This window comes from Limanda limanda, chromosome 1, assembly GCF_963576545.1.
Source record: "Limanda limanda chromosome 1, fLimLim1.1, whole genome shotgun sequence".
Taxonomy (NCBI): Eukaryota; Metazoa; Chordata; class Actinopteri; order Pleuronectiformes; family Pleuronectidae; genus Limanda; species Limanda limanda.
The window spans coordinates 16,688,184-16,760,272 of NC_083636.1; the positions used below are offsets into that span (position 1 = coordinate 16,688,184).

General features: G+C 43.9%; 3 protein-coding genes across 3 annotated transcripts; 1 reads left to right on the plus strand and 2 right to left on the minus strand.

Annotated features, from left to right (window-relative positions):
- Nucleotides 1–4,422: 4,422 nt before the first annotated feature.
- Nucleotides 4,423–6,561, minus strand: LOC133007909 (E3 ubiquitin-protein ligase TRIM39-like). Its single transcript, XM_061075764.1, has 2 exons — nt 6,484–6,561; nt 4,423–6,402 (listed from the first exon to the last, which is right to left on the minus strand). Exon 2 carries the CDS (start codon nt 6,398–6,400, stop codon nt 4,769–4,771), a length of 1,632 nt encoding a protein of 543 aa, XP_060931747.1. The 5' UTR covers nt 6,401–6,402; nt 6,484–6,561; the 3' UTR covers nt 4,423–4,768.
- Nucleotides 6,562–8,747: 2,186 nt separating this feature from the next.
- On the minus strand, nt 8,748–10,935 carry LOC133003940 (pyrin-like). The gene is made up of 2 exons (XM_061073776.1): nt 10,869–10,935; nt 8,748–10,787 (listed from the first exon to the last, which is right to left on the minus strand). The coding sequence occupies exon 2, from the start codon at nt 10,315–10,317 to the stop codon at nt 9,154–9,156; it is 1,164 nt and encodes a 387-aa protein (XP_060929759.1). The 5' UTR covers nt 10,318–10,787; nt 10,869–10,935; the 3' UTR covers nt 8,748–9,153.
- Nucleotides 10,936–13,445: 2,510 nt separating this feature from the next.
- On the plus strand, nt 13,446–24,584 carry tspan11 (tetraspanin 11). The gene is made up of 8 exons (XM_061069737.1): nt 13,446–13,541; nt 15,702–15,809; nt 17,063–17,254; nt 19,637–19,711; nt 20,352–20,456; nt 20,763–20,921; nt 21,073–21,159; nt 23,326–24,584. Exons 2-8 carry the CDS (start codon nt 15,723–15,725, stop codon nt 23,383–23,385), a joined length of 765 nt encoding a protein of 254 aa, XP_060925720.1. The 5' UTR covers nt 13,446–13,541; nt 15,702–15,722; the 3' UTR covers nt 23,386–24,584.
- The last annotated feature ends 47,505 nt before the right edge of the window (nt 24,585–72,089 follow it).

The following is a 72,089-nucleotide window of genomic DNA, read 5'->3' on the forward strand; positions in this document are numbered from 1 at the left end:
ATCAAATAAACAGTCTTGCTTAGCCTAGTAAAATTATTAAGCCCAGATTAGGTTACTAGTCCAAGGACAGGGAGAAAGTTGCTGTGCAGTTCGGTTAGCAGTTCTGGCTTTTGAAGTCTCTGGTTCGTGTGGTCTCTGCTTCCGCGGTTCTGTTGAGCTGTGCAGTTCAGTTGCTTATTGAATCGGTAGTTCTTACCTGCAGGACACCGAGTCGCTGCAGGGAGTTTAGAAGAAGCTTGGGATGCGTGGAGGTTTTCTCGAGAAGATGAGCTGGAAGCTCGACCTTTGACCTCCAGTTGTTGGAAAGAGAAGATTGAGCTGGAGAAATCAGGTTTCTCCACTCGCCGATGCAGGAGGAAAGGCCCGCAGCCCGCTGTCCTCAGTGGTGATCGGTGGAACAAGAGGGTGAAGCAGCCTGGACCCCCTTTCCTTTGGAGTTGCAGGAGAGGCGGCTGGAGCGGCCTTCGGCCCTCAGAGGGAATGGAGCAGAGAGGAGCAGCCCTCCGCCCTCGGAAGGATTGGAGAAAGAGGATGACTCTGGGGGAGCCTTGATCTTTTATAGACCCGGTTGCCCCTTGGTCATGGGACCAAACTGACCAATTGGAGTTGACCCTGGTAGATATTCGCACCTATGTGCGAAGATGCTGAAACAAAGGGGACATGTTGCCTCCTGGGAGTTTGAGTTATTTGACCTTCTCAGGACAAAGAGAACACGTTGCACTCTGGGAGATTGAGTATTCTCCAGCCCATGCGGCTTGTCAGGACAAAGGACATGTGCTTTCAGGTTTTTACTTCGAATACAGGCCTGAAAGAGAGACCTGCCTTTTTGCACAAAAACCATGTCCCAACATCCCCCTTGCGGCGTCAGGATCGCACCTGACGTGTGTTCCTGAGGGCGTACTTGAACATGTTTAGTGCAAAGCTGGAAAAGTCAATTGTCAGCTCATTTGGACTGTAACATCTGGGCATTTGTATACACTATCTAGTTAGCTAAGCAAGATTCAAATTAGACAAATCATTCAGAATTACAGTAACAGTACAAAATTAATAACCTGTGCTCTTCACTAGGTTTAAGGAGAAAACAGAAAATGTGACATTTGTAAATTGTAAGATAAGATGTAGAGAGAGACGCGTACAATGATAAGGTCATTTTTGAAATGTCCAAGAGTTTTGTTCACTCATGGGATCTTACTCAATGTAGTACTCAGTCGTATCTGTTAGATTTAACAATTTTCCTGCAGAAGGATGTCATAATTTTCAAAATCTCAAAATTCAAATGACTGTATCATTGTTTCTGTAATAATATGCTAATGTAATAACCTGTGTGGTATGGACTACATGTATTGAGGAATGAAAGTAGTCGATCCAAACATATTTACAAAGTTGGCAGTGGTATGCAAGTTTAATCAGAATTTAGGTTTTGAGTTTGCTGCTGTTGCTAACAAAACAGTTTTCCTATTTTAACTGCATTAAACTTAATACTGACTGTCAGTACAGTGTTTAACTGTGATGGTTATGAGCGTGAGGGTCGAGCTCTGGATCGCCTGTGTCGTGGCTCGGGGCTGTAACGCTCTGCGGAGCCAGACTCTAAGTTGACTTCAGAGGCGCTGTCACTTTGTGCTCGGTCATAACCATATTTTGAGCTGTACTCAGAAATGCTGTCGTCATCTTCTGAGTGGTTGTAATTTGTCTGGGCCAGAATGTCAGAGTATGGCTTCCTGCAGCTTCTACTGTGGGAATGCCGATCTCTGGGAAGGTGGTGAACAGAGCGCCCGCGCTCTGTGTCCCCACGCTGCCTGCTGTCACCCCCCCTCGTTTTTTTGTGAGTGGGGCGTTTTGAGGCTGCAGATAAATTTGACACCTTGATGTTTGTTCTGACAGGCTCAGTTGCACCAACTGCTGCCTTGACAGAGACAACAGTTTCCCAAGCCACCTGTGACATCTTCCTGATCTGCTGCATTGAAGGTTTTCCTTCCTGTGTCATCAGTACAACGTGTGTGCGTATACATGGATGTAAGTTACGTAAGAAAATGGTCTTGAAGGTGGGATCTTCTTCTAGTCCTGGTGTGTTCTTTCCCTGAAAATAAACATGCCTCAAGCGTTTGAAATAATCCTTGGGATTTTCACGACGTGAATGTTTAATTTGGGAGGCTGTAACAATGGCTGTTATCACATCAGGAGTAGAAGAGAATTCTTCGACTAGTGCTCGACAGAGCTCTGTGTAGTTACATGCGACGCTGGAAGGAAGTGACTGAATAAACTTGTGAACAGCCGTAGAGCTGGTTTTTAACACAAGTCTAACCTTCTCTCTTTCTGTTGCATTTGGCACATCGCTTAAGCTGAGATCTAGTTCCCTAAAGTAATTATCAATGTTGTTATCACAGTTGTCTGGATCAAATTGTTCAATATCTTTAGCTAGGAACTCAAGCAACTCGAAACGCGGACACTGTTGGGTCCGGCTGCGTGCATCACCTGTTACAGGTCTCTCTGGTTGAGGGGGAGGTGCTGAAACATTTTGGAATGTTGAAGTCCCCCTTTTCGAGAGTTGTGCACGGAAAAATGTGTCTTGCATCAGTGGATGAGAAGTGTATGAGGCACAATGTGTTCTTGAAGATAAACTACATGTGTCATCAATGTCAGTGTCAGAGTCAGTGAGATGGGAAGTTAGGAAGCTGTTACCTCTTCCTGTCAGTTGAGGATCAGAAGGTGACTTAATTCCCATAGACTTCGGGTCGGATGGGATTTTGTCCCATCTTGGGAGTGAAGAGGGAGTTAACTGTACACTATCGGAGGAGTTTGAATCGGAATAACCAGAATCCCTTTGGTTCAAAAACTGATGTGAGGCCGCCTAATCTAAGTTTTAACAATTCCTCCTTGTGTGAAATTAGATCTGACTCTGCTGAGTGCAGGTCTTCCAAATAGTGCAGAGTTTTCTTACTAGCAGTCTGGACCTCCTGGAGGAGAAAAGCATTTTGTGCTCTCAGGGAATTTACCTCCTGTTCCATGGCTGCTTTGCTCTGACAGGCAAGGTTGATCTGCCTGTGGAAATTTAGAATCATACATCTCAACAATGGGCCCTTTGATGTTGTTTGTGCATCACACCTGTCATTAAGAAGTGAATCTATTTCTTTATTGCAATCATTGAAGTTCAGCTTGCTGATGAATTCAGGATAGCCAGGGGTCAGGCTCTGTGCTAGGGAAAAAACAAATTGTTCAACACAGGGGTTTTCCATTGTTGAATCTGAAATTTAAGGATTAGATTTAAGTTTATAAATCAACAGCAGTGTGGTTGGCTTTTGTGTCGCGATGGCAGACACCTTGTAGTGTGGATTCTATCTTACACTAGCCTAACCAAAACTATGGTGCGTTAAACAGTTCACCAAACTTTTAATAACACTAACTGATATGCAAGGCAGTAAGAGTTAGGGATTCTATAAATTCACAGGGCTGGAAGCACGCTGTGGCTCTTTCTCAGGTTCTCTTTATCCAACTTTGGCTGATATGCTAGGCAGTAGCAGCTAGGTACAAGCTATCCCTATCGGGAGGCAGGGACCACGATACTTAGGTGGCGATACGATATGTATTGCGATTTCTGTGGGTATTGCAATTTCCTGGGATTTATTTTGGTTATTCTTTTTTTTTAAATACTGGACCATGGAAAAATGTTGAATGATTCCTTCAAATACAACACAGTCAAATTGACTTAGAGCTTTACCAGTTTTATTTAAAATATTAACATTAACTTAATGACTGCCGGGCAGCCAATAGAGAAAATAAATAAAAATGTGCCCTATTATTGTATAGCCCCTGTCAACTGCACACAAACTGACAGATTAAGAAATGTATGCCAATAAGGCTACTTTTAAACAATAAATAAAAGATAAATTAAATAGAATGAATAAAAGTTTACTTAAAATATAAACTTTGAAATAAACAAAAAGTAGGCTATTGTTGTTTGCATGTAGCCGATGCAAAGCTAGTGCTTGGGTATGTTTAGATTCTTGTGCAAAAACAAGAGCTGGTCAACATGCTCTGGGGTGATGTTGCTCCCCCAATATATCCCCCCCGGTATAAACCAATAAATATGTTTTAAAAAAAAAAAAAACATTTTTTTTTAAAAATCGATTTGGGAGGCAGCATATCGATTTAAAATCGTCATTCACAAGAATCGCGATTTGTAACTGAATCGATTTTTTCCCCCATCCCTGTTGTTTATAGACAGGAGCTCATAAGTTGTATCACCCTCCTGCGGCTAACGCATTTTCTTTTTACAAGTTTCAATAAAGTTCGCTAAATACCCACGTGGACTTATTTGATTGTTTAAGCTGGCTGGATAGCTAGCTCCCCGCTAGCCAGACCTGCACAGTCTTTAATATATTAATCCAGCTGAGCTGTGACATGAAAGAATGACACAACAGAATCTGTATATATGCAGTTTATTATATCAATATTTCAACGATCGAAATACTTCAATTAAAACCAACACCACATTATGACAGTAAACTTTACCATTCCTATATAAAAGGATCAGACAATAACAATAACTAGAAACTGTGTACATACATTTTTTTCCAGATTTGTATGGGGTACCTGTGACAGTTTCTCATTTGTTGTTCTGTGAGGCCACCATGACCTTTGACCTTTGGCTACCAGAATCTAACCAGTTCATCTTTGAGTCCAAATTATTGTTTCTACCGAATTTGAACAAATTCTCCACTTGGTGTTCATGGGTTTCATGTTCTCGAGAATGGGACTGAGGAACTAGGAACTAACGAGTTTGAGGTACAGGTGTAATGATGAGAGGGGCGGAGTTTCTTTCATTATAATTCCACTGAGGGCAGAAGTACGGATAAAGTTTCTCTGTAAAACAGCAGCCCGTGATACAACCGATGCGTGATTTAGAGTCTACATTGTAAAAAGACACCTCACCTTTGTTGTAGTCTACAAAGACGCCCAACTTCTGAAGCTCTTCTTTCAATATTTCAGGTTTTGAGTCTGCAGATGTTTTATATTCTCCCTCATACAATGAAAAGGTCCAATATCCATTTTCAACTGAAGCACTTGTGTTTTTCTTTCTCTCCACCGACTCCCTGGCCACGCCAATGATCCAACTTATCTTTCCTTTCACCTGCACCTCAAAGGAAAACTTTCCTGTTGTGAATCCCTCTTTTGCCAAAACCTCACAACATATATCAAATCTCTTTGGATTGTCGGTAATTTCATCCTCTTCAATGTTGTCTTCTTCTGTAACTTGTTTTCCGTTTTCGCTGATGACAAGTGAGTAAAACGCAGTGTCGGGGTCAAGGGTCAAGTCGACCGCGTGCTCTCTCATTCTTTTCATTCTGATATCAGGAATCTCTTCCATTATTTCTTCAACTCTCTGTTTCAGCCGAGTCAGGTGTCCTCGCGTTGCCTGGAAAGACAGGTCAGGGCCGAGATCTGTGTCGGGGCAGCTCTTGTGTGGAGGTATGGACAAGGTCGGGAAGCTCTGGAGGAAATGATAGTGATCCTCTGACTGTGACAGATGTTCCAGCTGACTGCTTCGGCTCTTGAGCTCAGTAACTTCCCTCCTCAGTTCTTTGAGAAACTCTTCACCCTTTTGCTTTATTGCACTGTGCCTCTGCTCGATCACCTCAACTAGCTCGTCCTGGCTCGCCTGAATGAACTGGATGAACTCGGTGAACACCTGCACGGCGGCTTTTTCCTCTTTTTCAGAATCTACCTGGCTGACATAGAGTATGTTTTCAACCTTCGCTATCTTCTCAATCCGTGTCTGTAGCAGCTTCTGGATGTTTGCCTGTGCCTTGTCTTTTGTTGCCGCCACTTTTTCATATTGCTCCTCCAGGGGGACAACGTTGTGACCCTTATGATCGGCTATAAAACACAGGAGGCAAATGAAGGCCTGCTCCTTCAAGCAGTACAGCTCTGTCATCTTGTTGTGTGTCTTGCACATCCTGTCGTCGAGATTCTTCACTGGCTCTAATAATTTGTGACCTTTGAGCCGAGCAACTCTGCGATGCGGCTCCAGGTGTGACTCACAGAAAGAAGTCAGACACGTCAGGCAAGATTTAACGGCCTTTTCTTTTATCTCAGAGCAGATGTCACAAGGAACGTCAACCTCCAGAAGCTGTCGGCCTGGAGTTGAGGCTTTGACTTGAACCAACTTCTTAAACTCATCAGCTAACTCTGACATGACAGTGTTGACTCGGAGTTCAGGTCTTGTGGAGAATTTCTGTTTGCACATCGGACACTGGCAAGTGTCCCCGCTGTCCCAGTACGTGCTGATACATGTGCTGCAGAAGTTGTGCCCACACTGGATCGTGACAGTGTGTGTGAACATGTCCAGACAGATGGAACATTGGAAGCTCTCCCCTGACAGCAGAGAGCTGGCCGATGCCATATCTGGACAAAAACATGGTAGGCAGTTATAACTCATATCTGTGCTGAATAAGCTGTTAGATTTAATGGAAGATTTTAATTTACCTGTGAAGTTTGCGAGGTTTAAAAGCAGCAGCTTGAAGTGACGAGCAAACTGTAACCTTCCTTGTTGAGTTTCATTTCAGCATGATGACGCTGGTGAGGGCCCCTCCCCTGCTGCTCTGGTCCACTTCCTGACTTCGTTTAACTCTTTCCACTCTGTTCACATTGGGAACTACGGTGGCCCTGAAAGCTCAACTTACAGCAACTTAAGATAAAAACATGCAAGTGGACAAAACACATGCAAGTGGAAAACATCTTCATCTATTTCACAACACAACACTACACGGGTTGTGGACCCCTGTGAGGAAACAAATTTGTATGATGTATTGGACGTATTTGTGTCTCCTATGACAGCAGTGTCCATCACTTTTAGCTGTCCTCTGGAAACACTTCCGTTGCCATTTTCTGTATTTGCTGTACATTTCTGTAATATGTTGTGTTGTGTTGTGAAATTGATGATGTTTTCTCACTTTGCCTGTGTTTTGTCCAATTGCATGTGTTTTCTTAAGTTGCAGTGCGTTGAGCTCTCAGGGCCACCGTAGGAACCTCACAAAGGATGTTAACGATGCTGCTGCGTGCCCCAACACTATGGAACACACTCCCTCCAGATTTAAATTCTGCAGTATATGTTGAAGCCTTTAAAACATATTTTATTCACTCTGGCCTTTGTCTCACCTGCATTAAAATGTTGGAATCCATGTTTTTTTTTATTGTTCATGTTTTTTCTCTGTTTTTTACTGCAAAGAATCGTCTTGTATTACTGCGTAACTGTAGTTATTTTATTCATGTGAAGCACCGTGTGACTTTGGTCTGAGAAAGGAGCTATTGCCTATTGAATAAACTTTCCTAATTTACTTACTTACTCACAAACGGACCATATAACCTCCCCTTATCCAAACTCATGCCCCATGCACAGACGAATAAATCCCTCCACCTTTTCCCTCCTACACAGAATAGTCACTGAAGCATTCAGGCAGGAGATTCTCACATGTTCCTGCTGCACCTCTCTAAGGTTTCAGTTCAAACTGGCTTTTCCCAGTCAAGCAATCACACGAGGCAAAGAGGATTTATCAGTCCTTTTTCGTGATAAGATTCTTGTCTGTCTGAATAGTGATGCTGTGTTATCATTCCTCCTTTACTCTGTCAAACCAAGAATTGTTCTGTCTTTGCAGGACGGCTACGGAAGTCTGACCACAAGAGGTCAGGCTCAACAAGCAGCGCTCACGTGGCTTGAACTTTGCTCCGATGAACTTTTACAGAGGGGCGAAGCTGCGTTCTGCACAAAACACTGTTTACAGACCTAAACATTCAGACCTACTTACCATGCAAACAAAAACACATTAGAGTGCAGAATAACTCAATCCATTTGTTATCTGGTTAGTTTCATTAATCGCTTAAATCCCGCCTGTATAAAGAAAAAAGACCAAATTAAAATCTCTATTTACCCATTAGTGTCACGTATTAGGGCATTTCATAGAGCTCACACCTCCAAGGCCCAACAGTCTGCTTGTGAAACCTGATTTAAATTCACTAGATCCAGACTTTCCATTGAGATCCATATTCTCTGAGAAATCGATGAAAATGTAAAACAAAATGTTGAATTTCGCAATGTTTTAATACAATGAAAATTAAATCCTGGATTCACATCCCAGATCCGGATCTGCACAAAAATTGACTGGCTTCTTCCTTCAGTCATTCCCCACCCTGATAGACATTTCATGAAAATTGGTGAAGTGTTTTTTACATAATCACTCCCAATGATAATGTGTGCATCTTATATGTCATTCTCACACACACACACACACACACACACACACACACACACACACACACACACACACACACACACACACACAAACACACAAACACACACACACACAGGCACACACACACACCAGTGTGGGGGCAGGAGCACAGGTGCAGGAGTCAGGAGTGAAAAAAGTGGGCAGATGACCATTGATTGACAAATCTGACACAAAGACAAAGATGTGAGAAACAACCATGTTGAATTCCACTGTACAGTAAAACTAAACTAGTGTAAGACACTGTAAAGAACCAGGAATCATTGAGACAGATGTCTTGTAATAAGATGTCGTTTAGGCCCCTTAACATTTATCTCAGTGTAAAATACTGAACCTGTGATCTGCTCCAAACAGTGGTGGCCTTGGACTGTCGTGCTTTGAGTAGTGTGATGTGTAGAGACACTTCTTTAGTATTTAATATATAAATCCAGCTGAGCTGTGACATGTAAATATGACACAACAGAATCTGTATATATGCAGTTTATTATGTCAATATTTCAAAGATCGAAACACTTGATAAAATACTTGAATTGAAACCAACACCACATTATGACAGAGAACTTTACCATTCTTATATAAAAGAATCAGACAATAACAAAAACTAGAAACATGCACTGTGTACATATATTGTTTTCCAGATTTAAATGGCGTCCCTGTGACCTCTGACCAATATATAGATCTTTGATTCAAAATGATAAATGATCAACAATTTCTCATTTGTTGTTCTGTGAGGCCACCATGACCTTTGACCTTTGGCTACCAGAATCTAACCAGTTCATCCTTGAGTCCAAGAGAATGTTTATACCGAATTTGAAGAAATTCTCCACTTGGCGTTCATGGGTTTCATGTTCTCTAGAATGGGACGGATGGACTAGTGAGTTTGAGGTACAGGTGTAATGATGAGAGGGGCCGAGTTTGTTCCATTATAATTCGGCTGAGGGCAGAAGTACGGATAAAGTTTCTCTGTAAAACAGCAGCCCGTGATACAACCGATGCGTGATTTAGAGTCTACATTGTAAAAAGACACCTCACCTTTGTTGTAGTCTACAAAGACGCCCAACTTCTGAAGCTCTTCTTTCAATATTTTACGTTTTGAGTCTGCAGATGTTTTATATTTGCCCTCACCCAATGAAAAGGTCCAATATCCCTTTTCAACTGAAACCCTTGTGTTGGTCTTTCTATCCAGCGACTCCCTGACCACGCCAATGATCCAACTTATCTTTCCTTTCACCTGCACCTCAAAGTAAAACTTCCCTGTCGTGAATCCCTCTTTTGCCAAAACCTGAAAACATTTATCAAATCTCTTTGGATTGTTGGTATCTTCATCCTCTTCAAAGTTGTCTTCTACTGCAACCTGTTTACCGTCTTCGCTGATGACAAGTGAGTAAAACGCAGTGTCGAGGTCAAGGGTCAAGTTGACAGCGTGCTCTCTCATTCTCTTCATTCTGATCTCAGGAATCTCTTCCATTATTTCATCGACTCTCTGTTTCAGCCGAGTCAGGTGTCCTCGCGTTGCCTGGAAAGACAGGTCAGGGCCGAGATCTGTGTCGGGGCAGCTCTTGTGTGGAGGTTTGGACAAGGTCGGGAAGCTCTGGAGGAAATGATAGTGATCCTCTGACTGTGACAGATGTTCCAGCTGACTGCTTCGGCTCTTGAGCTCAGTCACTTCCCTTGTCAGTTCTTTGAGAAACTCTTCACCCTTTTGCTTTATTGCACTGTGCCTCTGCTCGATCGCCTCAACTAGCTCGGCCTGGCTCGCCTGAATGGACTGGATCAACTCGGTGATCACCTGCACGGCGGCTTTTTCCTCTTTTTCAGAATCTACCTGGCTGACATCGAGAAATTCTTCAACCTCCGCTATCTTCTCAATCCGTGTTTGTATCAACTTCTGGATGTTTGCCTGTGCCTCGTCTTTTGTTGCCGCCACTTTTTCATATTGCTCCTCCAGGGGGACAACGTTGTGACCCTTATGATCGGTTGTAAAACACAGGACACAAATGAAGGCCTGCTCCTTCAAGCAGTACAGCTCGGTCATCTATTTGTGTGTCTTGCACGTCCTGTCGTCGAGATTCTTCACAGGCTCTAATAATGTGTGGCCCTTGAGCCCAGCAACTCTGCGATGCGGCTCCAGGTGTGACTCACAGAAAGAAGTCAGACACGTCAGGCAAGATTTAACGGCCTTTTCTTTTATCTCAGAGCAGATGTCACAAAGAACGTCAACCTCCGGAAGCTGTGGGTCTGGAGTTGAGGCTTTGACTTGAACCAACTTCTTAACCTCATCAGCTAACTCTGAAATGAAAGTGTTGACTCGGAGTTCAGGTCTTGTGGAGAATTTCTGTTTGCACATCGGACACTGGCAAGTGTCCCCGCTGTCCCAGTACGTGTTGATACATGTGTTACAGAAGTTGTGTCCGCATGGGATCGTGACTGGGTCTGTGAACATGTCCAGACAGATGGAACACAGTAACCTCTCCTCTGAGAGCAGAGAGCTGGCTGATGCCATATCTGGACAAAAACATCGAAGGCAGTTATAACTCATATCTGTGCTGAATAATCTGTTAGATTTAATGGAAGATTTTAATTTACCTGTGAAGTTTGCGAGTTTTAAAAGCAGCAGCTCGAAGTGACGAGCAAACTGTTACCTTCCTCATTGAGTTTCATTTCAGCATGATGACGCTGGTGAGGGCCCCTCCCCTGCTGCTGTGGTCCACTTCCTGGCTTCGTTTAACTCTTTCCACTCTGTTCACATTGGAAACTCACAAAGGATGTTAAATAAGTTGGGGCAGTGTGCTGTTAAAACAAAGGGATCAGTAACAGTGTCACGTTTTCTCTGTGCACAATTTCACTTTTATGCAGACACTTATTTTTGCCGGTCACACCCATTTCTGCGCCCCCTGTCAGGGAAGAGGCCCACAAAGCACGAGACATGATGAACCAACCACAGCAGAGACTGGACACAGAGGCACTGGCTGCAAAATGGAAAACCGCATTTCTATTTGTCCCACCAAACAATAGGGAAACGGAAAACAGACATGCTCCAAATTTCAGTTTCCTTTCTGTTTTTTTCCTCTTGTTCTGGCTCAAGTTCATTTGGTGAAATCTTGATATGACGGATGACCTCCTCTGCTAAGTAATGTTGTTTGGGCCGACCGGTTGTCATCATTGCAGGTGACCGCTGCAGAGCTCCTCCTGCAGCCATCATCCACCCCTTCAATGGCTCATTGAATTACTGAGGTGGAAAAAAGAGGCAGATCCGCAGGGAAGAGTCGCAGTGGTCAAAGAGGAAGACAAATTGAATAGGAAAAACCATCCGAGAGACAGTAACTTTATTAAGATCTTATCATTAGCTTTTAAGGCATGAACATGGTTAAACATAAGACAAGTATATTAAGATGAACGGAGGACCTCCACTTCTCCCACTGACCAAAAATGAAGTCAAAATATCCCCATTGGAGCCAGAGTCTTTGCACCCACAGGTTTGAGATTCCACCAATACCTGTCAATCATGTTGTTTCACTGTATTTATAGCATCAAATTACAAAACAAAACAAATCTTATTGGAAACATGCACACATTTAACAATCTGCAGCTAAAAACAACTGAATTTATCGGTGTGGGATTTTCCAAGTATTAATGATGGTATAGTATGGTATTGTGTCTTTGAAAACAACTATTTGATATTTGACTTTCCACTTAAAGGTTCAGTGTGTAGAATAAAGTGACACCTAGTGGTGAGTTGCATATTACAGCTGAATACCCCACACCTCACCAGAACCTTCAGTTGTCATAAAAAGTAAAATGGTGTTTAGTTTGTCCAGTCTGGGCTACTGTAAAAAACATTGCTGCCTCCGTAGAGAGGACCCGCAGGCACCAGATGTACATATACAGTTTTTAAATATAAAGGGCTCATTCCAGGGTAAAGAAAACAACAATTCATACAATTTAGATGAAAAGCACTTGTGAAAACATCACTAGGATTATTTTATTTTCCAATTTCTGTCACTAGATCCCTTCCACTCCAATCTTACACCTAAATTTCTAATATAAATTAAATTTTGCGAGTTTTGTGTAGGATAGAATTTCATTGGTGAGTGAAAGAGTCCTGAATAAGACGTAGTATTATATTATAAGCAGTATGAGCCCTTTTGTACATTTACTAAGAATATTAATTTATTCACACAGTAAGTTTTAGGCTCTGTTCACCGAAGTTAGTTCCCCCCCCCCTCTCTGTCTTTTGTCTGTGTTTATTCGTGTACACATCAGCTTGGAATTCTTCAGGGGGTTTGTAGTTACAGTGTAACCAAGGCTGAACAAGGCACCAGCTCCAATTCCTTCTCTGTCACTCCCCTATTGTGAATCTGTCCTCGTGTCCACACCAACGCCGCCTTCATGGACCGTAGGAAATAAGGAACAGGTCGTAGAATAAAAAAAGAGTAGAACACACGCACACAATTTTATATGTAATAAGATGAAAACTTTTGTCTTTATTAATCTTTTTTTACAAATAATTGATATTCTCTTTTTTATATCATTCTATATTTTCTCTCATGTTCCATCGTTTTATTGTCATTGTTTCTTCCTTGTAAAAGCACTTTGTAACATTGGTAAGAAAAGTGCTATATGAATAAATGTGTTTGTTACTATTATTATTATTAGCAGTAGTAGTAGTAGTCATGGTAACAATACTATCTTTTCTTATATAGCACTTCTCGTTCACTGCTAGTTACAAAATGCTTAACAAGTACAAAAATACAAAAAAATAACAATAAAACAAAAAATATAATATTAAAAATACAGTCATACAACAATATATCAAAAGAATAAAAACACTCAGCGTGTGACAGCAATTTAAGTTAATATTATATTGATATATGTTTTTGAGGGAAATACATTAAAACAAAAATAAAAAACCACCAATCCAAATTGTGGACACACTAATGACGTTGGACATTCATATTCATGCATATTTGTATGATAAATAAAAGTGATCACCTTCATCACCATCCCATCTGAAGCAAAAATGCTCTATGGTCTGCATGACATTAATTTCTTTTTTTTGTTATCGGCTGTTATTCGTGAGAGTAAAAGTCACATCCTGCTCATCGACCTGGAAACCTCCGAGCTTCCCTGAACGCACCAGCTGCAGATCCCTGCTGTCGGACCCTGAATGCAACAAGCTGCAGAATCGGACTCTGCGCAATCTGACGCGAGGAGCGAGGAAACGACGGGTTTTTCAATCCTCACTGAAGCATCGGTCCGGTGAGTATCTCTCCCTCCGGTGTGAGATTCAAACGCCAGTTTATTAAATAAAATAATTCGCTTTTAAATTCCTCACACGCATCAGGTGGAGGGGATTGTTTATTCCAGGATGCTGCAGCTCACACCTCGTCCTGCCAGAGGAATGTGGCCACAAAGTTTGGCACCCACGAGGAACCGCGAGGGACTTTTATTCACGTTATTGATGAGGCCAGAGGACGCAGTCAGTGGTCAGAGTGTAAACATGTCAACAGATCGTTCATTGACTTCATCAGGCGTCAACAGCGGGAGGCCTGGCTAGGAGAAGTACCGCAAAACAACAAAATACACGTTAAACAACGCGTTAAAACCACGATATGAAAAGGTGACGTTGTGAAACAGCAGGGTATTTGTAGTCCAGTGTGTATTGTTTTACTTTCTAAGTGACACATTAAACGTATTGAATTGGATTTGGGGCCAGGGTATTTAGAGTAGTGCTGAGTTCTATCGAGAATTCTATTGAGATGAATATCGATATTGATATTTATCGTGAGAAGCGCAAAATCAGTTTTCCTTCTGAAGTTTAAAGGCAAATTTCCTTCTCGATTTAATCTGCTTGGTTTTGGATTCCTATTGTGGAGCAGTTACAACAGGAACAATATAATAACGAAATAGCCCATAGCACATTGTGGGGTTGTCGGTAATGCACCTTGACATTGGTTGCCACCCGCCAGTAAACCAAACGAAGAAGAAGATGAAGAAGAAAACCTTCTCTCACTTATGTCTAGTTCTGTTTAGCAATGTAGCCATTGTGACGTACCAGTATCTGAGGTTCTGTTTGAAGTCAGGCGGAGGTGAACCATCTATTTTGGGATGTTTAGAGCAGACTAGCGAGAAATGTCGCATTAAGTTTGTGGTTTTAAACTCTTCTTTATGGGCTGAGAATAGCACATCAGGCAAATGTAAGCTCGTTCAATAATACCTGCTCACTGTTCATCAACAACAGCTTAAGCTTTATTTCACAGCTTGTTTAAACCAGTGCGTTTAACGAACCCACAACCTCGTTTAAGTTTGGACCCTGTCAGGAAATCCAACACTTTATCTGCTGAGCAAATGATTGATCCAACACTTACTTCAGATGCAAATAGAACCTACTGTTGTGTACATACATGTACTGTAAACGACTCCTCGGCCAGTAAACACCTTCACTCATATCTTCGGTGCTATATCCACTGAAGGCCAGCAGATCAATATCGTGAATGAAAGTGCCCCTCACCTCGTGACCTTTTATTTTTCAGGGCTGAAACTGTGTCGCTCAATTAATGACTCAGGTTTATGGTCTGTTCAGGGTTGCGAATGATTTAGAGACGTGGGTTTGTGGGTGTTGTTTGGAAGGTTGCATTTCGCTTGTTGTTGTCGCTCATGCAAACTGCACACGCTCCATAATGACTGTAGCTGTTGCTGCGGGGATGACATTCGATAGGCAACTGTATCCCTTTGGAAAACAATATCAGTATCACTTGCTGTCACAGCCCATAATACGCAGAGGCCCTATATGAATGAGTTTGTTTGGACTGCTTCAGTAACGTCCTTATTCGTCTCTCATCCTCTAATCCAATTCCTCAGATACAGAGTTTGGTGTTCGGGGTTGCAGAGCCAAAATTTGAGGATTAGTGGAGGGAAAATAAACCAACTAATGACAAGGTTTCCATTTGTTTTTTTTACTCTTTCTTTTAAATTGATGGGTTGATGGCTGGTTTTTAAAATTGCATGCATTGATTTATTGTTTTGTGCTGCTTGTATTAGCTGGAATAAGGAAAGAGTTTCTACTCCCTCCTACTATTCGGAAATGAAGCTAAAGTATAAAATGCTGCCATCTTTTGCTGATGATGTCATTTGGTCGCCACAAACACGTGCTCGACCAATCGCGAGACGTCTCCTCCCATTTTCCCCCATCATTTAACTAATTAAAACCAACTTGCTGGAAAAATCCACAGTCGAATATACATCAGTGTAAAATGACAGAAATGTCTACTTTGACTTTTTTTTTGTATCCTATCCACTTACATGAAGGAGGCAGGTTTTATGGCCTACGTCGCAGCCAGCCACCAGGGGGCGATCAAGACAATTTTACTTCACTTTTGGGAGCTGCCATGTCATCAAAGATACATTTTTTTCTTTCAGAAGTGACCTGGAGGAAGGAAAATGTCAGTGGTTTATAAAGACGACCAGGAGGACTGGCTGACAGTGTGTCTCAAGTACCTGCTCTTTGTTTTCAACTTTCTCTTCTGGGTAAGTTGACGAATCCTCTTTTTGAGATACCTGCACCTTCACATAAAGCTTAGAGGAGAAGTCCCTAACACAGTGTTCACTATTAATCTTAATAAACAGTTTCTGAATGGGAATATGTGAAGTCTGGAGGCCAGGGACATGATTTTGGCGCCAAAACCCTTCTTTTTTGTGTTAAGTCCAGTTTGACCAATCGTGTATGAGCAGGTTCGTTAATTCATCGTCCGATGCTGCTCAATAACGTATAAATAAGCGTTATATTCCAGCTTTTATAGAAACCAGTGGCTGTTGGTATAAAAAGAGATAACTAAAGCAAATTCTTTGCTGGAGCCACTTATTGAATATTAAATAATGATTTGATACTTTAATACGTGCCGTGAAAATGCTCCAATGCTTCTTTGAAACTGCAGACAGAGGCGTAAGAGGGAAGGAGCCATGTAGAAACAGGGAGAGGATTTAGGAGAGTTCTGAACAGGACTTGGCCCAAAGTGAGTCATCGATTATTCAGGGGTTTTCCGAGTGCGTTGGAGAACAGTGCATCTCTGGCACGACACTTTATGATCCTCCGGTTTGCAGCTAAAGTGGTACAGTAGAGTGTCGGAGGGGGGGGGGTAGTCATTTAAAAACATTTCCAAAGTCTGAATAAAGGAGGGGAAATCTTAGAGTGTAGGTGGATCCTCTAAACTCAGTCTTTTAGTAATTTCCTTTCGTGCATCCAAGTGGCGCCTCCTTGATTGGCCATGTGTTGTTGTGGATTCGGGGATCTTGCCTTTGACGGGAAGGGATGAAGAGGACACACACTCCGAGGCATTTCCTCTGCGTTTGTTGTCCAGGAAGTGGTTCTCCGTGCTCGGGCTTGACCTCTGTAGTCCCACTGCTCCTGTGGCTGTTGTTCTTTGTGCCTGACTGCCTCTGCTCTGTTTCTCTTTCTATTTCCTCATGCTTTTCCCTCTGCCCTCTAATCACTCCGCTCCAACGGCCTCTCTCACGTTGTTGTTTATCTATTATATCTGCTGCTTATCCAATATCCTTGAGCTCACTTCCTATCTTCACTTCCTGGCCTGTGAAGTCGTAGAACGTTTGGTCTTGTATGTGATATATATATGTGTGTTTCCACCATGCTTTTACTTTTATCAATGCTTTTAATCTCATTTTCTCCTCTGAAACCTTTTGCTCCACCCATATCAGTTTCATAGCATCTTATTCTCTAATGTCTTTCCTCCCTCCCTCTCCTCTCCTCTCCTTTTCTCTTGCAGGTGGGTGGAGCTGCCGTTTTGGGTGTCGGGGTCTGGACACTTGTGGAGAAGAGCGACTACCTGAGCCTGCTGGCCTCCAGCACGTTTGCCGTTTCTGCGTATATCCTCATCCTGGCCGGCAGCCTGGTGGTGGTCACGGGCTTCTTGGGCTGTTGTGCTGTCGTCAGGGAACAGAGGAGCTGTCTGTCCACGGTGAGACAGCAGAGACACACGTGGAATACAATTCTGCATGTATATTATGAAGAAATGTGAATTTTAACAGTGAGAAGAGATGCATTTTATAAAAAATTTAAATTTTTACGACAATGCAAATCTATGCACAGATCAGATACCACTTCCTTAGAGTATATTAGTTTCTCCCAGATAAAAGTATAACTTTCTTTTCCAAGAAATCACTACTTTGTCGCAGCTCAAAAAATAAACTTCTTATTTGTCTTTCTTTATCAGAATTGATTTCCGCTAATGTTAATTGAATGCTAATTTAGCCATAGTTCCCTCATCACATCCACACAGGGATGGTAGTATACAACACTTAAAATATGCTAAAGATGTTTTTTTTGTTTTACGTGCTGGTATCCGATCGGTACTCGGAATTGGAAAATACACAAAGTCCAGTTCTTATCTGGAAGTTGTATCAGAATACACACAGTGGTTTAGAAAGAGTCTGAATCGACTTTCTGAGATGATCCTGGAGCATCCTGCTGTGTTTTCACCTTTCTACCTCTTACCAGCATCTTCATATTCTGCACTGCAGGTCAGGACAGATGGGGATAAGCCTCTCGGGTAACTCAATATTAAAAAATGTGGACAGAAATTGCGATGATTGTTTCTGCTGCACACGTTGGAAATGCTCCTCGCTGTGTCTCACGTGGGCAACAATGCTGACGGTTTGTCATCTCACATGTCCCCACTCAGACGGCACACGCTCTCCCTGGCCTAAGTCCTTCTGCTGGATCCTGACAAATGTCTCCGACGGGGCCTGTTCTCTTTATTTCACTGAGGCCGGGGCCCAATGGGAGAGAGGTTAACGTTCGCTGCCGCAAGACTATTTATAGGAATGTTGATGGATCGAGCAGTATGAGGGAGAACTGGGTTTGTGGGAGTGGAAGAAGTGGATGTGTTGAGAGTTCGGAGTCGGTGGCGCGTTTTGGTTGAATATCAACTTTTATTGATGTGGCTATTTACAGATTAGTTTGGTGGAGATTAATGATTGACGTGTGTGTAGAAGTGGTGAACTATTTTGTGTGGGCAGCTGACACGGAATTTTTTTGAAATCTTGTAACCAGGAGACAGAGCACAGTGTTTCTGTATGACAGTGTGATAACTGTTAAATAGAAGATTTACTTAAGTGTAGTCAAATGTAATCGTTGCTCCCGTGCTGTGCGTGTGTGAGCTTTTTGCGTTTGTTCGTGTGTGTGAGTGTGTGTGTGTGTGTGCTAGGTAGCAGCATCTGTCGTGGTCCTGATGCTGCTGTCAAACCCGCTCTGCGACAGCTGCACCTAATGACTTGTACGTGTGTGAGTGTGTTTGCGTTGTGTGGCCCGTGTTTGTGTGAGGTCTATGTCCCATTGTCTGAACAAAGACAAGTGTGTGCATTGTGTGAGGCTGTGTCCAAAATCACACACTACCACCTACGCACTATGTAGTGATGTCATTGGACTCCACTGAACAAGCATGTTTACAAGTAGAAATAAACTTGTTTGCTGCAGTTTGTGATGCTCTGCTCTCATTACACATTTTAACGGCACAGCTCACAGATTTGTCTCATGCATACAAAAAATACGACATATTTGGGATGTAAATCTGTCTTCATCCTCACGATTATTCAGATATTTTTGATGGAGAACAAGAAGGAGTAGAATGAACAGAAAGGAGAGAAGGCCGAGACTTGCTGCCTTCTCTCCTTTCTGCCATTTTTCTTCCTGACAAAGCTTCTAGCACAATGCATGATGGGATATATTGCTCGGTTTGTGACACAACGTCTCAGGTGTCAGAGGTCTCTAAATCTGCAGGCGATGTATCCGATACACACTTGGCTTTTCAGTTCACACAATAGTACTCGTCATCATTGAGGATGAAGCTCACAATTAGAACCTCCAGCTGCTGAGATATTGACTTTCAGCTGTTTAATTACACTCATCTGATGCCTGATGTTTCTTTATAATCCTCATTTTCCTTTAGAATACAAATGAATATTTGCGCAGTGGTGATTTGTTAATAATTAAACCAGAACTATTTCGTTCTTTGCCGACGTGCTGCTTTGAAGTTAACTGTGACACATATTGGAAGTTGTCTGAAGCGGCGTGGGGGGGGAGCTCATGTAAAGACGCCTCCGAGAAATCTGAAGCTGTCATTTTGCTCCCCGCTCGTCTCCTTGTCGTGCCATCTGTTTTCCCGACGCGACAGATGCGGCACAATGACAGCTGATGGAGGTTTTTATTGAGCCGTCACGAGCGTGAGCCACTAACTCCGATGAGTTGGCACCGGGCGACGACTGTGCTGAAGTCTGGATGAATTGAAGTCCTGTGTGGAATTTATTGACTCTTTGTCTCTGTGTGTCCTTTGTCTCCACAGTACTTCTTCTGCCTGCTGTTTATCTTCCTGATTGAACTGGTGGCTGGAGTACTGGCCTATGTTTACTACCAGAGGGTGAGTGCTTACCTACGTATTAGTGGAGTGGTGATGATCTAAACTGCCAGAGCATGTTCAGTGTGTTCCTCTCCTGGATTACCAGCCTCTTCACACTGCATGGGAATATTTGAATTCTTCACTTAAAGCAGAAAACAGTTGAAAGGCAGGAACTCCAGACTTCAGTTGATGTTTATTTCTTGTTTTGCCTAATATGGCCCCTTCGAGATTTCAGTGATTTTCAGGTTTTTTTTAAATTTTCCAACCCACGTGAAAAGGTTTCCCAGAGGCCTTTGTTCCGTCTCGTAGGACCCGGGGGACGACTCCGGGAGAATCTACACTAGATCTTTATAGCTTCGCTCTTTTAATGCTGTGAGAGTTGTGTTCAGTGTCTGGAGTTTATCTACCCACACATCTTTCCTGTGAATGTATGGGACCAGTTTGAGTTTGGTACACGCCTTCAAAAACGCTGTTTTAGGTTTAAAGCTTGGTGTTTAAGGATGAGTTAGATTCAGATTTAGGGTAAAGGTTGGAGTGAGGCATTATTTTCCACCTGTGAGGCAGATAGAGACATGAAATAAAAACTTTTTATGGCATAGAACCATCTTCTCTGTCTCACACACTGTTTCAAGCCGTCTCTCTCTGTGTTCCTCTCCTCCAGCTGAGCGAGGAACTGAAGCAGCATCTCAACCAGACGATGTCGGAGAACTACGCCCAGCCAGGGAGGGAGGCCGTCACCTTAGCTGTGGACCGACTACAACAGGATGTATGGACTACGTTTAGTGAAGTTTATCTCAGATTATATGTTGCACAATAAAAACAAAAACACCCATTACAATGATAAAAACTGCAATATGTTTAAAATAGGTTTTAAGTTTTTTATTTAAAGGAAGCAACAGACTCTGCCCTTTTTTCTCCAGAGCCAGAGGATCTCAAAATGCCATCAGGGTTGTAAAAGGATTTAAGTTGAACCTTAAAACTGTATCAGTTATTGAGAAAAGTGATTTGTGCTTTTCTCTTTCACTATGTGATATAATCAAAGTCTTCACCCCTCTTCTGTCTGACTCTACAGTTCAAGTGCTGTGGCAGCAACAACTCCCGAGACTGGATGGTGAGCGCGTACATTTCGTCGAGGCACGCAGAGAGAAGGGTTGTGCCCGACAGCTGCTGTAAGACCATCACCCCTCTCTGTGGCCAGAGAGACCACCCGTCCAACATCTACAAGGTGGAGGTCAGTGTGGGAAATAAACGGCTAAATGATGACATCTTCAAATACATCACGTTGCATTTATGTTATTTTCTGTTGATTAATCGTTTTTTGTAGAATAAAATAAGATATTTCTCTTATCTTAACTTTCCCTTTATATCCGTTCCCTCTGCAGGGAGGATGCATCACTAAGCTGGAGCAGTTTCTGGCCGACCACCTGTTGGTCATCGGTGCAGTGGGAATCGGAGTGGCCTGTCTGCAGGTAATTCAAATATGATAACGGAGTTTGAACCTGCATTAATGCTCCATTAAACACACAACTCTGGACAGAAGCGTAGCTGCTTCTAGTCGTCCTTCTTTCTAATCTGCATGCACAGTTGGAGACCTTGCTTTTTAAATGGAGGGGGGAAATGAACTAGTCCATTATCAGCCCAACAGCAAAACCACTCGACTGTCTTCAAACTGAATAAACTCTTCTAATATCTTTCCATTACTGAATCCTCTTTTCATCCTGGGCTCTTAGTCATTATCTAATTTCTTTAAAAATGTTCATCCCTGTTATTTGATTTCACCCACACTGAGATGGACTCGAGGTCGTTAGCCCCACAGAGGAGGACACAGAGACACTTTGTCTTTTACAAAGCGAGTGCTGGTTGACAGCTCTCTCACAACTCTGCAGAAATACTGAGACCAAACAAACCTGCTCTGATTCTTTAGGGCGGCATCTAGTACGCTCTTAATGGAACTGACAATGAGGCCTGGTTACCGGCACAGTCGAAATAATCAAGGCCTTAGACTAAAAAAGATAGCACCTGTCAGGTGGGATACTTTTTTTGACAAGAGAATTGTTGTTAAGTGTTTAATGTGATTTTAATCAGCTACAAATTGTCTGAAGGGTTACTACATTAATATATCTGTGCTTAACACATAAATGAGTTGTTGGATATATAATCCAGTGAAATTCATATAAAATAATTCATAGTTTAAGTGTGCTTTAACTCTTTCATTTTTTTTCGTTTCCTTTCCGAGTCTTCTCTGCTTTCTCTGCTGTCTCTGATTGAAATAACGTAGATTTGTGGAAATATGCGTTAAATCATACTGTGGTTTTCATCTTTCTGCATTTGTCTCTTTGTACAACATTAACCTGTCTGGTGCGTTGTGCTGTCTGTCTTTATGTGTGTGTGTGTGTGTGTCTTTGTGTGTGTGTGTGTGTGTGTGTGTGTGTGTGTGTGTCACTGTAGCTGGCTGGGGCAGCCTTGACAGCCTGCTTTATTTATCTGCTCTATAAGGAAGAGGAGGACGATTTCGGTACTTTGTGATTTAGCTCTAGAGCGTCTTTGTGCTTTAATCAACGGGAGCGACCAGGTTGGAGGGCATTCTGGGAATTTATCACACGTGTCTGCATGTTTGTGCCTCTGTGAAATCTTGTCGGCTAAGTGGACATTTTGACTTTCCTCCATGATCTTCGCGTGGAGCATGCGGCCGCCTGGCTTTGGCTGTGTGTCACTGCATGTTGAGCTGAACTGCGTCTGCTCTGTGATGTGTGTCATGTTCTTTATATTCAGAAATAATTTATGCTTCATTCTACACGTATAAAGTACCTGTGCTGACAGGAAAAGGGAAATTATGGTGAAATGTCTTTTTACAGTATAAACCAATGTATTACTATTTATCTTAATAATACTCTGTTATCTATGTAGCATTTCATAGCATAGAATGCAGGTAAAAGGAGTTACAGGAGTGACCCAGCCTATATGAATGTTCTTATAAATTACAGAAAACTGACGGGGAGGGGGAGAATACACCACACTTTGATGATTTTTTTCGTTTGTATTTGAAAATCTCAGAGTAAATTATCATGAAGATAAATTGGTGTTGTTGCTATAGTTACTCAGAATCTAAAATAGACGATCACTGCTCGGCTCTAATGAACGTTGAGTTTCTAGAACAGAAATTCAAATTTTTCTCTTTTTTTTATCAGACACAATTTTGGGATAAACTTCTTTTTTATCTATAAGAATGTTACTTCTGAATGAACAAATCCTAATAGCAATATGACAAAGGTTCAATATATAATAACTTTATTTATGTAGCACTATTCAAACGGGATGCAACATACATAGTCTTAAAAAGAGTCCGCCTAAAACCTAAAAGAAATAACAACAGTGATTATATTTGATTTTCACATGATTCGGCTTTTTGGCATCCCCTCTCCAAAGTGCTTTGTTTCGTATCTGCTTGCACAAGCATGTACACACACATGCATTCTGCAACAATGGCTGCCTGACTCCCGACATCCCCATAGCAACCAGCCTCATCCTCTCCAGCAGTCCCTAACCCCATCACCTTTAACCCCCTCTTTATCACCTCGGGCTGCTTCCTGCAGTCCTCCAACGGCGACTCCTGACCTAACACTTACTATTTTCAGATCTGCGGGATGGTGTTCACCTGCTGCTTGTACAGGAGGATCAAGATGGAGCCTTACTGAGCCCACCAGGCCTCCTCCTCCCCCCCACCCAACACACGGACAGAACTATCACCCGCTGAAACCCAAACTCCAGCCTCTGTGTTCTGAACTCTGACCTTTTGCCATCCAAGACAAATGCACAGACATGTTTCAGGTCCCATCCAGAGCTTCGGTTCATGTGTTGCACTTCAGTTGCAACGCACTCCAATCCAGGCTTATGCATTTCTTATCCGGGCTTCGTGCAGCGTCATTGCCTTGGCTGAGCTGCATGCTTTGGTATGAGCAGGACTCAAGGCGGGGAAATCTCCTCTCAACTTACTTTCCACTCCCCTAGTAGTGATGGGGATAGATTTATCGTGTTTTTTTTCACTGATGTAATGAGCTTTTCTGCAGATGCCAGTGCTTCAGTAAGTGGAGTACTGTGTACAAGCCTGTCAAAGATGGAAGGAAAGTTATGGGTGTGACACAATGTGCCTCGATCACAACTTTATGTATTGACTCCGTACCTGAAATATTTAAAGCAATGAAGTGATAAACAGACGACGTATAGTTCACTGTCTTTTATATTTGTAGTTATGTCTATATAACTGATAATGGCAGTAAATATTAAACTGTATCATAGTTTATAAAACTGAGCAATTCAGGTAGTTAAATGTATGGAAGACAATTCCACTAAAATATTTAGAAAAGTGAAAGTCATCTTGGCTACTCTATCCCTGAAGTAATGACTCCACCTAGTGGTCGTCAAGAGTCATATACTCTTTATAATGTGTGCGACTAAATATTCCACTTACTTCTGATGACATATTATGAAATATACAGGGACAGTAAAGCAGATATTTATATTAATGTGTGATGCTAGAAAACTGTTGCATTACAGATCATTTTAAGATATTTTTGCCACAGAAAGTAACTATATTTGTTTTCATTGTCTAATCACCACTTATTACCTCGGGAAAAAACACATTTAGCCTTGTTCACAATGTATTTTAGAGGTGGAGGTCACGTGGAATGTATAGAATAGTAATGTGTACCGTCAAGATATAGATGTGTTGTGTTAAGAGATCAAAAAGTAAAATATCAGTTTGAATTTTTATATTATCTTCCGTATTTTCCTATGATTGGTGCTAATGTAGATCGTTGTTGATGATATAACAGTGGCATGTGCAACTACTCAAACTATTGACATGAACATCATAAATAAATGTTTTGAATATTTATACATCAGTTTCTTTGCTGAATTGTATGAAGCATACAGAAATTATTTATTTTATCAAATTAATGGTCACATGTGTCTTACTTGAGGGGTCATGTAGGGACAAATCAAATCAGCCTTGGGACCTCTGGGGGAGGGGGGGATCCCGACCCCTAGTTTGAAAACCGCTCCTTTACAGTCCATCATGTGACGATTCTGCACAGCCTTGTACAATGTGGAAGGACGGTGTCTGAACCACTAGAGGGAGACAGGTTGTCAGTTTGCAGTGGTCGGGGCCTTCAATCCAATTTATCATGTGAAATGAATCCTGCTACTTTGCTGAAGCCGGTTCGGTTTCACCACAGTAACAGAGGTTGCACTTAAATCGCTGTTTTGTGTTTTTGCACTCGTCAAAGATTCAGAATGGCTCAACTCCACATGTCTGAACTCATTCAGGTCTTTGCTCTGACTGAATCTCAAACCGAGCTGAGTTAGAAACATCTCTAATCCTGCTCCTCTCGGCACTGAACAAGAATGATCACCGAACTCAAGTTGGGAACGATTCACTTTCCTCTTTTTCACGGAGCGTGCCGGCCTATCCAAACACACCCTTCATGTGCAGCTTGCTCCCGCCTCGGTTTTCACGTGAAAAAGCCCCTCACATCTGTCTCTCTGCGTTTCCTCTGTGTACACTGGGAAAGGCGGCTTGTCAAAGTCTCTTCCAGATAAATGTGAGCTGGATTGAGAGCTCAGATTGAGGTCGCTCGCTTTATCGTGTAATGTGTGGGCTCAGGCGGGAGGACATTGTGCAAAACGCTGGCTGTGTGTGGGGTCTCCCACAACTCCACATTGGAAAATCTCGTCGGCTTCCCAGCTCAGACCGCATTTGCGTTGCTAGTGTGGTTTCACAGTGGGAAAAAGGGGGTCTCAGACTTTTGGACCCCACTGTAGATTGTTTGTGCTTCACTGTGTGTTCTGTATTGTTGCCACATGACCCAACTATTTGTCTTTGAAGCATGACTTTTCCCTTCGGTTTTTCCGCAGCTCCGGTTTACTTACCAGACACTGTGTCGGTTCCGAGCCATCCATCACTGTCACACATTTGGGGGAAAAGGGCAGAAAGTTTTCAAGTTTGGATTTTCTCCAACATTTGGGCATCAGCGGGTCTTGTGGAGTTTCCTCGGTCCCTTTGTCTTCATCAGCTGGAAGAGTGTGGCTCTCATTTCCTGCAGATGTCACACACACACACACACACACACTGATGCAGGGTGATGGCACGCTGACCCTGACAAGATAGAAACACACACATACTCATACACACACCTAAGAGGTTGTACACATTAGCATGCGGTTTACACCCTCTGCCAGAGGGAACCCTGGGATGGAGAATTGGGAGCAGCTGGAGATTCACCAGTCCCATGTGTTGAGGCCTCTTTGCAACACACACACACACTCACGTGCACACACACATACTCCTTTTTCTAGTTGCGAGAGCACACGTTGACATAAATCATCTCTCTCCCCCACCTGTGCATATATGTACAAATATTTTGAAGAACTTACCTCTTCTATTATGAATTTTGTTATTTATTACTGCAGTTTTTTTTATTTACATGTTTAATCGTTTTTAATTTAAGAACTGCAGGGGAGGCAGCGGAGGTCGAGGGATACATTTTTTTTTAAATAACAGAGGCTCCCACTCTCCCGCTGGGATCTGAGTTCTTTTAAACTATCTCTCATTTTGTCCTTTTTTAATGAGAGACTTTTGAGCGTGTATTCACAGTCCACATGTGCCCGTGGTCCTCGTCACACACATTCAGAGAGTGTTGTGTTTTAACCCTAACCTAACTGAAACCTAATCGTAACCCTAAATCTGAGTCCTAACTCTTAAACAGCTCATTAAAGTTGTGAGGACAAAACTAAATGTCCTTGCAACGTCAAAATATCCTCACGTTAAAAAAAAACACAAGACAAAATGTCTAGAGGAAGTCAAATTGTCCCCACGTTAAAAAGGCCTCACGATGTTAGAATGTCCTCACAAAGTCAAAATGTCCCCAATTCAATATGTCCTTACAACATCAAAACGTCCTCATGTCAAAATGGCCTCACGTCAAAAAGGCCTCATGTCAAAATGGCCTAGCGATTATGGTTTGCACAGCGAGGACTTTGCATTGACATTTATTGTGGTAGGCCAACCAACGCTTCAACCTTAACCATGACATCTCACCTCTGACCTTGACCAGGACCTCAGACCCGGCTTTGGTCCCCGTGAGGTCTACTGGTCCTGACAAGGACACATATAGACACACACACACACACACACACACACACACACACACACACACACACACACACTGGAGCTGTGGGAATGATATTTCAGTGGCACGTCTCTCGAAGTTACCTCAGAACACATGTTGTAGCATCATCAGTATCTGTCTGCTCTGGATGTGCACGGATCCCACTTGACTCAGGAGGAGCCCGACATTCCCGCAGCGAGTGATAACCATAATGCATGAAGCCGTTTCTCAATTATAAGTGACTGCATTTCCTTCGGTAGAGTTTTGTTTATGTCTGCTTGCATGTTAGCACACAATCACATGCATGAGTTATGGGAGTTTTTGGTGGTGTATAAGACTTCTCGTAAAAAAACAAACCAGACCCTGGCACAGCACAACGGTTGTGTCAGCAAGCGCACCTGTGTTCAACATGTGCACTAAAACGGAGCTTCGATGATCGAACGCCGCTGCGTGTCGTAGCGTAATATATTTGTGAGAAACGTCTCCTTCAACACGTAGTTTGGAACGAAACCCACGCCTGGAGGTGAAGGCCGATTAAGGGGATCGACATTTATTGTGACGAGCGAGAACAACAAGCGTCACGTCCCCGAGCAGAGACACTCAGATTACATCACGTCCAGCGGCCTTTGTTTTGCTCACCAGACTTTTCCAGACGCCGTGTCAACACACAAGACAACATGATGTAAACTGGTGATCGGAAAAAACTAAAGAAATCACTTTGAAGCCCATCACACTTGCAGCCGCTGCAGCGGAGGCGGGTCGGATGAGGCTCAGGGTCCGTCTGCATTTGTGAGCTATTAAACGTCGTCTGGAAATGGACTTCAAAGGGGACGTTTTTAATGATGCACAGTCCGAGGAGGTTAAATCATCGGTAAACAAGCTGCAGGTGGATTACGCACTAGTGCAACAACAAGGCGTAATTCAAAGATACCTGTCCGTTATTGCCAAGCTTGTGTTTAACAGCTCGTTATCTGGGTGATCCAACAGAGGAGCGACATTTGCTTTGATTATCTTTTTACATGTTTGAATCCGAGTCCAGGCCTGGTTTCCGTCCAGAGCCCAAAACCACTTCTGTGTCCGATTAAAATCTCCGCCGACCTTCGTTCTCTGACTCCGCTCTGAACCAGTTTGCCTGCAACACATTAGCTCTGGCCATAAACGTGTTTGACAGATTTTGAAAAGAGAACAAAGCCATAGGGAGGAGGATGGCGTGTTCGGGTACAGCTTCAGCGCTGGATGTCAAGGCTGACTGATATTGAAATTGAATATATATCCTGATGAAATTGAAAATAAATGTATTTGGCATTTAGAAATGATCAAGGGCATGTGTATGCACGGTATTTGTTGAGGTTGCATTTCCTCAAAAAGCGTTGTAATGCCTTCAAAAATACCCATAACGCACTTAATCAATAGGAAATCCCTCAACATCTCCCTGGAAATACAAAGTTGTCAGTAATTTGTCTCTTATTTCTATATAAAAATTATATTTGTGCCTCACTGGTGACTTCGAGAGACGTTTCTGTCTAAAAGCCGCCGTTCCCATCCGGGGGGATGGGTGGGGGGGGGGGGTAGGGTCAGGACCCAAGGGTCACAAGATGAGTCCCGGCGGAAATTAGAAAAACAGATGCTTGTTACACAAATATTGGCTTTTTATGCCATGCTTTTAGCTGAATTAATGTATTATTTTACATCTTGAGCTCAAATTAAATCCACCAACAGTTACTAAGATCTGTCATGAGGTTCAGCGATAAAGATTTAGGTTTAATGATATAATTTAATTACCATTACGCAACAGGAGATTGTGAAACGAGAGTCCAGCTGCAGTCCAAACAACAAACAAACAAAAGTTATATAAACGAATGGATTGAATAATCAAGTCGTAAAAATGAAACTGTTGGAGAGGAATTCAGTCGTCAGGTCTCACAACTTCTTCCAAAGTCTGTTTTTTTTGGGCAGTGGATATTTCTGTATTGCTTGTAACATTCTGCTGGATTAGGACTCGTCTTTTACTCTAATTCGGGACATTGATGATCGGTAGATGATTACTGATGATGTTTTAATCAACCTCCTGCATAGCTTCTCTGTCCTGGGCCGTGCTCATCCCAACTTAACAGGAACTTCATGAGACTTTGCCTCCTCTTCTCCCTTAAATCATCAATCTGCTTCCCTTGGATTTGTTGACGTCGAGCAGTATTGTTGTTCCCTGTGAACTTCCATCCTTGTTTATAATCGGGCAGACGACGGTGATGTCATCTGCAGACGTCAGGATGAGAGTTCTCTCCGTGTCTGGGAATGCAGCGGGGGGGTGCACAGTACTAACAAGGCTCACACACACTGTCCCTGGGCTGACTTTGGTTTGGGTTTTACGTTGAATGACGACCGTGTTGCATGACAAAGATGATGCTTAAAGCAAACTTCCACCACCAGCATAACCACTACTACTACTACTACTTCTTCTACTAGAAATACTGCTTCCTATACTAATACCACTTCTTCATCGACTATTACTAATACTGCTACTACTGTAACTACCTCTTTTACTACTTCTGCTGCTACTTCTCCTTCTCCTACTAAAACTACTACTACTTCTGCTACTAATACTTCTACTTGTACGACTGCTTCTTCTGCTGTTACCACTTCTTCTTCTCATACTACTACTACCACTGCTTCTACATCCTTTTCCACTACTCATGCTACTACTCCTACTACTACTAATTCTACTTCTTATACTACTACTACTTATTCTTATAGTAGTCCACTACTTTTTCTTTTTCTACTTCTTCATATTAGTACTTTTTTCTTCTTTGCTTCTTTTTATTTCTACTACTGCAACCTACTTCTTCTTCTACTTCTACTACTACTTCTAATAATGCTGCTACTGCTATTCTTCTATTCTTCCACTTCTTCTTTGCTTCTACTACTGCTACAAAATTGTTCTAGTTTTCTTGAAAGTATTAAGGAAAATGTGTTAAAATTACAACGAATGTACAAATCTTAATTTTCACATCCAAACTATTTACATCTTTGTACTGACAGACACCATGTTGCACTATAACATCTTGTATAATAATTTGAAATGGGGGCCACAAGCTCATACCCCCCACTTGCTTCCCAGTACCCCACAGTCAAGGGGGCTGTGGTTTCCGAGGTATGTTTGTGTGTGTGGGTTTCATAGTGTGTGTGGGCGGGTCTTTGTCCATGGGAGAATGAGTTTAGATGGAAACAAACTTCAGAAAGTGTTTCAAGACAGCTTTCCAAGAGCCTGCTGTCTGATAATGATGATGAGTGTTGTGTTGATGGGGGCGTTGATTGATACCAAACAGATGGCGGGGTGCTGGCGAGGTCACACCGCCACATTGTGATGTATTGCACCTCCACCACTGCACAGGTACCATGGTGGCACCTGATCTAACGGTGATAAAGCAGGAATTTTGCACAGAAATGGAAAATAGGAGTCGGACCCTTGACTTTGATTGTGAGGTCCACCAGCGTCAACCACTGTGATAAATAGCATCAGTTACATTAGTGTGCTTACACGATCAATGTTTGTGTATCGGCGTGTTTGTGTAACGCCCATTCTTCGTGTCGAACGGGCTGTTGTGATCAGATCTGCTTACGTTTCGGCCGTAATTGACGTGGGTCCGTTTCCCAGCGTGAGGAGAGAAGTGTCTGTCGGGTCAGATGGATGTTGCGTCGCTTACATGTGGTGAAGCGGCTCGACGAGATGGAATTTCATGCTTCAAATATGTCAGGGTTGCTCGGCTTCAGCGATGGTATCTGCGCGCTGTAATTTATCCGGGCTGGGGGGGTTTGGGGGGGGGTCTGTTTAAAGCGATGAGCGGACTTTGTAAAGCAGGCTGTAGTCTGTCGCCACCCTGCGGATTGGCCGGCCAGTTGGTTAGCATGCACAAACAAAACCCCTCCATATAAGGTCAGTCCGTATTAAATCCTCATGACTTTCAGGCCCCCCCTATTTTGGAACGGGTCATTTGTGTGGTATTGCTAAAGTTGTGAAACATCGGTGACACACAGTGGTTCAAGGGGGAATAGAAATCCAAGTTGAAGCTACTTAGAGTCAGAAACACGGGTCTGTTGCATGGAAAAAGGTGTGATGTGTAAAGCATTTGAGTTTGGTATTTTGGGAACTTGGTTGTGCCGTAGTTGTAGTCAGCGCAAAGGACGCCGGGATACCCTGTATTGTTTGGTGAGCACTTTAAAAGTAAAGTCCAGCGAGCTGCAAGTAACAAGCCGTCTCCTGTGTCTTATATTCACAAATAGACCACAAAATTGGAACTGGAAAATTATTTTAAATGCGATCTTGAAACTATTTTTATGATTTGACACGGATTTGCCCATGTTCAGATTTTCAGATAGAAAAATTCCATCTAAAGGCAAAAGCTGCAAACATCCAGAACACACTGCAAAAAGTCATCGTGCGAAAACTCCCCAAAAACAGCATTCTACGTGTTAGCGTGCCGTTAGCTTCCTGTTTTCGTGCACTGTTTGCATCTTCTTGTCATTATGCATATGCATGAGTGAGTCATACATGGATTCTGTCGTCTGCGTGCAAGATGTCCAAATGAAATCAATAACATCCTCCTTTGCCGTCAATGAAAAACATGACTGACAGTTTTCCAGCAATGAGGAGCAGCGCTGCTCATTTAAACACGGAGCCGTGAGCTGGAAAGGATGAAGCTTTTGTATAAGAAACGATTACTCTGTCAACCTGTGTTTGCTTATGCTGCAGAGATGAATGGAAGAGGAAGAAGCGGATATGATATTTGGAGGAAGACTGTATTTGTTACTCACAAAGGGATGTGTGTGTGTGGGGTGGGGGGGAATATACAGCCACAAAATAGCGTGAGAGGAACTTCTCGCTCTTCCCTCTGAGATCGATGGCATGGGGGAGAGCATGAGAGCGACCTTGACTCGGTCATGAGAGCGGTGCGAGCTCAGAGGAGGAAAAAGCGAGGAGGGAGGGTTTGTAATCAGTAAACAGGCTCCGGAGCGGCCTGTAGGAAGTAAACATTTAAACAGGAGGCAACGTGCCATCGCTGCACACAGCCCTGAGAAGCAAGATAGAGGCAAGACCGACAGATGGGAAACTGGCGGAAAGGAGGAGAAAAATGTTTGGACCTTGAAGATGTGGTAAATGAGCGCAGGCATCAAACTGTGATGCACATTCTTTGATTCACACTCATTTACTGACGTTTTACACAACAGAAGGGAACTTCCTGTCTGTCTCCCTCTCTCTCTCTCTCTATATATATATATAATATACTGTATACTGTAATATGTATATGTTTATAGATCCCTTTATCTCTATACCACTCTCTACCTCGCTCTATATTTATTTATATACAGTTTTCTCTATATATCTCTCTATTTCTGTAGTTTTTCATATCTCAACATCATTTATATCTCTATCTCTTCAATTTGATCTGTTATCCCCCTCTACTTCTAGATCTATCTATCTATCTATCTATCTATCTATCTATCTATCTATCTATCTATCTATCTATCTATCTATCTATCTATCTATCTATCTATCTATCTATCTATCTATCTATCTATCTATCTATCTATCTATCTATCTATCTATCTATCTATCTATCTATCTATCTATCTATCTATCTATCTATCTATCTGTGTGTGTATCTCTCTTTTGCTCTTTTGCACTCTATCCATCTCTCCCTATTCTCTATATTTCTAAAATGTATCTTTCTTTCTTACACCTCTTTCTATATGTAACTCTTACTCTTCAAGTTCGGATGTGCATCACAATAATCAGGAGGGTTGTGACTTCCCTCCTCACAGATAATCTTCTGTAACGTGTCCAACATCTGTCATCACTCACCTCATCTTCACATCCTGAAACGTTCCCTAAAATCCTCCGATACAGTCGGTGGGATGTCAAACAAGCACTTGGATTAACTGCTGCTGTGATTGACCAGGACATGTTTACAGTAACTTATTTTCTAATTCTAATTGCTGGAGCTTCACAGCAGCAGTACACCAGAGGTATTTATCTTCTCCTCAGCCTCCATGTGAATATAACATAAACAGTGTGTAGTGTTTCATGGGAGTGCGATGCTGTGGAGGTGTGAAGCGTCTTTCTTCAGAAAGGTGCGTGTCAGGCCTTAAGGTGTGCAGCTGTGGCAGCTTCGCAGTCTTTACACGTGGATTGGATTTTCAACACGGCCAGGGATGAAGCATGTCTTAATAAATCAGGATTTATCCTTCCAACATGATTCTGAGCGTCGTAGTAGTCGGGCCCCGGCCTCCTGCTGTTTCCCATCTGTGAAGCGTAGCTGCCCATACAGTGATTACAAGCTGATGTGATGTATAAACAAAGATGGCTTCAGGATCAGGGCTTCTCATGTAAAGACTCTCCTGTGTGTCAGTGTAATGCAGAGCTGTTGTCGACTGTGACTCTCAGGAAAACTTAAGTGGGCTTATAACTTTAATCCTGAAAAATTGAAGAGTCAAATCTGCTCTCACTCTACTCAATATTTTTCCAGCATGTTATTTCACTCTGGGATTAACAGGATGTTGTAGGAAATATATAATAAATGTGTACATGTACTTCGTATCAGCAATGTTTTATATTTATACATGTTCATCTTCATCTGCAGGTACAAAGACACAACATTGAATTCCTTTGAAAGTATTTTTTTTAAAGATTTAAAATGGAGTAAACAAATCATATTCAAATCTACAGCAGAGATTAGGCTTCCTTACCTCCATTATGTATAAATAAGATAAGATGCATCGATAAATATAATATTAGATAATCATGCTTTATTGATCTCCATGGGATAAATTTAAGCATCCCAAGTACAGAATAAATTCAGGTAAAAAGAAGAATAGAATAAAATCAAACTGCGGAACAAGAGAAATTACAGAAGAGAAATGTATTTCTTGTAAAATAACTTTTATAGGAGAGGAAGCAAACATACAGAAGAAACAAGAACATCATTCAGTAGCTCATACCTCAATAATCCAAAAGTTTGATTGTGATATTCTAATAAATAAAACAGTTTATTCTCTTTCAAAGCACTTCAGCGTGTAAGGTTTTGGTTTTCAGATTTTCTCTCTCTCGGATGATTGGAATTCTTCACTATTTGCACATGAGATTTATCGGTGACAGTTTGAACTCTTGAGTGTGGTTCGCTGCTCAGACGGTTCAGCAGACACTGGTTAGCTGTTTCTTCTGTGTGGCAAGGAAAGTTTCACCAATACCGTGACCACAAGTGTGTGTGTCTATGTGTGTGTGTGTGTGGGGAAACTCTGGCTGACTGCAACATACCATCACACAGATACTCAAGCACACACTAGTTTCCCTCTGCCAGAATTGGATCCATGTTACACATAACCGACTGTCTCTGACACACATGCCTCACATTACTCCTGGCGTCTTCATTTGCCTCTCAGAGTGAGTTGTGTACGTTTGTGTGCGCATCCAGGCTGTTTACATTTTTGTATGAGCACTGCAACCCCCCCTGAGAGTTGAGCTTCAGCTGCACTTACACAAAAGTGCCGGATTAGCATCGACATTAAACTTTTAAATCACCGGATCGGGAGTAAAGAAGAAAAATGACACAGAGGAGTCGAATGCAGCCGACGTGCGGTTCTCCTTTCATCCACCAGATGGTGCTCGGTGCTCTGAAAGGCCTTTTTGGCTGCAGTGAGCAGGCTCATAGAAGAAGAAACCTTGACTTGGACCATGCTGGTGGCTGCATTGATGGAGTGCATCAGCGATGAACGTGTGAATCATGCCTTCAGGAATCCTCAATAAAACCAAAACAGCCTTTGAAAAACATCTCAAAAAAACATTGTGGAACTGTTTGTTCCCGGTGCTTTTTTTCTTCTTCCTTGAGTTAATATTATTATATCATTCTCTGGCCTGAGTATTTATAGTTCTCATTTACTTGCAGAACACTGTGAAGAGAAATGAAAATAGTCATGTGGTTATGAATAAGTAATTGTGTTTTTTCTGCGAGAGGAGCAAACACGGAAACAGATGCAGGGTCCAAGTTCACGTGGGCACTAAAACAATCGCCATGGAGACCGGGATTTACGTGCACGTGTGTGGAGTGCGCAGGGCTCATGTGTGATGTTTCGCCAAAGCCAGCCCGACGTCTTCTTACTGAGGTGTCTCTCCACGTTATAGGGCCGTGTCCAACCCGGGTGGTGTGATGATATAAGACTGTTGAGGTGAAACAGAGGGGAGGAGTTAGGGATCGTCGCACAAAGCGGAGACAATGGGACCTGAAGGCGGGATTGTCTTTGTGAATAGCGACAGACAGCAACCGCTTCCGTAACTGACGCAGCTAAGACGCGAACAGGACATTTATTGACGTGCCTCCATTTTAATTAAACATAACCACTGTTTGCCTCTGGAGACAAAGAGTGTCGCCGCCGCCCCGCCGCAGATTCACGCCAGCGCTCGTTATGCAATCTCGTGGCTTTGATAATTCCTGCAGTGCATCATTCAATTAGAAACACATGGTCCCGGGATCGCAGAGGAGCACGGAGCTTCTCATGGCTACACAGCCGCCGTGCCATGAGTAATTGTTTCTCCCTCGCTGGTGCCGAGCCATTTTTTAACCTGCTGACAGCCAGCGAGCGGGAGGAGGATGTAGAGGGAGAGATGGAGGACAGAGCAGAGGAGGGAGACGCGGGAATTAATCCTATCTCGAGTATTTGGGTTTTGACGTTCAAGAGGAGAGTTGAAAAGAAAAGATACAAGAAGAAGAAGTGAGAAACAAAGACCTCAGACAAGGAGGCCCCGGGTTACATTCTCCTCCTTTTCCTTCCTTGTTTTTTGTTTTTTTTTTGTCTCAGCCAGCAGTTGTTAAGAGTGAGGGAGGTCCCAGGTGAGCTGGAGACCAATGGGGGCTGACATCATGACAGGACACTTCATCAAAGCCTGCGGAGGCTGTTTGGATACGTGCCCAGGCCAAGGAAGAGCTGTTATAGCTTCTCCTGTATACTGCCAGGCAGCGCAGGAACTCTGTGCACTTCAACGGATATCAATTGTTTGATAGGTCATTTAACGTGTGTGTGTGTGTTTGTGTGTGTTTGTGTGCGGACGGCAATTTTCTTTTTCAACTCTAACCCCAAAGATGTCTTCTGGACTCTTTCCTGTTACTTTTCACCTCTTTTGCTCCTCAACTGTGATACTGTGTTACCTTCTGTGTTCCGATATTTTGAATTGTTTATCCCGAAAGCATCTTGGGACACATGCTCACCACATGCACATACAAACAGACACATCTGGCTACACTCTCACAGGATGAATGATTCGAAGCATTGATTGAGGTGTTAGGAGGTTTGAAGTCCTGTCTTTTACAACTTGAGCATGTATAACACTTTTGATGCTATAGCGTGCGATTGCTGGTAGCTCTGGTTTTATATATGGATTTATTAAAACGGAGGTTACTCTTCTTTAAATAAGTCCTCGTCATTGCACAAAGGAGGATTTGATTTCGCCTTTGTCCTTTGTGTTTGTTTGTCAGCAGGACCACACAAAAACAACTTAACCGACCTCTCGTCCACACAGATTTAGTAAAACTCGTATTTATGTGAATCCGTGTGTTCATGCCTACGATGACGTCACAGCTTGCTTTGTGCATTCCCAATGTTGTTGTGTAATGAGCCTGCGCCAGACAAAACAACAATGGCAGCTATAAACCGGTTTCTCCACGTTAGGTTAGCACTGCTCGGTTCAATTACAAGCTTGCAGCTAAATTTAGCATCACTGCACCACATTACTGGTGTTCGCAGGTGTCTGCCTTGCCCGATATCACTTGGACGACAGCGTTCTCTGGTATTTGACGCCTTGTTAATTTCGACTCTATCGCCACCTACTGGCCAGTCGTGCATGGGCATTCGTGGTCATTTTCATTTTTGGACGGAAATGTTTTGTAAAACGAAGGTTGTGTGGATGGAAAAATGTAGACAAGGCCCTGAATGTGGTTTCATAAGGGAACCATTGGGTCTTGCTGGAGGTCTAGTGCCAAGCTAGTTTGGATATTAAACAGATTATTTTAATGTGAGAATCTCTGTTTCTTATGATCGGAAATTTAATGTCTTTGTTATTTATTTATTTTACTTTTGCAGCTTGAGGACTCATCTGGATGAGCTTTGGAAGTGCGAGAAACATTTTACACCGATGATCAAATAATGAAATTCAACACAGAAAATAGCGAATTAAATGTGACACAATTCAGAAATTCATTATTTTCCTTTAAGGCAACGATAAGTAACAGTAACACAAGTTTCTATTCTCACCAAGCGGACTTCTACTTGTCTTTCGTCCCTGAGTCGGACTTTGTGTTCCACGCCTTTCCCCACTTTGTCAGATGTCAGTCATTCCTGGCCGGCGGGTGCTACCCTGCTGAGTGGTGTGTAAGCCCGACTCAAACGCCCTCAGCTGTTCGCAGCCGTTTTAGATGGAAAGACGGAGGGAGTGGTAGGGGGGGGGGGACTTGAGAGTCTCAAAATCCCCCTGCTCGGTTCCTCCCTGTGCCCCGAATGAGCCGAATAACCATTAGGCCCGCTGTGGTTGCATCCCCCGGCTCACATGGCTCAAATCCCTCTCTGTGGGGAAGCAACCGTTTGGCACCTTCTATTAGTGGGCTGATGATGTCACCGGTCCGGGCACCGGGAGCTGGTCTCCGGGGCTGTGATGTCAACGAGCTGGCGGCGTCGTGCAGCTCGAGCCGCTGACGGACAGCTTGGTGTGTTTGTGTGGCACAGATGGTTGGGGAAGGGAGCGGGGGGGAGGAGGGCAGGGACTCGGGTGCCAGCACGGAAGGTGGCAAAGACGCGTCTTATCAAGTGGTGCCACACGCAGGCTCTGATGTACCCTTTCATCTAAATTTGTCTCCTATTGTCTATTTTCTCCCTATTGTTCCTCCTCGCCTCATTCTCCTCGCAGTCATTAATTAATTTCTCTGTGGCCTGGGCCTTTCTTTTTCTTCCTGCTCACTCTTGCTCGTTCTTTGTCTTTCTCTCTTTCCGGGGCTGCTATCGTCTCTCGATCTCTTTTTAAATTTTGTGGCGGTTATCAAAGTCTCTCATCAGTGCTCCGTCCTGCACTGTCTCCTCCATTTCTAATTAGAACGCCTCTCTATTTAATGCCTCTCTTTGTTTTGTCCCTCGCTTCCCTCATGTGTTCCTCCTTCCCTTCATCCCCTCACGTTGTTCTTTCTCCGTCCTTCTTCTCCTTTGTGCGCGCTGACAGGCCCCTTCCTCTCATTGATAGCGATGGCAGGCTCAACCCCACTTCATAATGCTGCCCATATTTTTCCCACTGGAGACCCCACTGTTGCTGCTGCCGCTGCACTCCCCTGCATGCCCAAAAAAAATAAGAAATGGACAGGGACCGCTCCCTCCAATCCATGCTCCTCTGTTTCCTCCAGCTCTGCCAAGCTTCTGCTATTCAGCACAGGGAGGGGGGGTGCAGCTCAACAAGACTGGTTTGTTTTGGAGGGTCACTGGGCCCCAGCATAGAGATTAATGCTTACACAGAGTGGGATGACGTTTATGAGGCATGGACTGCAGGATAGAAGAAGGGGAAACAGTGCGAAGTAGCGGTGATGGATCGAATGTGACCCTTTGCTGACGCACACCGCCACTTTGGGCTGCAACTTTTTTGAGGGACAGAATGGGGACGTAAGTGTGTTTGTGGGACGGTGGAACAGAAAAAGAGGCCACATCTGTGCCTAAAAATCCTCCCTGAGGAAGAGGAAGCCGCCATCATAACGAGCTGTCCTTGCATTTTCGGCCTCTGTGTCATTCGCAGCGGCCGCTGACCGATGGCGGCGAACTCCAACGCAGCCGAGCGTGAAAGCAACTTGATCAAATAATTAATTTCTCAGCTATTCACCCCCGGAGTAGAGATAAATAAGTGTATCGACATCGCCTCCGGTTAGAAGTGATCACCACATTTGAGCGTACATGCACACACAGCAGTCAGGAATTCATCCATAGATGTCTCCAATTATACATCCGCCTCTAGCAGAATGATGAATACAGCTCAGTGGCTGTAAAAGAGTGTTTACTCTCCTCCGAACTCCGACGTGCACCACACACTGCTACACAGGCTCGGAGGGGAGAAGTTATCAATATGAAGCCAAATGAGAATGGATCTGAGAAGAATTGGAACATGCACACTGCTCCCTCCCCTCGCCGAGCGCCATCACTCTTCACCGCCCTGTGATCAATGCGGCCGAGACACTGGAGGCAAGCTGATATCCATTCTCATTACTGGCACTGCCGCAACCGCTGCTTCCTCCGGGGCGGCCGCCAGAGGCTGACACGCCGTCTGCATCAGGCGGTGTCGGCGGTGATTTGCAAGTCACCATGTTCCTCGCAACAGAATTAGTGCTTTCATTGTGCGGCCTTTGGCTCAACCGTAGATGTGTCTGTAGCGATTGTTGATAAACCTGCACAGTTATTTAAGAGCCGCAAAGTTTTATTTTTGCTGCAGAAACATTGGACTGTAAAGATGAGCCACATGACGGCTCCCAAAGGTGAAGCCAAAGCATTTCAATCATCTCCTGGTGGCTGGTTGCAGTAGAAAGGTTATAAATCCCTCCTCCTACATGTTAGTGGAAGGGATATGGACCAAAAGTACACACATAAAATGTTCTCAAGTATGGTTTCTGTCATTTTAGGTATAGCTCCTACCAAGTCACATATTGTAAATAAACATGGCAGACGTGTCTCCACTTTCTACCACTATCCAGAAATGAAGCCAAAACGTCTTGGACACAAACGCTGCCATGTTGCGTATTTGGAGCCAGAGTATGTGCAGCAGTGATCGGGGGGTGGGTCTGTGGTAGCGAGGTCCCGCTAGTACACACTCTCGAGAAATCGCGGCTCCAACTGGTATTTAGCTTCATTTCTGGAGAGTGGCAGGAGGTGGAGACATGTCATCCATCTTTATAGGCAGTCTATGAGTAGAACTAGGAGAAGAACCTAACCTTTACCTATTTTACATTGTGTGATTTGCACAAAGTACTTATTTTAGTATATATAGTCTCAATCTAAAAGAGAGTCTTTGTTATCGTTGCGCAAAATCTGCAATAATTCTCTTAACACAATAAGGACAGATGCAAATCTGGAGTGAGCCTGACGGACAGGCCTTGCAATCCAAATCAAATGTGGAAGGAGTGCGGGTGCCACGACTCCAGCGGCCTCTTGTTCCTGAAGTCCTGCGGAGTTGAGATTATCATCAGCTGCTTCATAACAAACATTCCTTCTCCCCCCATGACGCCGTCTGAAGTAAGCAAGAGTCCCACTGATTCAATTCTGTTCCCCCTCATTTCACAAAGTCGTGTGTCAGACAGTGAGTAATGGTCCTCGACACATGTGTGCGTCTGCAGCCGCACACGCTCACTTGTAGTGTATGCACACAAGCAGAAACGTATGGATGTGCAGTGCATGTCCAGCTGGAAATAGGTGCTTTGTACAGTGTCTACATGCGCTGTAGCCTGCCGAAGTTCAGATGCAGACGAGACACCAGCACACACACACACGTGTTCACACGGCGTCACACTTCCACCGCCTGCTCTGTGAGACGCTCAACAACTGCAGCTTCTGTGAGGGAACGTTCCTGAGCAGGAGATACATCTTGTCATGTCTTAATTCAATTATTGTGGTATCCTAAATATCCATGCTTGTTTGTCTTGGTTGATTTGCATATTCGTCACAATCATGTCGGAAACCCACTCGGCTTCCTACAAACTGCTCCATTGTGAGCTGAGAGCCTTTGGGGCAGGCGGGGATCAGGGTAATTGGATTGAAAGGGTAAATTATTTTTCTACAAACACATTTAAGTGCTGTTGTCATCTACACGGCTAATTGTTTCGGGGGCTCGAGACGTATTCCTCGGGTACAAGAAGCCTTTTGTTTTACTGTGCTGCTGCTGTAGTCCAACGTGGAGCAGTGGAAACAGCCAGAGACATTTGATTTGAGTTGAAGAGCACTACTGTGACATATGGCGTGGTCCCTAGGGGTTTGTGGGTAATTCAGGCATGCAAGAGGCTATGGGAATCGCCAATTTGGAATGTTCAACAGTGACATTTCTTTTTCTCCGCCGAACTTCTTCCCTAGTTAGGGCAGCACACTCTGCAGCAGATATATGTTGGAGTGTGACCCGCGAAGCTCGACTTGTGCGGTGATTCATTTCTCATCCGCGTTGCACCTGTGAATCGGGCCAATATCATTACTCACCCGGGAGAAAAGGGAAGTAATAAAACCTCGCATCTGGACCCGGCAAAACAAAGCCCCGATCCTGCGGCACACACATAATATCCCATCGTGTTGTCATGTAAATATTTTCATGTAATTCGACGCCGCACTTCTTTTATTCGTCCCAGGTGAGTGGTTACGACTGAGAGGAGACCACAGAGGCCACAATGAGCACGATAGGTGATATCCATTTTGATGTATGCCAAATGTACGCTTCTGGAAATGGGAGCGATTTCACAAGGGCTGAGGGCCGCGTTAGAGCGCCGTGCGACTCTGGTTTCTACCAGTGTTCACTCAGGAAGTGCCGCATATAATCCATTTGTTCCCCGTGTGTCGCCTTGTAGACGGGGCAGGTAAACGATGGCGGTGGCGGCGGCGGCCGAGCAGTCCTCCATCACGGCTGACGGGTGTGACAGTAATGCCGACTGTGGCTGCTAATGGGACCGCCGGGACGTTGGGCTGTGTGCGACATCAATCAGGGTCCTCAGCACGCTCACTCAAATGGCCCTCCTCGCTCACTCAACACGCAGCAGATGTCCCACTCACATCCTCCAGCACACGTATAAATAATGCCAAACGCATGCTAATGACGCTGCTCCGTTGCTTTGGCAAAACAAATCCCCATTATGGCTGCAAACGGCTGCACAGTATCGAGCGGTTCCTTTGAATCCTATTGAATGCTGTGTGATGAGAAGTCAGTGGTTTGATATTTGTGGAGTTGAAACAGGATTTCTGCGTTGTCTTAGAAAAGTCCAAATAAGTCTTAAAAAGTAAAATATAAGGTTTAGGCAGGTCTGAAGTCATTATTCATTTAACGTTACTTAAATTCATCTTCAATCATGGGAAAGTGTAAGAAATTCTGGGGATCTGCTATTCCTTTTTATTCTTAATCTTAAAATAATCTTCAAAAAGATTACAAACAGTGTTTTATCACAGTAAATAGGAATCAAAATACTGGTGTTTCATTTTGAAGAGGTGATAATAGTATTGATAATTAGTTTTCTTTGGGTTGTATTATGTTTGGGAGGGTTCAGGGCAACACGTTAATAGTTGAGCGACACAGTTGTGTTTTACATTCTGCCTGTCTCTTGGTCCTGAGACAGACGGACATGTTACTAGCATGTTGCAGAGTCAAGATACTGTGACAAACAACCATTCAGCTGATTGGTTCCAGCTCACCTGCAACCTGCAAAGAATACGTGGTATAGTGAATAGATGGATGTTAAAGGTTTGTCTGAACTTGGGATAGCATGGTGACCTGGGGATTAAAGCTGTGTCCATGAGTCACATTGGCGTTCTGCCGTTGACCTTTGTAGCATGTCGTCATCTTTCCATTCTGATATAAAGCCATAACTTGCCTAAAAGTTTACTCCAAACTCCATTAAATACAACTAAAGAACAAACAGAAACCATTGTAGTTGGCAGAGTCATGTTGAAGTGCTGGACGCTCCTCTCTCTGTGGTGCAAGCGCATATTCTGCCCTCGCTCACCTCAGTGCATTGTTCCAGCAAAAGGACGGGTACCGTTCTCCGGTGGTCCCCAGGGTCCCTGCTAGCTATTAAACAGACTCACCTTCACAAAGGATGCCACAATTTCTTCAGAGTCGGTTGAGATGTCACTTTCATATTTTGCTTTTTACCTCGTCCCTTTGGTCTGGTGCTGAATTGACATGCCGGTGTGTGTCAGAGCGGAGCATTGATCCCCCCCCCACCCGGCCAGCTCAACCTCAGGGGGGTGAGGAGCGAGCGATATGCTTAGAGCAGCATAGCCCCCTCGCCCACTAAAAGTGCTGAGACAGAGTGGAGATGCGCTGATCTGTGGAAGATACACTCCTGAACGCCATAGACTGTAACCTTCTGGCAAAGTTTCAAGGTGTTTGGTGCGAACAGCTTTCCATCTTGTCAGGGTTCTTGTTGCAGATGTAATCTTTGTATCCAGGGCATGAGGACTTTATTCTGAGGGTCCAAACGGCTGCATCCTGCTGCCCTTCTATTTTATAATTGTCTATGATGTATCACACAGCTTCTCTTCCTGCAAATACTTCTGTCACCTCATCTCTTGAAGAATGAGATTGTCCCTTTGTCTCAGTGTACCTGCCCATTTCCCCCATTTCCACAGTGACACTGTTTTAAATCCCCTCGATCCCCCCCCCCCCCCCAGTTCTCCCAGACAGGGAGGGCTTTTTGTAGTTGGTCCCCTCCCCCTGTAGGCTGTAATCACCCTGAGAATGGGGTAATTAGGGCCACTGTAGGGTAATTACCAGAGCTTGAGTTGTTTAATTACGGCCTTCTCTGGAGCTGCCTGATGCCAGTGACAGTGGAGGCGCCACTTACTGATGGAGGGATTTCATCCTCTTGACTGCAGCAGCCTGAGAGAGAGAGAGAGAGAGAGAGGGGTGGGGGGTGGGGGGTGGGGGGGGGGGGGGCGCGGTGATTGAACGAGTGAGTGGGAGGGATTGCAGGAGTTGAACTGAAGGAGGTGTGGAGGCAAGAGGCAAAATTACATTGTCGTGATGAATGTAAATTTACAATATATATACCACATTGAAGGAACTCTATATAGTGTGATAAATTGTTGAAAATATCGATTACACTTTTCGATCATCAGGAGGTTCATCGGAATTTTTTGTGAAGCAAACATCTTCTGGTTTTCATTGCTGCTCAATGTAAGAATTTGCAGCTTTAACTTTTTTATTTGCTCGGAAATTTAATAGCTTGATTCTTTTAACTGTTGAAACCAATTCACCTCGGACTCTGATGAGCATTTTTCACTTTTCACTGAGCTTTTCCTGGCTTTTGGTAAAATACTCGACATATTAACTGATCATGACAACTAGAATTGCACTAGTTGAAGCGCATACCTCCGCCAAGGCCCAACAGTCCTCTTTTGAAACCGCATTTAAACGTAGAAACCCTGTAATTCACTGTTGTGGACTTTTTTAAAGGCCGAGCAGCGGGGGGCAAACGGGACAAACAGGCCCCCCCATCGGCACAGTGTGGCAGGTTGCTGCATGAATGTGGCCGAGGTGAACGTGGGCCTCCCTGTTGTCTCTTCAAACTGGCCGTGACGCCTGTGGACGGACGTCTCGGGCACCAAGGACCTGCAGACCTGCAGATTTGTGGCAAAGTTCAAGCGGGTCAATCTCTAAACTAGGGGAAAGGAATTCACCCAGGCGGCCGGACATTCCCCCCGACTGGAAAGATGACTCTGTCTGCACACTGTCTCACACCGATCCCGAAATAGTGCACCAAGCGTTTCCCGCCACCCAAAGACCCTGATTCTAAAATCCTAACTAGACTTAGATACGTGATTAAGTCCATCTTCTTATAAATTGACCAAAAGCAAAAGATCCCCAACCAGAAGACTTCAAATCAGTTTTTAATTTCGCTCAAACAGAAAGTTGGATGCCAAACATTTGCGGGGAATAATTTTGCACGCGTGTTTACTAAACATCGAACTCCTCCAAATTTTGCATCGTAAAAAACGGCGATGGAGAGGCTCTTTGATGGGGGAAGGGGGGGGGTGACCTGTAGGGATTCCAGTCGGTTGCATGTGAGCGGTGTTTGTAAATCCACTTTTCCAGAAACGCTCCTAACTCAAAACACCAGGTGAAGATGTAAGGAGGGAGAAACAGTTCCTGACAGATGTGTTGATTGACAGTGGCCGTTTGACCCGACGAACCTTGACCTCCTCTTCCCCCGTATGACCTGGTTTGGGGACCCCCGGTTTTTTAAGAGCCCCACAGGTATTTTTGTGTTGGTTGCAGAAAGTGTCCATTGACGCGGCATCTTAACCCGGCTCCTCTTTAGCAGGTTGTAACTCTCCTCGGCTCCAAAGGATTGAATGACAGACATGTGTTTCGTATCCGGATCTTCAAACAGTTATTGTGAATGCGGCAGATGTGACGTTCTATAATTTTTGGAAGATATGTGGCATGATGCTGGACAGATGCTGCAGCCTGACAGTGGATGGTGATGGATTAACTGGCTGCTTTCTGTGGTTGATGAACCACAGTAACTAACAGTAGGCTGCTCTCACACAGACCTTCTGAAAGTCCGAGTCAGTTTCTACAGATGTTTGACAGAACTTTTTCTCCCAACCCTTTAGTAAAATGTCCGGTAAAAAGAGCCAATGTGAGGAAAATATCTGGAAAATTCACTTTTGCGAGTGTTGAAGATGTTTCTAACAGGAGACGGAGGCAAAAGTGAAACAAATTGAAAGGAATACAAATGCCTTACAAAAAGACGACATAGGCGAATAGATGTCCACCTGGAAAGACAATGAGATTCGAGAGCTATTGGTGATAAGGGTTCGGTGCCGGGATTGATGTGTGGTAAACAAATACCAGACCCAGACCCCTCCCTCGCCTGACTGTTCTGGACAATCTCTCTGCTGCGTTCTTCACATGGCAAAATGTCCACACCCAATTTTCCAAATATTTCCCCAAGTCCGAACACAAATACCTCAGTGAATTATTTCTTATACTCCCTGAGCTTCCCTTTGCTTTCCGTGGGCGCACTTCTATTAACAGCCTGTGAATGTCAGGTGGAACCGTCGGTCATGTGAGTGTAAAACGAGCAGACGCCCAAGGCTCGTTGGGAGCTGCTATTTCGGGACGTCCTCGACTTCCCCGGTGGTTACGACGCTGGGTCGGATTGACACCCTCAAATCTTTGACACTCTGCACTCACTATCTCTGTCACCAAGTCCGCTAGCGTTTCAAATGAGATGTCGAGACGTTGCGGTTTGTTTTCCATTTTTAGATTGTGTTCACGCAGCGCTTATCGCGGAGGAAGTACGCGGGAGCTTTGTGGACGTAGTCTTTTCCTCGCCGGGGCCCTCCATGTGTTTTAGATTGTCTCTGATGTGTTTACCATGTGCCACATCCTCTCATGAATTAATGAAGGTGCAGGCTTTTATCAACTCCCTTTGCTCTGTGGAAGCATTGAAATTACAAGTGTTAAAAAGCTGTTTGTTTGCTCTGACTTTGCTTTGATTGATTGCATAACATGTAATTAGTCGCTGCGTAATTGCTCTTTCAGTGTTGAAGTTCCCATACAGAAATAACTCCACTGTATTTAGTAAGAACGCCTCGCTCCCCACCCCCAACACGAGCGCTGCTTACGTTCTGGTCACCTGGCAGATTTCTTTCATGCCGTCTCCTCCTGGGATTTTCTCTTTAAACAAAACACTTTGCTTTTGAAACTTATTTCAAAGCGTTCGGCAAAGGAGAGAACTTCGTATTAGTGACCTTCCTGAGTTCCAGCTATCTCCTGCATCCTTCGGCGAGCCTTCCCTCCAATTAGTGGGAGAAAAACAACCCAACTCAGAGAACTGAGACAAATTCAATCACAGAGTGGGAAGAAAAAAAATAAAAATAAGGCAGCCTTGGCGTTTGATCTCCGCAGGCAACAGGATACAGAAACCTGCGCTCGAACATGTTATCTGGAGGAGTAGACTGCAGCCTCACCTCCTCCGTCTCCGTGACCTTGTCATCGGGCTCTCCATCTTATCAGAGCAGAGAATGATGTCAGCACTCATTCCCCCTTCACCATAACAAGGGGGTGAAACCGGACTCTCCTGCAGCCAGTCAGTTAGAAATAATTAAAGCGGAGGGTCTGTGATTTAACAGGAGACCACAGATCGATAGTAGCCTGTAGTGTGAAGGCTGAAAATGCTGGTCTGGTTTTTGCAGGGAATAAAAATAAAATAAACTTACAAAAAAAAAGCCCTCTCCACAGATTCTGGTGCGTTTCCAGTGTCACATGAGGCTGCCAAAGTCTGGTTTTTAATTGGCTCCCTTGTGTTGATCATTGGACTGTTCTCTCCTGAACTCCTGAAGCAGCAGCACAGTGCTCGCTGCCTTCGCTGCCTATTAGAACTGACAGTTTAGCATCCATCACTTAATGCGTCCAATTTCTCAGCCTGCCGTCTCCGGGAGAACTTGGGAGACTAGTCTCGCTTCTCCACTTTTCGGCTTTGTTGTCCCTTTTGTTCAGGCCGCATTGGCGCATGCAGAAAGGCGTTAACCCCGTCCCCTGGCGTCTGTCAATCAACCCAGCGCCTGTGCTTTATGTGTCGCGTCACTTTCGCCGAGCCCCGTCAGCGGAGATGAAAAAGCCACCCCCTTTTTCTAAAGCGGCGCTCCGCTCGCAGCCCTGTGATCGCTTTGCCATTTGTTCCCTTCCCCAAGGTTTAGGTTTGCCCCCACATTTCATGGCTTCAGACACTCTCACTGAGATCAGAGTCCCAGGGTCCCGGCCCCCTGCCAGGACTCCCTCTGAAAGTACTAATGACCCTGTTTGTCTTAGGAGAGACCGGCTCTTCTGCTTCTGTGTCTGCCCCCCCTCCCCCCCCACACACACACCCGCTTTATAGTGATTGCTTTGCCACTTGTTCCCCACTTGTTTGACCTTAGCTGCCGTAAGGGCAGCGGATGGTTGAACTTTCACTGTGGGTCAGTGTCTCTGGTGGGAGAATTGTGCTGGTCTGGTTTAGTGGGGAAAACACCTGCTGACCTGCTGGTGACACAGGTTGACAAACACGTCACATAGTGAAGATTTCTATTTTAAAGCAACACTATGTGACTTTTTAACTTGAAATAGCAACTTCAAATAAGTTTGATGCTACATTGACTTGGAACAGGGAGCATGGGGCCACTGTCACTCTCAGTCTTCACCCTGCATGTCTGCTCTTGCTCTCTGCAAGTTGTTGAGTGGATACAATCTCCTTGGAGAAGGGTCTATCTGCCTGATAGTCGCAATCAGCAACTTCAAGAGCCAAACTTTAGATCAGAATAAAATACTTGGTCATTAAAAACCAGCCTCTCTGTCTATCTCCGGTATTCAGCAAGGAAACTTCCACAATTCTCAATAGAGTTTGGTGTATTGAATAAAAATGTGGTGTATAGTTAATAGGATAGTTCCATTACCAACACCAGTTGGAAAGTCCCACAAGTAAGAACCCCGGTCTCACATATCCAAATGTGAAGTGAATAGTAAGTAGAACTCCTGCGATTTTTCCTCGTGACAGGAAGCAAATGTTTTATAAGCCTCCTCACTCGCTCAGATTGGAATTGAACGGGAGGAGAAGGTTCGCCGCTGATAGATTTGTGTGACCATATGCAAGACTTCAGTTTTCCAGAGGTGGCGCATTTCCAACACTAGCAATCTCATAAATCATTTGAAGAGGGTTTACAGGGTTAGTAGCATACAACTGTTAAAATCCGTTATATAAGTTGTTGTTTTTTCTAATCGGATCAGTACTCGGATACAAAAAGTCCAGTTGTAGGAATCGGTTCAGGAAGTGGAAAATGCTATCTGGGGTCATGAGGTCAAACCACCATTCTGTTGTGTTTCAGATCAGTGAGTGGGACTATGCAGACAGAGCTCGATAGGATTTGTTTTTTTCTCAACATAAAAATCACTTTATCGCTCGGACACAGTCAGACAACAGAACTAATCCCCACCTCTGACTGCAGGGGGCGCTGTTTCCCAGTAAAAAAGTTACACAGTGCTGCTTTAATACTTACCAGGCCCACAGCGTTGGATTTAAATTTAGATTTAGAGAGAGTTTTTAATATGTCAGTTTGGCAGAGCTGCAAGGACAAAACACTGTCGGTAGCAATATGAAATGTTAACGTTAATGCTGCCTTGATGTTCACAGCCACAAATTCTGTGTAAATCCGTCCTAAATCACAACATGACAAAGGAGCAGCTGTATCGCTTCCATCTGGCCGTGTTTCAAAAACACAAACTATGTGGGGAATCTGATATGAGATCCGCGACTGTGTATCCGGTGTTTTTGCAGTGATGCGTCTTTCCTCTATGTCAGCGGTTAGGATCGCGGAGAGATCATCTGAACTGCGATGATGCTTTCCTGGGCTCCGACCAACTCGACGTTATCCGTGCGACTTAAATTTGGCGCTCCCCCCATCCACCCCCCAACCCCATCCAGCCTGAGGGCCTCACATTACCATGAGCCCACAAAGTAATTTGTAGACAGATCATTTCAATGACCTCTGACAGCAACTACACATTGTTCACTGTAGTCCTTGTTTGGCAGGATCCACTCTCAGGGTTTCAGTTGGTTGCTCGTTTCGGTGGAGCTGGCCTGAGTGTCTGTGGTTTCCCAATTAGTGGTTTTGGCTGATGGGGCAGGGGATCAGCGTTAGTTAGTGGAGCACAATAATCGGCTTCATGTTTCGACTCGCATGAAGATAGGAGGTAACCAATGAGATAAGGAGAGACACATTTTAAAACCCAGTCGGTGAGCATATTGTCTGTATGCTTTATGGAGGGACACAGTATATCCAGGAGGCGACGAGTGGGCTGCATGAAATGAAAATCTCCGGCTCAGATAGCAGAAACAGAAGGAGCTGGAATCGAGTGAGAACTCAAAAGTTCATGCATCAATCGCTTGTGCAGATGCTGTTTGGTTTTTCAGTCGTAATCTTTGATGGGAGGTTTTTGTCTGCAGGCTTCTCACCCTTTAAGAAACACATGGACTTTTTAAAAAGGTGCCGACTCTAGCCCAATATTGAAAATCGATCCTACCTAGAACCCTTGTAACTGATACAGCAAAACTACGATCCCGTGCAGACAGAAATCCTCATCTTCTTCAATCATGGATTCATGGAGCAAATAATGTCATTCCCAGTTTCTGCTATTTGAGAAAATGTAGTCATCCCTCGAGGTGTTTTTTTGTGTAGTGCTGTAAGCAGAATTTGCAACGAGAGGCCCAGTGGATTTCTCTCCCCCTTTGGAACAATGGCTATTACCAAAGAATGCTCCTTGGCTTCTTAGATGTCAAGAACGTAGAGAGCTTTCCCGTCTTTACATCTCAGTTGTCAGAAAACCAAGACGAAAGTCAAGAGAAACGACTTGTGAATGTAAATAGAATATAGTTTTAAGAAGAAGAGATACAACGGAGTCTGGAAGTCTGAGGCAGATTTCAAGTGGTCTCAGACGTTTGGACAATCGGAACTCGGTCGAAGTTTAAAGTAGAAGTCGTGTACAAAGGAGGTCTCAGGCCTGAGGCTTCAGTTCTGGCTTCAGTAAACTTGCAGGCCTCCTTACAAATCAATTCAACTTTATTCATATAGCTCCTTTTCAAAAAATCTGATGTTATTCAAAGTGCTTTAAAGGTTATTGACAAAACATAGGATGTTAAAATTGAATTAAACATTAATAAGGACTAACACGTACATACTCTTCCATTTATACTAAAATGACTTAGTAAAAGAATAATACAATTAAATATAGTAAAATTAATAATAATGATTCAAACTAAATAATGTTGTAAAACAAAATAGAATTAAATAAATAGGTATACTAAATATAGATATATACAGATATATTTAAATAATAAAACCATACAAATTTAAAACACTTTATTTCATTTAATTAATTTGCCGTCATGTTTTTAGTTTACTAGTTGTTAAGTAGAATTTATAATATTTCATCCCACAACTTGTCCCAGTCTATTTGTGTGTTTTATCTATAACCTCATAACATTTTTGTGGGTGTTTCTGTGTATCTGGGTTAGAGCTTCAGCCAGTTTGCTTTTATCAGTTTCAACCCAGTGCAGCACTTTTATAGAGGTCACCATGAATATACAACACATCCACAATGAACAGGCCTCATTTCCAGCACGGAACAGTGTGGGTAAAAACAAAGAGCCAAAGACTTGAACACTTCTTGGCAGATTCTCTGATTTTCTATCAAATTGCCACTTTAGGGAGTTAATCGCTGCTCTGGTACCTGTGAGAAAAACCACCCGCTCTCCTCCCAGTCCCTGGCCTGATTAGCCAAAGGTTTGGGTTAAGTGCTCCGGATGCTTGTGGGTTTCAATTGAGAGCCCTGACAGGAGTCCAAATCATCTTGTGGCGACCCCCAGAATAACTTCTCTCTGCTGAAATCTGGTACAGTGGAAACCGTTTACAGCGATCACTGTTACAGAGATCAACCGCTTGTGGATCCAAAGCTTTGGGACCTCCTTAAGAAATGCTGTTAAAATACAATGTTCATTTTGGCTCTTTGCATACATAAAAAACCATTGAAAGAAAAATTGAAATAAAAATTAATGGACAATGAAAGTTATTGTGTGCTTAAGATCTCTTTACTATTTGTACGAGGGTTTGGGGTCCTTCCCCTTATGATTTAATCAGATCAGTTGTATGAACCAACACAGAATATAAAACCACTGTCAGATGGAACTCCAACTGGTTTCTATTTAAGATTTAAGACACTATGTTTTAGTGTTTTCATTACTTTATTGTTTGTTATATATGAAGAATCCTTGGTTTAACGCTAAACGAGGATATTTCTTTGAATCCGACATAAGCACACGCTTTCCTCTGCGGCTTCTTGCTTCTCTGAGCTGCATCCGAGCCTCCATCACAGCTGCAATCGATACTTTCTCCTCAGAGTGCGATGCATGAACAGATAATTACAGTCACCGTGGCAGAGGGAGAGCGCTGATGAGTTGCGAGCGTTGTGTAATTACTCTTCAGCCGGTGAAAAGAAGTGCCTGCGGTACTGATGCTGGTGCTGCGAGTGTTAAAAGGAGCTGATGATGCCTGCAGAGCCGCCGCTAGCTCCGGCACAGAAGTAGGTTAGAGACGGAACCTGTGAGAAAGAGCTGCTGAGGTGACAACACTGTATTCCAGCACTTTATGGAGTGAGAGCAACATTGACACAAGGTTTTAATTGTGCTAATTAATGCTCCTGCTGCCGTTCTAATCGGATTTATTTTTGTAACGTCTCAGTTTCTGGGAATAAAACGCATGAGAATTGTTGGTTTTATCTGCTTTTGGAACAATTAAGTGCAAATGTATTCTGTTTCCTCTTCGGTGAAATGGAAAAAATCTCCAAAAGGGTGATTCAGCGGTGAGGGATGAGGTAGATCTGAACCCGATTGCCCTGACTCATCGAAAAAATTCCCCATGTGTAACTAACCATGGGTGGTATTGAAGAAGGCACTTGGCTATTTCGTGATTGGGCGGTTCAGCATCGATGCCATGTATCTGTTTTGTTTTACACTTGACGGAACGAGAGCGCGTCAGCAAAACATGAAGTTCGATCCGCGTGTGTGTTCATGATGCAACCCGCCAACTGGAGCGTGGCGGCCAAGTGCAGTCGCAGGATTCCATTACAGGGGAGGGGAGGCCGGTTTTAGACATGGCTCTGTGATGCACGGACGAGGAATAACCTTTACGAAGCCATGCGTGTCATCCACTGGGATCCACGCCTCCCTTGTGTGTGCTGGATATTGTTAGGAGAAGGACTCACAACCCAATTTAGTGCTTGAATTGTTTTCCTTAACTCTTTCCAGTAGGTGAAGGGCTTCACTCCCTCTCGTAACGGAGGCCCTTGTTGTGGTGTAGTGGCCGCGTCGCAGCCGTACAGCAATATAACAGATCTCCTACGGGACACTGATTGAGTTTGAAATAAGGCACGTCAGCCCCAAGGTATCCAAACAGGTCCCCCCCCCCCGAGGGCCTGGCCTGCTCCTGAGGGTCAAAGCGGGGTCGTGTTTATCCAGTGCATCTCTGAAGTTGCCGGAAACCACGTTGTTTTCTCCCTTTCCCCTTAACCCCAGTCACATTTTCAGCATCCCCACCCTTTACTGACCGTGAGCCGGGCTCAGGCCACATCTGGAGGCAATTCCACTCGGAGCTGACGCCGAGAAATCCAGCTAGAATTCCTCAGACCGGGGGAAAAGCTGGGAGATTTTAATGGAACCAAAATGGAAGAAGGATGAAATTGTAAAATAGAACTGCTGTTTTTTTTATTCATTATTTATTTATTGTTGCAGTGCACCGTGACGTCTGTCAGCCTTAAATGATTGCTTGTACTGTGGGCTGTCAAATCCGGGGATTTAGACAAATGTGTCACATTTATATGGATATTTCGTGGCACTGTGGGATCGGGCCAAGGGAGCCACGGTTTCACATTTGAGGCTGTTTTAAATGGGAAGTCACATTTCATTAAAGCCGACCAGATTTTTGGAGCACCTGCCAATAGTTAACTACACTCTTTTCGAGTGATGCAATGGGGAAATGGAGCGGCCGCAGGACGAGGAAAATAAGGCACTGAATGTATGACAGGAAAAGAACACGAGAGAGAGAGAGAGAGAGAGACAGAGAGCCGAGTAGTTTTCTGTGCAGGACTGTGGTCCAGCTACAGTGAAGCAGTGTGTTATCCTCAGTGAAGGCTTGGCACTCATCTGCTGCATGAGGCCAGTCGTGACCCACTCAGCTGTAAGCTTCACTTTTGATCAATAGTTGGACCAGAAATGAGCTGGAAAAGTGTGTTAATCATGAAGTTAGTGGTCACTTACTTGTTGCCTGTTTTGCACAAGTTCGTGTCCGTAACAAAACAAAAATTAAGAATCAAGTATAAATGCAAACATAGGAGCTGACTGATTTCAATGCAAACTTAAACAGAATGGGTGCATTTATTGTTATTTATTTATTTAAGTATGATTTTACACTCCCTAAGAAAAAAGACCAAGAGTAAAAAAAAGACAAGATAGAAACACAAACAAAACTCAAATATATTTTTTTTCACTTAAAAACGTGCAAAACAACTTTATTTTACAAACAAACTTTCAATCCTTTAACTTCCAGACCTATTTTGCTTGTTTTCAGGTTAATGATTCTATTTTGGGTGATCACTTGAAAAGGATTCACTGCTATAATGTTCAGAAAATGCATCACTTTCCTCAAACTGCTGCAGCTCCTCTTTTCAGCCTCTTTTGGAAAAGCCTCCTCTCTTTAACTGGCTTTGATAGGGGGGCGTGTCAGACAAGCTGCTAGGTGCTGACTATGCAAATGTGATGTTGCGATGTCACAAAGTTGCGGCAGTCGGAGCTGGGTGGCTGGCGAGGCCTCTCAGGATCTTTTACACACGAGAGGAAACAGAAACACTGAAAAAGCCTCCGGTCGACTTTACGGCCCTGCCTCATTGCAAATCAGAGCGAGGTGTGTTCTCACATTCTCAGTCAGATTTATTTGGAATTATCTCATTAAGGGGTTATTTTGTGCTCCCAATGGGTCGAACTGAATCCGGTGCCAAGTTAAATCGAGTCCAAGTCTCACAGAAGCTGACGTCTGCACAGATGGCGTCACACACACACACACACACAAACACACATTCACACACAAACACACACACGAGGCAGAGTTAAATTGCTTGTAAGAGCTGTTCATTTGCATTGATGGGCTGTGAACTTCCTCTCGGCCCAGAGAGCCAAAGAATGTAACTCACATTTGAAAAGAGATATCGACGTGATTTCTTTCTGGGTGAATTTTTCCGCCTGTGCTCGTCTCAGTTACCATGCATACCGTTAATTCCACTTTGTTGTTGACCATGCATGTGTGTGCTTTTGTGTACATACTTGTGCACGCCTGCCGTTGGTGTGTATTTCATGGACAACACGGGTCCAACCCATGTGGAGTCCTGGGATTGGCAAGATATCAGGTTTCAGGTTTTTTCCGATTGGGTGCGAGACACCGACCGACCTGCTGAGACAACAGTCAAATCCAAACCAGCTGCGAGACGTCACTCACTGTTTACTGATATTTATCTGCGGCTCTCGCTCATTGCTCAAACGCGATCAATGGATGGCGAGCTAAAGCAATGGGGTCACCTAGAGGAAAGTATCCGACAGGAAAGATTTGGTGACAGAAAAGGAAACGTCTGAGAGATGAGTAAAGCGATAGATCCTTAACGGGTCAGTTCACCCCAAATTTCCTGAATAGTTTTAGGTTAATCCTCTGGAGATGAATGGAGATAAATGGAACTTATTTTGTTTGTGTAGCTCAAAAGATTGAAAGGTCATCAATTCAAATCTGCTATCTATGTATGTAATATATTGCTTTTTAATGTAGCTCCCAGTGTTGTATGACCATTAACACCAAGTCTCCCCAGAAAAGCCAAAGTTTCTTTAAAAAAGCAGAAGCAGTTTGTGGATAAATAAGAAGTCACATACAGCTGTGCATTCTGACCATTTCCAACAATAAGTACAAATGCATATGTCAATATAAAAAATAAGAGAAAATACCGAAGTGGTAAACTCAGTGGTAAAATTAGGAAAAAAACAAAAAAATTATTTAATTAAAGGAAAAAAAGGGAAATGTTGTTATAACTAAAATGTTTTCCCCCATTTGGGTGAACAGACCCTTAAATGTTTTAGCCATTTACCCTCACATCAACATTCTATGGAAAGCAATGGGAGCTAGAGTTGCATGCTGGGATTCCTCCCCTGCACGTGTCCTCAGACTCACCTTCTCATCAGATCACGGGCACGGGCACGCCCCCCCCACCCCTCACACCACCGTCCAGTGCAGACCTCAACATTATCTGTTGTGTCAGCTCCACAGACAGCGGAGGGCCGGGACCCTCCTCCTGACCGGCCCGGATGCTCCCGCAGGAATTCCACTAATGAGGCGCTATGGGGAACAGATGCAGAGAGGGCAACCTGGGCAAAAACAACCTGCCACAGTCACTTACTGATCACACACCCACTCACGTGGTTATGTCACAGAGGCTCTCAGGGATCAGGCGGCTTGTTCTTCGTCTTTATTTACACGTTGCGGTCGAATAATATGATTATTTTCCTTGTCAAGCTTCTACATATTGATTCAGTGTGTATCTGTCCTCATTTGAGACCATTTCCAGGAGCGAGGGCGGCTGCTGACGGCATTTATAACCACACAGGAACCTTCATTACTTTTAAGATTTCATTTCTGTGTATCGGGCAGGAGATATGCCCTCAGCATCTGGTATGTAATTTCAGGAAGGGCCACGCTGTCCAGAACACTCTATCCATCCTTTCCGAAGAGCCGAGGCGGTTTATTATTACAGGGCGGAAGTAATATCAGATGTGATATGTCCACACGCCAAGAATAATGCAGAGAACATGCCTCGAGTGAACGAACGGAAAACGGGCTCAATCCGACGCTCCCAAGGTTGCAGGCCTCCACTTCAGTCATCGCTGACAGTGTTAGGACATGTTTGTGTTTGTGCAGTTGCCTGGTGTATACGCCGCTGCCCCGTGATGTTTGCATCAGTTGTGGTCATAGCGCACGGTCCTTGAGCTGGATAGGACTAAAGGGCAGGTTCAGAAAAACAAGAGGAGGCGGCCGAAAGCAAACAAGAGAATGAAAGGAGAGAGAATCTGTGCCAAGTACGCACGGACTGTCAGAAGTGCAGCTTCACTTCTGTCCTCTTGGTAGGTCTGCGTTTATGGTAATGAAATGAAGTATGACTGCATTGATATCAAATGTGTTATTATTATTTTCATAGGATCGGCGTGCATCAAGGGAATGTGTAGGAGGGGAGGGGTTAGTTTCACGATGGGAGGGAGAGGAGGCGGCGTATCTGCTCCAGATGTGTGTTGACACGCTGTCAGGTTGTTTGATCAGGTACCATGAGGCCCTCCTCTCCTCCTCTCCTCCTCTGTCCGCCTCCTCCTCTCCGTTTCTCACACTCTCCGCTCCCCGTCTCACTTTCTCCTCTCCTGCTGAGGTTTTACTGTTCTTCACCTCCTGTCTTCCCATCGTCCTCGTCCCGACGTGAAGCCTCACATGTCCGCCGCTCCGCCCGCCCTGTCCAAAAAGAGAAAGATGATCCAGACAATGGAAATGAGCACATACCAGCTGTTAGTAGCGATCAGCTCACGCTTACCTCAGTCCCAGATCGGAGCCGCAGATTAAATGCAGAACAGAAACCCCATGCTAACTGCATCTGGATGCCCAGTCCTTTTTTTTTTCATGAGATCCTGGATTGCCTTTGGCACAGAATCAGCGCAGGCCCCTCTTTCATGTATGTATTGAGATTTATGAAGTCCCAGGGCACGATAAAAGCAGATTTATAGACTTCGACAAGTGCGGATTGTGAAATGTAGATTCCAGGTTGGTTTCAGGGAATATCGAAGAATTATTGGTTCTCTTAATTGTCTCAACTCATTATCAAATTTAATGTGAAAATATGCCATACACCTCAGTTTTATATTTATTTCTGATTAAAACACATCTTGCCTGCTGCTGCGATACCTTTATAACACATACATTTCCTTTGTCTGTTTCTTCATTCACAGGTCAAATGATGTGTCTAGACTAATTTATTGTTATTTGTGGCACCTTCTTTTTTTTACAACTCAAAATTAGCGTTTTCCATTAGCAGGACACAGGAGCTGAAATGCCAACTCAACACTGCGCCACAATGAGCTCAAAACAACCGGGCCCACCCAAATCCAGAGCATGTGGAATGTAACGCAGAAGGAGCTTCTGAGACCTTTAGACCCGCTCCGTGGGATTGTGGCCTCGCTTGCACAAACACGCCGGGTTCGACCCCCTGATTAGCCCGGTGCAGAATCCCTGCATGTCTGCTGAGTGAGACCTCGCTGACTGACAGCCCGTAGACACCTCGAGCAAAGCTGCCCTATCAGCGCAATCGGGTCTCAACAGATTTTTTAACAGCCCTGTGATCATATCGATTACCCTCCAAGGTCTGAGGGTCCAACATTGATTAAGCCGTAAATAAGAAGCATGTCCCCGGTGAGAGGGGATCACACAACAAACGGCTTCTGGATCGGAGTGTTTGTTGAAGGGCGGGCAAGATCGCGGGAGCTGAAGCTGAGTGACTTTAAAACTATAATCTTCACAGCACCGCGCTGCCGGGGTCCGCGCCCTGATTGAATAATCGAAGATGCACCGAGAGGAAATGAGGGAATCAGTTTCGAGGGATTGGGTTATCTAAGTAGAAAATTACACTATTGATTTTCTTTAAAGCGCCCGGGCCACGCAAGAGTGAATTCAGTCATTCCGTAGGTCAGTCTGTCTGCACTTTCCTCACACTGTCTGTAACTGCTTGGATTTGATGCTCTGACTCTTTTACTCATGGTTTAAAATTTAATAAGACAAAAATAGTAAGTCAGTACATGAAATAAATATATGTACAAATAAACGCATTCAAAATTAATAGCAATAATAATATCAATCAACAGAATGATATTCACTACTCTGAAGTTATTTAATCTACTTTGAAACCCACGTTTTTTCGAGTTTCGATTGCATTGAGCAATTTTTCTTTTTTCTTTTCGTTCTGACTTGAATTAAAAAAATCTTTTAAAGTACTGCACACTTTTAAACTACAGGGCATTTTAATTTATTCCCTGTAATTTATTTAATTACAAAAGTATATTTAAGATTGCAAAACTTGGAAACACAACTGATATTCTAGAAATTGAAAAAAATATAATAAACAAACTCAGATTGGTGGTTTTATATCAATGATATTTATATTTCCCCAATAAATATAGACTTGCTCGTCAAGCTCCCTCCAATCATTGTGAATGCACCTTTTAGAGAAAATTAAAACGGCAATAGGAATGTTGAACCCTCTTTGTAGAACTCTCCTGTCAGAGATCATCATCAGACTCCCTGCTTCGGTTTCTAATCTTCAAAGTCTTGACTTCTCATTCCTTTGTGTTTTTTTTTGAGAATATTGAGTGTCTGCTAACGTTCCCACCTTCGCGTCCGGTTTCATATTCTCCCCCCCCCCATTATGAATCTGTCGTATCTGAGCATGAATGACGGGGACGGCGCTAATAATAAGGTTCCTTGCACTGAAACTCTTTGACGGAGAAGCCGGATCGGATCTCGCCGTGTCACAGACCGCGCGCATTACCGCCCGTGAAATTTCTTCCATCGCACAATTGAACAGATTATTATCAAAGCCACGCTGGTGAGATAGAGCGCTGTTACGAAGACAATGTGCCCTCTGTGTGTGCAGCGGCCTGGAAAGCTCCCTATTTAAATCCTGTATCGTTTTCACAGCAGGTCTGATCCCGTGCTACAGGGACAGTTGCGTCTGGGAGTTTTTTTTTCTTTTTCTGTGAAATGGATATTTGAGCAACAAATGAAGAAAGGCTCTTATGTACTTCAGCTCTGACCCCTGTCACCTTTTGCTTAGTTGTTTCCTCGCAGAACCTCCAGTACAAACAACTGAACCTAAGTCAAAGTGAGAGACCTCTTCAGCAGGATGATTAAACGGCACCTCCTGACCTTTGGGATTGTTCGAGCCTTTCTCTGTTTTACTAGGTTGTACATCATGGTGTCAGGCTCCCTAAGCCCGAGCCCATGCATCTTCCTCTGCACGTGAACCGTCTCCTCCTAAACCCGCTGACCTGGCCTCCTAATACAGGTAACGCCGTGGTAATACCGGTATTGAGGCGGCTTTCAGTTGAAGGTATTGAGAGGAGAGCGAGGCAGACAGAGAAAAAAGTGCTTGGCTGGGGGCATGGGAATCAATGGCTGGCGTGGACAGAAGGCCGATGCAATCAGGGAGCTGAATGAAGTGGGCTCGCAGCCTGCTGAGCCAGCAGCAGCAGCGCGGGGAGAGAGTCATTTGGAAGTGGGTGCCTTCTACTTGTCCTCTGGGCAGCGAGCGAGCATCGGTTCTCGTGCGAACACAACAAAGCTCCAAGCGGCACAACGAGCATGATGTTTCTCCCACAATTAATCTCCATCACGTATGTACACAAGCACACGCTCTTCTGCCTTCCTCGCACCCAAACCGGGCCCGGGTCGTATTTATTAATAAGAGCCACGGAGACAGAGATGGATGAGCTCCATTTTGATTTCAGCGCAGCTTATTTGAGAAGAAAAATTGCTACAGCGGGAGAGGAAATACATTTTTCTTTTTCTTTTTCGGAATGTATGTTGTGTTCAGATGGAACCGGAGGAGGAATTTGCAGGTTGAGGTCACTTGGACGATTCTGCAATGTCGTCATTCCTGTGCCGGGGCGCATGTGGGAACAATCGTGTGCATGTGTGTTTGTGATTGTTTGTGCTCTGCCTGTTTTGTCTTTGCATGTGTGCAGCATTTCTGCAGAGGCTTGTTAAAGGAAGTGGTGACAGAGCCCTGCTGCACGTTCAGGTTGAGCTATAAACATCAGCGCATTGGATGTTCTGCAGCTGCCTCCCCCCCCCCCCCCCCCCCCCCCGACTCGATGCAAAAACAGTGTTCCGTGTGCAGTGCGGGAAAGCTAACAGCGCCGCCTGACTGGGAGATTTATTTCACATAAGGCCTCAAACTCCCGACACTTTGATTTTCTCTGGGAGCCTTCACGTGAGGGTGGTCCAGACGCAGGCAGTGAGGTCACGACTTTCATTCACTTCCAATGAAAGCACGGGTGCTGTGGTTATCGTCGACCACAGACAGTAGTAGTTACTGTAGAGTCAGACAAAGTCTAAACAGGTCTCGCTGCAGAACAGACAAAATGGCCGGCACAGGCTCCTCTGGTTGGAATAACACAGGACTGTTTTCTCTGTGAGATCTCTGCTGGCTGGCCAACGTGCTGCCATGCTGCTTTCCTGTTAAATCACTGTGGAAGTCTCTGTCCTCTGGCTCCATTGTGTACTCAACCTCATCCGTGGGCACAGTGGGTGTTTTTCATGAGCCGTGTGAGTGTGTGTGTGTGACCTTAGAAATTTGCATGCGCATGGGGAATTAGATATTTGTGTTGTTGTCGTGGAACACAGCCTGACCCTGCGCAGGAAGACCCATTGTTGTTTTGACATTTTCTTCTGCGGAAATTGAAATTTATGAGAAAAGAGTCTCAAGTGAGATAACCTGCCAAGAATCTGCCTCCAATTTTAGCCACAGTGGCATTTCCTTCACCTTTGACACAGAGAAATCTTAAGTTACTGACAGACTCTCACTTTACTTTGACTCCGACAGATTATATTATGTTTGAGACCAATATATTTTCTAATATTTGAACGAGTCGTACCCGCACATCTCCTGCTGCGTTCCTCCAGGAAATGTCCAGAAAACTGGCTCAGGCCTTTTCCCACAGTTTTCTGCTGTCCATGTCTGAAAACAGCTTGTATGACACACACATTCAAATCTTTCCTGTTCGTTTTTTTAGTGGATCATTTATTCTGTAATTGCATCTGAGTCGTTTATGTGACTGATTAGAACAGATTAATGAATAAGGTCTCAGGACTGTTAAAGCGTGTCAGCTGGTTGCTTTGGCTCTGAGGCAGTGTGTGTGTGTTTGCGTGTGTATGTGTGTGTGTTTGCGTGCTCATGCAGGGTTAGATGACCGACTGGGCAGCATGAAAGCACATTGTGGTAACTCCACTCGGGTCAAACTCTCTCCGGGGACTGGAAGTGGAAAGTGAATGCTGCCAGTTTGGACATCGGGGCTATGACAACTGCTCTCAGCAGCATCTCATCTGACAGACCTATTAGTACTGACGCCAACACACAGAGGGAAAACAAGAGGGAGACACACAACGCTGTAACACTCAGAGTACAGTAGGGAGAAGTTGGGGGACAAACACTTTAACACGTGTCCTTTCCTCGTAGCTCTTACTGTACACACACAGTACACACATCGTCACAAGGACACGTTTCACATCGCCCCCCCCCCGAAACGCATCACAACCCGTCGACCACAGGGTGAGAGACATTTGTGTTTCATTTCTGCTCACGTAGTATTTGCCAACAGCCAAGTCTTCCACACAAACAGGAAATTGAAACATCAAACCCCTGTGATTATCCCAAATATAATTATTTCCAATCGCTATCTCTTGGTTGGGGTGTAATTGGGGTTCATGAGGACGGCATAAATTAAGAAATATCTGGTTACACTGTCTAAGACGGTGCGCAGCTCGTGGGCCGTTTGCTAAAATTGCCCAGAGAGTTTACACTCGTTTTTTTACCCGACGCTCTTCATTGAGGGAGAAGTACTTTAAGAGGGATTCGCCAAGAATTAGACGAGTTCCAGTCCTTTTGCGTTTCCTGTGCTCTCATTTGATCGTTTTCAACAGAGTGTGTGTGCTGCCGTAGCCCAGAAGGAACCCAGTGCCCCACGTTTTAATCATTTGTGGCACAACCAAGACACAGAGCCTGGGAAGCGATTGTCACTCGGAGCCTCATACGTGGATTAAACGATGCAAACAGACCTCTTTTCAAAGTGCCTTTATTTTGTTTGTGCCACGGTGTGCGTCTTTCAATGCCTCCCAGTGTGTTGCATTCACTTGCGCTTTGCAAATGTGAAGTTCTTTGTGGATTACAAGTGGGATTGTGGTTATTTACACAGTCTCCAGTTTGTTTGTTGAATGTTTACGACGGAGCGTTTGATTAATGTGTTTCGGTTTTGTGTTCCGTCCTCATATTTGCGTGTGTGTTGTGGTCCTTGATGGGGTGTTTTATGTCTCATTCCGATGTTATTGGGTCTGCCGTTCTTGCTGTTTTCCTCGCTCTCGATCAGAGGTCTTGATTTGTGCCGCCTCGCTCTCAATCATCTGCCCTGGCTTTGATTTGCCTGGCTGATGTTGTGGCTCAGACACCCAGGTGTTTCTCATCAGTTCCATAAGAGGGAGTTTGCTACTCACCTAAACTTTTCCATACGACGAGGTGCCCTTTCTTCCTGCGCTCGGGTTTCAGCTCACTGCCACTGACGGAACTCGAACAGAAAGCTCCCGCTCCCTTAGACCTGGGTGCTGTTAGAGATCCAACAAAGGAGTGGGAGCTGTTGAGAGTTGTCGCGATCCGTCATTTTGTAATGCGACCCGGCCTGTTCCACTCACTGGTCCCCTCTGTCGTCTCAGACGCTGGAGTCCACTTCGTGTTTCACATGACCGCACCGCTTTGAAGTCGTTCTTTATCATAACTAAATTAGAGAGTTGCGATATTTGTCCAATTGAATTAGCTCTGGACTTCACCTGCTTCAATCATTTTGGCTTGAAAATGTCAGAGGAGGAAAAATCTAGAATGGCAGACAGAAACCACATGTAAATTCACAAGATGCACGTTTTTATTTGGGTCTACACCAAACTGCACACACTCATATCAGTCTATATTAGTCCCCTGAATATGTCTGATTTATTTCATCGAGATCCATAAATTATTATTTAATTAAATCAATGGAAATGTTGAAAAATACCCTTTGAGTATATATTCCCAGGATCTGCCTCCTGATTCGGATCCGTCCCGTACATTTTGCGAAATCCTGCTGAATAACAATAATCAAGATCCATGAATTATTTCCTGGAAAACTGGTCATAATTTAAAAACTAATATATTACACACATATGTATCTGTTGTTTCTTTGTTCATGTCCCATCCATCCACCAAATTTTACAAAAATCTTTTCAGTATAATTGTGTTATTCTGCTAATAGACAGAAAAAAATAAAATAAAACAGCCTTTTATTAATATAAATTGAATAGAATCATCCATTAAATCGGTTTTACAGTATTTTGTAAAGAAAAAAAAATCCAACCAGACTTTGTGTCCATATTCCGGTCAAATTTTACGAGACTGAATTAATCTGCCATGTGTTATAATGGTTAGCAGGCACCTGTCAGTAAAACACGGCTTGCTATTGTGAGAGCGGGGCCGTCAGCCTTCACAGGGGCCACAGGCCTCTACTTCACTTCAGCCATTACAAAGCTTGGCTCAATTCACGCCTCTTCGGTTTAACAGCCCTTGGCCAAACGTTTAGGAAAATGAGCAGTGTCCTTTTCATTGGTGCACCTGGAACAATTTTATTTGGCGTGGCTGGAAATATTCAAGGTATAAGGAAAGGGAAAGGGGACATTTGCGGAATGAGTCGTGCGGTTTGTGTCGTCCCTGAGCTATGCCAGACCCCTTTTTTCATTACTTCCCCAAAGAGAGATTATTTTCTGCTGCTCGGTTTGGTTATTACACCGACATTATGGCCGATACTCAACATTGTTTAGCTACCGCGCTAGACTCTGTTTCTCCACGCAGGTCATCCCTGGGTGAGATTCCGTGCCCGCGCTTTGTTGCAGTGACGTGAATCCAGGATGTCAGGGTTCAACACATGTTCCTCTTCTGATGTGGCCTCTTTCTCTGAGTCAGGAGAGCATGTTGGGATGTTTTATCCTCGTCCCTTTCCCTGTTCACAAAAGCCTCAGGCATTTTCTTACAAGTGTCCTACCCCACTGTGTTACTCATTTTATCCTGTCCCTTTAATTGTCGCAGACATACTTCTTTTAAAAAACCCACAGACTCTTAAAAAGAAGCATGGGCCCAAGCAATCACACGGCCGGCCCTCTTGAAACAAGCACTGCGTTTGCACACACCCGCGTAAGGACACACTCACGCACACATCTGGTTTCAGTTTCAAATGCCTTTCCTTATATATTTTCCCCCGTTCATCCTCACACACACAATAGTCTTTTTATCCCGTCTAAATCCAGCCGGGCCCGACCACGGCCACCGCGTCCAAATGGGCCAATGAATCGCAACATGTCATCAGCATAATTAAGCCATTCGGTGCCGAGAGCTGAATGTGTCATGCGTTTCACACGACGCCAAACATTTCCGCATATAGATTAGGTGAAGCATTTTAACTGTTCTGCGTGTGAAAGGCGGAGAGGAAAAGTGAAGAGTCTTCAGTGGCCGTGGCATTTTTCACAAAAGGCAATTACCATCAATCATGTCGAAATTCTGTGTCAAGGTGGCCTGAAGTTGATTCCAGTACCATGGGGAGAGCATTTTGACAATGACATAGGATCCTCTATTGGCTACGAGCAGGAATGTAGAAGATGAAAGATTCTATTGGCCCTAATGGAGGCCATGGTCTGAAATGTAATGCATGGCCATTGACTATCATTACGTCCTTGAAAAGCCAATAAACCGCTGTAGGACACAAACCATTATATGTCATTACAACTCGGCTCGTATCCTCCATCTAAACACATGGAATTATGCGATGTCCCTTTTAGCAACTGTGACAAAAGGGAGTTTTCTAGTAAAATAGGGTTAAAGTTGACGAATATCATCACATGCAGGCAAAGATTAGAGATAAAGCCAATTAGCATGGTGTGGAGATCCAATCACCTTATGATGGAGATCATATGACAATTAATTGTGTGTTCATGGTGTTCAGTAATAATCTGAAACATTTGTTTGGGACTGGGAAAATTCGTGTGAACGCCATCCCAGCTCAGAAAGTCGACCAAAACTTTAGGACACAGAGTTGCTGACATCATCACTTATGAGCCAATTAACAACATTTTTAACTAGCCCCTCACACCTGGCTTTTTATGACTAACGTGCCTACAATTGAAATTATTTGTATGCTTGTCACACCTGATCATTTTCTTTTGCTTTTCAATAATATACAAATATTGTAAAGAGGTGTCAATGGTTTATTTAAATGCTTCAAACACATTAAAACAACACATTTAGTTTACAGCGAAATAGAACTTTCTGAGGATCTCAAACTCCTCATGATCACATGGGGACGTCATAGTTACTTGCTTTTAAAAACCCGAATGAATGAATAATGGGGTAGTTGTGGGATAAGTGGGGTAATACTTCTCATTTGTGTTTATTATCAGAAACACTCATCACAATTTTTGCTTGTTACACTGGCTGAACAAGACTAATGTGATAATGGAGTGCCTGATAAGAAGTGAAAAGGCAGAACACAGTTGTGGGAATAATATATTTTATTTCCTGTATTAGAAAATATTAATGGGGCGACCAGACTTCCTCTGGCCTCCAGGAGAAACCGCCACTGGCAGGGACTCAAACACAGAGAAGCTTTCTCTTTTGCCAGAGGTCAACAAAACCACGACTAGCTCTCCTTCCCGATCCATCTTTCCCAAACCGTCTTTATCATCCATCATTTTCTGCACACACATAATAATCACCTGCTTCCAAGTATCTTCCCGAGAGTGTTTACAGTCCCAGCGAAGGGAATTGACAGATCCCACTTCTGCTTTCCCCGCCCTCGGCACAGAGCATTCCAGTGCTGCGCAAAGGTGTTGCCTAATTAGTCACCCGACCCTTGAGGTCAGAGGTCAGCAGTGCACGCACCCTGAGGGGAACCCGCTGATATTTTAAGGAGTTTTGATTGTGGATACTTAAAACAGAGGAATACCCTCAAGGCTCGGCGGGCCATCTTAAGTGCATTACCTGGGTCACAAAATGACAGGTGGTGGGCATCAAGATGGAGCTGTTGCATTTTGTTGACCCCTGGTCCTCTGCTCACTCCCAGAGCTCTCAGGTAAGAGCAAGGGGCTGTATTTGATGATGCAGGGGAAAGAGCCCGTCCTTCAAAAGATGAAATATTTGCTTGCGGCTGACTTTGGAAATTGCTGCATGTTCCCTGTCCCTGGACTGGAGGAGGCCCAGAGGACGAAGAAGATAATGGATAAAGCCTCTTTTCTTGATTTAATGGAATTAGAGATTTGACAGTTCAAATGTGACCTTACAAAAAAACACCTACTGCCTTTAAACTTTTAATGCAAAGGTCACTTATTGTCATTCCTGCCTCTTTTGTTAGTGCTGCTATCCCTCTCCAGTTGTTTGTTCTTACAGTTCATGATAATTCAAACATTTACTGTAACATTTAAATCATTGAGTTATTGAAACACAATCAGGCTTCTCACTTCCAGCAGTTCGCTGTCCGTTGGTTGTTTTTTTGTGTGTATGTCAGCAGGGTTACACAAAAACTACTGAAACCAATTCCACACAACTTGGTGAAAGAATCGCCCATGGGTCCAAAAACAACGCATTTTATTTCTTGGCAGATCCAGGATTTTTCCGTTTAATCATTTAATATTGTGCCATTGTGCTAATTTGTTTTGTTTTAAATGTTCACGGATTTCCCAGTGAATCATGCATGGCTTCTGGAAAACCAGACATATTCATGGGACTGATATCTCTGAATCTATGCAACTTGGGTGTGAATGCAAATAAAAATCTGGATCTGGCGTATTGAAATGTGATTTCATAAAGGGACTGTTTGGCAGAGATATGCGCTCTACTGAGTACAATTATATTTCCAGCTTTCTTTTCATGTAATTTTTGTTTTGGAAAAAGGCTTCAAACTTTATATACAAAATATTGAACACACATACATTGCTTTGGTTTATGGAAAAATCTAAAGCTTGACCACCTGCTGTGCCTGGTTAAGGTCAGTCACTATTTGGATAGGAGTTTAGTATTTAGTCAATAAAACACAAACAAATAATTTGACCGAGGGATAAGCGACTCGTATACAGAGAAATGAAGTGTAATCACTATTAGAGTAAACAACAATAGAAGATATTTTGCGGGTGAACTCTCTCACCTCTAAAGACCGGAACAGAGACAGTGAAAGAATGAGAGAAAAAACAGACACGACAAAGTGAAAAAAAAGAGCCATAACCCACAAATATGGAAAAGTCATTTACAAGCCCTGGCCTCTTCATTATGGATCTCAGCCTGTATATCTTCCCTCCTTTTGACAGGTGATACCTGACATGCATAAATCCACTACATTCCTTCCCACTGTATCTTTTCTCCTTGCCACCCAGGTGGAGTCTGTGGCTGTACACACTCCCGAGGTGTTTAAAGGAATGCTCTCACTCTCCTTTTGCCCCCAGGGTGTTTGAACATTGTGCAGATGACCTGCCACACTGTTAAAAGTCACCGAGGCTTCAAACACCACATTCAGGTGCGCTGTTTGATAGTGAAACTGGAGGCCCTACTGATCTAGCATCAGCAGGCAACCGGGTGTGATTCACTGACAAGTGGACAGCTGTATGTACAGGTGTGAACGGACCCAAGGGGCACTGAAGACACGTTTGAGATCAGATCACTCAGCCTTCATCAATATGACTGTGTTTTTGCATCAAGGCTGCATCCATATTACCAAATTTTAGTTTGAAAACACTGTCTTTGAACTACAACTATCTCTGTCCACACAAGCATTTTGACTCTTCATGTTAACACGCCTGAAAATGCAAAACACATGTCCTCTCACATATGCTGGGTATCTATGTAAACAGGAAGGCATGCTAGCAGTTGTAGCATCATAAAATGCAGAATTGAACTGCTGCATTAGCTGAGGCTATTGGCGGTCGTTCTCCTCAGGAAGGGCGTCGATCATGTGATAGGAGCCTGATGATTGATCCTAAGGCCCAATCAGCAAGCGGCTGTGATTGTCTACGACTTTCAGACTATAGTCCAGGATTTTGGTCTTTGCAACAGCAGTGGCGTAGATTTTTATTTGTTTATGGGGCTGGGGGAAGTTCGATCTGACTACAAGTGGTCACTTAAGACGCATGTGGAGACAGGTTCTAACTCCAGGTGTTAACTGACATCCTTGGAGCGGCCTCCTCCAAGCAGACGAATGTCAAAGCCAGACGTGAGCAGGGCCTGTGATTTGTAGCCTGTAGCCTCTCCTGATGCACGTGGCTTTTAGGGTGTCAACTGCGCCATTCACTAAATTACCAGTAACACTTAACCTTTGGCTCACTTATTTGAGGGATGTCTGTCGAGGCAGGAACCGAGGCTTGTTTGGAAAACTGTCTCACTGCGCTGTGTCGCTCGGATGCAACAATTGATGGTGTGCTGAGACCACAGCTTTGGCGGCGGTGGTTTGAGGGGGCTTGTGGGAGTGGGGGGGATTCGTCCTCGCAGCGCTGCTTCATTCCTGTGGTCTGGAGCTGTTGCTGCAGCCACTGTCTTTCTGTGGGCGACCGCAGTGCAGCACATTTTGTTTTCCTTGGGCCATTGTCCTTCCACTTAATTAATTTGCCGACATTAAAAAGAAAATGAGAACAAAGTGAAACATTGCAGCGAGTTGAAAGGCTCTCTGTGTAATTCACTGCTATTTACATGTGTAATGACTCTTAATGGGATTCTAAAGCTCTGTTTATTACAACGTGAAATTTGTCACCACTGACATATTCTCTACACAATATTTCTCCTGCTGGGGTTTTCCTCCCACTCTCTCTGAATCCATGATTTAAACAGTGCTGTTATTGCCACAGTGAGCGGGAGTAGAAAGCAGTATTCAGTGTAAAGCATTAGGGGGCCACACGGACAGTGATAAGTCTGCTCTATCCTGACTGATAGGTCGGCTTTATTACAACAGCCAGAGTGCTGGGGTTCCCTGGAGGAGCACATACCTATCTGCATGATGGATAGAGATTTTAGTCACAACAGAACCCCTGGTCGCTTAAGGGGGAGGAAGAGGGAAAAAAATCATTTTTATTGAGGATTCTTGAGCAGCGCTATTTGGCCGAACGATTCAAGCGTAAGCGGAGAAGTCAGGGGTTCAGGCTGATAAGATATTGAGGATTTGCGGAAGACAGGCCTCGCAGGGTTCTGTGCTTCCTCTCCGTCTGCTGGAGGATTCGAATGAACGAGCTCCAGAGGTCGAGCGGTTAGGAAGTTTGGAAAGTGTGAAAGTAAGCTGAAGGTGCTAAGTTGTCAACCAGCCATCAGGCAGCAGGGTGGATGTAATGAGCTCAGGGTGTGTGTACGTGTGTATGTGTGTGTGTGAGCGAGAAAAAGAAGGGGTATTTTTGTATGTCTGTGTGTTAGTGGTTGTTTCTTTTCCGTTTTCCTTTCCCCTTCGTTCCTTTTATATCTTCCACACACATAAACACACGCAGGTCGCTGCTCCGACGCCCACTTTAATGAAAGGAGAAGAGAATAGCTCCTCAAACCCTGCAGATTTATCAACGCTGACTTCTTTACTGGGCCTTTGTTAGCGCACTGATCCCTGCAAGTACAGGATCAATGAGCAAAATAACAAGTCAGGCTCAACTTAGTTTCCCGCTTGTTTACTGTGGCCTACTGCAGCGTACATCAATAACAGAAAGGGCATCTTTCCTCAGAGGTGGGACTTTGTTGTGTCTGGTTTTGAGCTGGAACTCCACTTTGCATATTGACACCAGCGAATGTTCGAAAACCTGACTTATTGATTCATATTAGCTTTATAAAGGTCCAGCGCTGATGGATGGCGGCGCTCGGCTCCAAAACATGTCAGGCCGCCTGATGGATGTTAGGCCTGGTGTTACATGTCGGCATTGATAGGCAGGGAGAGGAGGGGCTCTGTGCTAAAACATGCATGCGTGTGTGTATTGATTGGTTGATGAAGAGGGATCCAGTTTGAGAGTCAGAGCTGAGGCCCTCTGGGGGGTGGGAATGTCAACCAAGGTTGGATCCAGTCGTTCTGCAGCCCGTGTGTTTAGCGTGGGCTGAGACTGTGGGTCTGCGCCTCAGATGCGTGTCTATGCATCTTGTAAACACCGATACTCAAGCGGTCCACTTCCTAAAACATTTCTCCTGCCTTTCGGTCGCTGCACAAAAAACGTAATTGCACAGCTATCAGTGCTGTGGCATGCAGCCACACCAAGATGGATTTGTGGAGAGTTTTTTTTTTTTCAGAAAGTCATATTCAGTGAATTTCAAATGCAATCGAAAGTAAAACCACCAGAATCCACCTCCCATTGTACTGTTCTCATAGTTTATAAAACATCAGTAAAGCGGTAAGCCTTGCAATCTCCAATCCCAAGTTTCTGACTTTGCTTGTGTTGGCGGAAAAGACTCAAAAACAGCAGATAGAAGACAGTGATAGATTCAGTTAGAGAAATGAAATGAAACACCAGAGGGGATTTTTCCACCCGGTGTCTGCTTCCCCTCTGCAGACACCTCGAATTGTTTGCTGATTCATGAGGGCTCGGAGCTGAAATGGGCAGGGCTGTCAGTTGACACTTTTCATTTGGTAAAATAAATAGTTGTATGTTTAGCTCAGGCACATGTGTCTTGTTTTGCCACGGGGCACGCAAGGAAAAACGTGTAAAATTAAGCTTAACACATGTTTTATGGCATGTGGGCGGTTCAACGCTGGCAAAGATGTTTTATAAGGAGGGAAATTAGTCTGTTTCACGTTTCACAATCCACAAAAAAACAATTACAAATGCGTGTCATGATTTGTGGGGAACTTGTGGTGTTCATAAATGCATTTTCTAATCCACAAACAAATACCACAACAATTACAGAACGTGCAATTATTGTTCAGTTGCCACAACGAAAAGCCACAATGACTCTGGACTATTTTTATGTAAAACACTTATTGACGAGCTGTCATAGGATTTGGCAAAAACACCTTCCAAACAAAACAAGTATTTTCCAACAGCCCTTAAATGCAACATTCCAACAGTCCACATGTCTTTATGTTTGTATACACACAATTAACAATGTGTAAAGGAAATATTTTATGTATATATATATGTGGTGGAAGCTGTTTAAAAAATATTCGAAATATGCCGTTTATGCACGTGTATGTTGGGTTGTATTTACTTATAAAACGGATTTGGAAGTTACATGCAGTTTGTAAAATGCTTATATACTTCAACAATTGTTTGTAAATGTAAATGTTGTTTTTTTTTATTCGCAGATAAGGAAACATGTATTTTTTCCCTCATACTTGTGTTAAACTCTGCGTATTCCAGAGGAGTTTAAACTGTGTTGAGTGTAGAGCTCTAACCCAGTAATGGTCATGTGAGGGAACACCTGCCTCACCCGTCCGTCACTATCAGTGTTTGAAAATCTGGAGTGCGGTGTCGATTTCCCTCGACGTTTGTTCAGTAATTGCTAACAGAGTAATCTCTGTCACTAATGTTACGGTTATTGTGTTAGTTTTGTCACTGCGTGGCCGTTGATCTTATCGCGACGATCCTCCAGACATCGCAGCTCTGTTAGATATCGTCATCTGATCCCGATGATCTCACACTTGGGGCTGTCGTCGCCCGATAGCAAAGGTTAATACTCTTTCCAGCAAATAAAGATGGTGTTTGGATAGTAGGTGGCGTTTTGGATAATATTGTGACAGTCCGTGTTGGTTAAAAAAGCCGAACTGGCCGAGACAGACGACAGGATTCCACCCTGGCATGGATAGTTTTTTCTCTTCAAGCCATATTAGACAAAGTTAAAATTCCTTCAACTCACGGCCCCACTGTGTGTGTGTGTGTTTGACTGACAAACTTGGACCGTGTCATATTTAATGCATCTGGGTGCCACGGTGAGTTAACCTTTCAACTCGGGCTCCAGTCTCCCCTCATCAGATAGAGAGAGAGAGAGAGAGAGAGAGAGAGAAGCTGCTGCATATACCTCTCTCTCTCTTATCCAC

Excerpts from the sequence above, each read along its gene's own strand:
- LOC133007909 (XM_061075764.1), bottom strand. The coding sequence starts at position 6,400 with ATGGCATCGGCCAGCTCTCTGCTGTCAGGGGAGAGCTTCCAATGTTCC.
- LOC133003940 (XM_061073776.1), bottom strand. The coding sequence starts at position 10,317 with ATGACCGAGCTGTACTGCTTGAAGGAGCAGGCCTTCATTTGTGTCCTG.
- tspan11 (XM_061069737.1), top strand. The coding sequence starts at position 15,723 with ATGTCAGTGGTTTATAAAGACGACCAGGAGGACTGGCTGACAGTGTGT. Across the intron at positions 17,255-19,636 it reads AGAGGAGCTGTCTGTCCACG|TACTTCTTCTGCCTGCTGTT; the intron begins GTGAGACAGCAG and ends TTGTCTCCACAG. Across the intron at positions 20,457-20,762 it reads TGGACCGACTACAACAGGAT|TTCAAGTGCTGTGGCAGCAA; the intron begins GTATGGACTACG and ends CTGACTCTACAG.